At 48.6% G+C, this 70,154-nt stretch overlaps 8 protein-coding genes across 8 annotated transcripts; 7 read left to right on the forward strand and 1 right to left on the reverse strand.

Moving 5' to 3' along the window:
• Positions 1-14,973: 14,973 nt before the first annotated feature.
• PtA15_1A714 (uncharacterized protein) lies at positions 14,974-17,587 on the forward strand (the record flags this gene model as incomplete). Its single annotated transcript, XM_053165770.1, has 10 exons — positions 14,974-15,196; positions 15,268-15,615; positions 15,693-16,069; positions 16,150-16,284; positions 16,365-16,448; positions 16,509-16,646; positions 16,745-16,886; positions 16,933-17,084; positions 17,152-17,282; positions 17,365-17,587. 10 exons carry the CDS (start codon positions 14,974-14,976, stop codon positions 17,585-17,587), a joined length of 1,953 nt encoding a protein of 650 aa, XP_053016928.1.
• A 771-nt stretch (positions 17,588-18,358) lies between these two features.
• PtA15_1A715 (uncharacterized protein) lies at positions 18,359-21,500 on the forward strand (the record flags this gene model as incomplete). The annotated part of the gene is made up of 16 exons (XM_053165771.1): positions 18,359-18,422; positions 18,538-18,557; positions 18,637-18,683; positions 18,791-18,848; positions 18,940-18,977; positions 19,038-19,124; positions 19,225-19,289; positions 19,411-19,456; positions 19,582-19,784; positions 19,890-19,957; positions 20,040-20,226; positions 20,302-20,375; positions 20,443-20,682; positions 20,761-20,850; positions 20,955-21,079; positions 21,143-21,500. 16 exons carry the CDS (start codon positions 18,359-18,361, stop codon positions 21,498-21,500), a joined length of 1,770 nt encoding a protein of 589 aa, XP_053016929.1.
• Positions 21,501-21,995: 495 nt separating this feature from the next.
• Positions 21,996-26,721, forward strand: PtA15_1A716 (uncharacterized protein; the record flags this gene model as incomplete). The annotated part of the gene is made up of 23 exons (XM_053165772.1): positions 21,996-22,198; positions 22,294-22,551; positions 22,655-22,687; positions 22,768-22,883; positions 22,950-23,042; positions 23,108-23,197; positions 23,263-23,363; positions 23,449-23,575; positions 23,655-23,750; positions 23,836-24,163; positions 24,250-24,301; positions 24,372-24,395; positions 24,528-24,629; positions 24,715-24,784; positions 24,883-25,185; positions 25,270-25,388; positions 25,483-25,639; positions 25,741-25,844; positions 25,935-25,946; positions 26,021-26,129; positions 26,205-26,294; positions 26,446-26,525; positions 26,668-26,721. The coding sequence occupies 23 exons, from the start codon at positions 21,996-21,998 to the stop codon at positions 26,719-26,721; spliced, it is 2,721 nt and encodes a 906-aa protein (XP_053016930.1).
• A 984-nt stretch (positions 26,722-27,705) lies between these two features.
• On the forward strand, positions 27,706-30,043 carry PtA15_1A717 (uncharacterized protein; the record flags this gene model as incomplete). Its single annotated transcript, XM_053165773.1, has 5 exons — positions 27,706-27,948; positions 28,028-28,092; positions 28,160-28,193; positions 28,270-28,318; positions 28,404-30,043. 5 exons carry the CDS (start codon positions 27,706-27,708, stop codon positions 30,041-30,043), a joined length of 2,031 nt encoding a protein of 676 aa, XP_053016931.1.
• A 12,435-nt stretch (positions 30,044-42,478) lies between these two features.
• On the forward strand, positions 42,479-46,025 carry PtA15_1A718 (uncharacterized protein; the record flags this gene model as incomplete). The annotated part of the gene is made up of 7 exons (XM_053165774.1): positions 42,479-42,581; positions 42,759-43,495; positions 43,581-43,645; positions 43,720-43,753; positions 43,830-43,878; positions 43,971-45,608; positions 45,703-46,025. 7 exons carry the CDS (start codon positions 42,479-42,481, stop codon positions 46,023-46,025), a joined length of 2,949 nt encoding a protein of 982 aa, XP_053016932.1.
• A 1,163-nt stretch (positions 46,026-47,188) lies between these two features.
• PtA15_1A719 (uncharacterized protein) lies at positions 47,189-48,560 on the reverse strand (the record flags this gene model as incomplete). Its single annotated transcript, XM_053165775.1, has 5 exons — positions 47,189-47,359; positions 47,440-47,985; positions 48,041-48,133; positions 48,208-48,379; positions 48,439-48,560. 5 exons carry the CDS (start codon positions 48,558-48,560, stop codon positions 47,189-47,191), a joined length of 1,104 nt encoding a protein of 367 aa, XP_053016933.1.
• A 279-nt stretch (positions 48,561-48,839) lies between these two features.
• Positions 48,840-50,137, forward strand: PtA15_1A720 (uncharacterized protein; the record flags this gene model as incomplete). The annotated part of the gene is made up of 4 exons (XM_053165777.1): positions 48,840-48,996; positions 49,053-49,476; positions 49,542-49,868; positions 49,936-50,137. 4 exons carry the CDS (start codon positions 48,840-48,842, stop codon positions 50,135-50,137), a joined length of 1,110 nt encoding a protein of 369 aa, XP_053016934.1.
• A 1,754-nt stretch (positions 50,138-51,891) lies between these two features.
• PtA15_1A721 (uncharacterized protein) lies at positions 51,892-53,271 on the forward strand (the record flags this gene model as incomplete). Its single annotated transcript, XM_053165778.1, has 9 exons — positions 51,892-51,991; positions 52,066-52,098; positions 52,183-52,322; positions 52,391-52,445; positions 52,512-52,732; positions 52,821-52,930; positions 52,998-53,031; positions 53,117-53,161; positions 53,248-53,271. 9 exons carry the CDS (start codon positions 51,892-51,894, stop codon positions 53,269-53,271), a joined length of 762 nt encoding a protein of 253 aa, XP_053016935.1.
• Positions 53,272-70,154: the final 16,883 nt, after the last annotated feature.

Raw genomic sequence — 70,154 nt, forward strand, 5'->3', positions numbered from 1 at the left:
CCCCAAAAACAAATTTCTCCAGCAGCCAAGCATATACAAGTCAGAGGTAGAGCAACTAGCAGCTGATGGATCTAACTTTGGCAAGTGGAAACGGGGTCTCACTTGTGTTGTTCTTCTTACTCTTGGCCATGCATATTTTTTTGACAAGCCGGAAAATTACACCAAAATTTTGGCGCAGGAGAAAACTTGCTTATTATTCCTCATCCAGATCACTGTCCATGATGAACTTGCATCTCTGGTTGACCGTCATACAACAGGCAACGCAGCGTATGACACAGTCCAGACAAATTTTCAAGGCACCATCCAATTCCGCCAAATGGAGCTTATGGACAAGCTCCTTGAACTCCTGGTTTCGGGCCCAGCAACTGAACCATCCCAGCTTCCCGCATTATTCAACAAGTTATTTGACATTTTTTCCAATCTTCAGAAAGTCGGTGCCTGCCTGCCATCCCTTGTGGAATATCTCATTCTCCAATCAATCATTCCACCCCCGCCATCAATGTCTTGTTCCCAGCTATTCCAAAATATCTCTTTGCAGCTTGGCAAGAAAGAGGATGTCACGGCTTGCAACATCCAGACCAGTCAGTGTAATCTGGTTTGATTCAGCTCCCCCAACCAATCCTTCCATATTTTGTACCTGGACTGCTCAACAGTCAACATTTGTTTCACCATCCCAACTGTCAAATCAACAACAAATGCCCCGACAAAACAACTTCCAAGGCATTCAACCAACCTTGGCTTTGGCCAAGCGTTCTTGACCTCAGAATGTGGGATGGCCCGGCTACCCCACCATTGACGACATTGCTGCAGCAATCAACAATATTTGCAAGGCAAATTGTGGACCCTCTGATGCAAATCTTCTTGCAGGAAATCCATGTGCCTACTGTGGTTGTGTGGGGCATTGGAGGTCAACCTGTCCAACTCTCCGCAGTGATGCCAAACTGCAGCCACCAGAAACAACCCCCTATAACAGTTGCCCCGCTTACGGTTTTGCCCGTAAGGCTGTGCCTCCAAACAAACCACCAACTCAGCCCGACCAGAACGTGGCAATTTGGTTGGCCGTGGGCGCGAATGCAACAGGTACAGCCGGCGCAGGCGCGGTTTTGGATTCTGGGGTGACCCACCACGTGAGCAGCTCTTTCCGTCAATTTTCCTTCATGTCAGCTTTAAATCCTCCCATAAAGCTAAATCTGGTGTTGTCTTCTGGTTATATGATGACAACCCATAGTGGACACCTCCCAACAACCAGTGGGGCTGGTATCCTAGCGGTCCCAAAGGTCCTGTACAGCCTGGAAATGACGGGCACACTCCTTAGTTTAGGACAACTTATTGATTCCCTTTTCCAACCTCGTTTTCTGTCAACAAATGATATTGGGCTTTCATCTCCTTTCTTCACTCTCACAGCAGTTTACCAAAATCGGTCTTGGCTTGTATATCACAATTTATTCCATCCAAATTTCCATTCTATCAGCTCCATTTCTCCTTCTCCTACTGCTAGTGTCTCACCCTCCTACAAATGGCACTGTTGACTTGGGCACATATCCAATGCCATTGTGAAGAAGTATCTTAAACAATTTGTACCATCTTTTGATCTGAAGGCATGGAGCCCGTTCATATGCGAGTCATGCAAACAATCCAAGAGAGAACACCGACGTCATGCGTTACCGGAGGTTATACACAAGGAAAACCATCTCGATCTGCTTGTCACTGATGTCCTTGGGCCTCTCAATGCGGACATCAATGGTCATTGTTTCTTACTCACTGTACGGGATCACGCTACAACCTACTCGTTTGCTTTCCCCATGAAAAATTGATTGGAAGTTCCCAACACCATCATCTCCCTAGTAAAACATCTCTATTCCCATTTCGGCTCAGCCCCCAAGTTTATCAGATGCGACAACGCGAAGAAATACACCATTCATTCTCTTAAATCATACCTATCATTGATGGGGTCCAACATCATCTTTACATCACCTGATAATCCAGAACAGAACGGCGAGGCCAAACACCTGAACCGCAATCTAGGTGATATAGCCCAACACATTCCAGTCTACTGACAACTTTGTCGCGGGGGACGCAAGATGAAAAGAACCAAAGTTCATGGTTGACAAACCTATGACACTTTGTGAGTGAGAAAGATGTTCTGATTCACTAAGAGGAAAGCACCAGCAGTAATCTGGTATGGACTATATACAAGATTACTTGTGTTTTGATTGAAGCATACTACATATGATATATAAGCATATGGGTATCTCAACAGACCTTATGGTTGTATGCGTACAAGTGCACGTGCTTTCTCATTAATTGACTCCCCAATAGTCAATGCAAATCAAACCCTCTGGAATCATGGTCAGGTCAAAAACCTATCACAAATTCACTTTTCTCTTTTGGCACCAGAGCTTGCGTACGCATTCCCGAAGAATGTCAACAAAAATTGGATCTTTGTGGTTGGACAGGATATCTGGTTGGCTACCAGGACAACAAGTGCGGGTGGTACTTCTGGAATCCAGCTACTTGGAAGGTTATAAACTCTGAGTGTGCTGAATTTCTAGATTTCCAAGGGAAACCTATAATCCCTGCTCCTGAAAAAAACTCTAACACCGCTTGCATTCGTAGAACTCTCAAGCTTGGCCAAGAACCCACAAAAGAAGTGTGTGAACAGCAAGACTCTCAACTTGAAGACATACAAGCCATATCCAATGCAGATATTCCAACCAATTTACACAACACTCTCAGGTGTCTGGCAAAGGAGAATCGGCGGGCGGCCTGCATGTCAGAATGGGACCAACTGGTGGAGATTGATACCTTTGACATTGAGGATAAAGAGTCAAAACACTCCATTGGAACACGCCTTGTATTCAACATCAAGAGGAAGTCTGACGGGTCAGTTGAACGACTTAAAGCACATTTTGTGGTCCATGGTTTCAAACAACAAATTGGTTGAGACGTCAAGTCAACTTTTGCTCCCACCACATCTCTCACCACGCTTTGGATGTTGTTTAATTTGGAGATAAAAAACAAATGGTGCATTGACTTGTTTGACATCACCGATTTGTACACAGCCCCATATATGAGACAATCTGTGTGGATCCTCCGTTGGAACTGTTTCCTCACCTTGCGGGAAAAGTGTTACAACTGAAGAAGGCTTTATACGGGAAAAGGCAGCAAGCAGGTGTTGGTGGAAACACTTCAAGGGACTCCTTCAACAATGGGATTTTGAATGCAACAAGGTTGAAGAATGCTTATGTTGGTACCAGAAAGGAACATCCGTGATAATCATTTGTATCCATGTAGATGAAGGCATTGTCTTCAGCAAGAAAGATGCAGCGTTGTCTCATCTGCGTATGGTGTTGCAAGTGCGTCTGGGCACTCACCAAAGTTTGGCCAAAAAAAGGCCAAGCGCGCGTGGCCAACCCTAAAGCCAGCTTGGCCAATCCCAAAGCCAGCTTGGCCAATCCCAAAGCATGGGTGGCACACGTCCAACCCCCGCTTGGCACAGTCCAAAGTTGGGGTGGTTCGGGACAAAGCCCCGCTGGGCCGAGTTCAAGCAAGGGTGCCACACACGCCAAACGCTGTGCTGGCCATCAAGGAGAGAAGTTTCCCTCCTCGATGGTCGGTCTAAAAACTGGTCATCAAGAAGGGAAGACTCCCTTCCTGATGATTGATACAAGTATTGACCACCGCGAAGGGAGTCTTTCCTCCCCAATGACCAGCCTACAGACCGGCCATCAAGAAGGAAATGCTCCCTTGTTGATGTCTGATGTGCAATGTTGAGAAGGGAGAACGTTTTCCCTCCTCGAGGGCACATTGTTCTTGCCTTTTGAGGCAGAGACGAGGGCCGGCGTCTGATGACCGGCGTGTTGCATGCCAAGTCACAGATCCCATTGGCCCAGAGCTTGATCTCGGCCAAGCGGGACTTGGCTGTGTGCCAAGCTCTGCCCCCCGCGCAACCTGCCCAATCAAGCCTGCTGGGCACATACCCAACCCTTGGAGGCACTCGGCCAAGCGGCAGTTGGGTAAGTGCCCAGACGCGCTTGCAACACCATAAGAATTTGGAACAAAATCTGCGGGTCAAATGGGATTCTCAACCGGATAAGCTGGTAGGGATCAAAATCAAATACAAAACAGACTCTATATCTCTCAGTCAACCGTTTTTGATTGAGCAGACCATCAAGAAATTTCAGGAAAACATTCAATCTAACATAGTTCTGACTTACACTCTGCTATTGAACAACAAACTGGTAACATCTTCTGATGAACCAATACTCCTGACTCTGTATCAATTGCTCATTGGCTCTCTCAATTATATTTCCCTCGGTTTGAGACCTGACCTGAGCTTCACAGTAGATCTTTTGGCACGCTTCAGCTCCAATCCTAGCGCATCTCACTGGGACGGCTTGAAACACTTAGTTCAATATCTTGCAACAACCAAATCACGCAAGCTCAAACTACAACATACTGACAACAACCTGTTTGCTTGGTCCGACGCAAACTGGGGCAGCGAATTTCAGCGGTTGACTTCTGGTTTTCTGATTTCCTTTCTGGGTAGTCCCATAGCTTGGGGATTGTGTTGTCAAAAAATTGTTGCGACATCAACATGTGCTGCGGAATTCATCTTGATTGGATCTTTGGTTGATTTCCTTCTCTTTCTAATTCCAATAATCCATTCTCTGAACATCAAACCTGAAATCTCACTCAAATGCAACAATCAAGCCACGGTGCTCATATACAACAACAATGCATCAAGGGGCCAGATGAAGACCCTAGAACGGAACTTCTTTTTTGTCAATGACGCCGTTCTGGAACACAACATCAAGCTGGATTGGGTTTTGACATTGAACAACATCACTGACTGTTTCACCAAAAATCTTTGGGCAAATCTCCATTCTTTGGCAATGAAAAAATCATTTCTATGATATCTGTCTCAAATCCTTTGTTTTCTCATCATCAATCCCCTCTTAGTCTGTTCTTGTTTTCATTTTTATTTGGCTTCACATTTTCTTCCATTTACATTGTTTTGTAGTTAGATGGGTGGAGTTTGAGGGGGGGGGGGGGGGGGTGTTGTAGGTAGCGGTGTGCAAACTCCAAATTTGGAGTATCAGGAGGTCAAGAGGTGGATGTGGAGGAGCAACGTAGGATAAGGATTCTTGGCTACAACACACCCACGTAACTCCTTGTGGCCAATACGTTTGGCCCTGGGTGACACTATCTGTGCCTGGATCTTGAGGAAAATGATATAATTGACATTTGATTATAGACAACACATCAGAGACTCAATATGACTTTAAAATCACTGGATGATCTTGCGCGGCGCACACCCAAGTCTTTTTTTAAGCAAAGTTTTGATTTTACATTGCGCACCATGAATATGCAAAGGAAAGAAAATGTTTTGATGGGGCAGACCCCTAGGAAAAACAATCTGTCATAATCTCATCCCGGTCTAGCCTTTCCTCACTTGTGTGCGTGGACCTGGGTGACCTCACCTACATAAAGGTCCGGTCACCGTCTCTTAGAATACCAATCAGGGGTGTCAGCCTTAGAGATACAACAAGTATCCTAAAGCCTGCAAAAACTTGTAAAGCATTTACAAATCCTAAAATATTATTGAATATTCAGAATCATTGTGTTAAATTAAGGGGGGCCACCCAATCAAAGTAACCCCTCATTCCTACTCCTTCATACATTTTTTCTCATATGTATACTACATATAGCCACAAAGCGCTCCAAAGAGCAGGAAAACTACATAAAAAATTATTACATAAATTAAAATACATAAAAATATATTAATTAGTAAAATTCATTTCCCCCGTGAAACAAGAGCCACGGGTGAGAGGCACACTTAGTACAAATTGATATTACACTTCATATTAAGCTATTTCACGTGACAATTGGTTATACAAATGTCACGTGTGGGAGTAAGGGAAGTTGTGTAATATTGTACAATTAAAATACCCATAACCCCAAAAAATTCCCAGATGCACACCAAAAAAGGCGTGCACTCCTGACCACTCCAAGATTTTTGGAGTGCAGGATGGTTTACTCCAAAACCAGCCCCCATTTGGAGTGCACAACCCTGCACTCCAGGTGGTATGGAGTGAACACCCCGCCACGCCAAAACCAGCCCTCAGCTCCCCTCGACCGCCGGTCTGCGGCGGCTACACATGTCCCTCTCGATGACCGGGACCGACCGGTCATCGAGAGGGGTGTGTCCTCTCGATGACCGGTCCGTTCCGGTCATCGAGAGGGGTGTGTCCTCTCGATGACCGGTCCGTTCCGGTCATCGAGAGGGGTGTGTCCTCTCGATGACCGGTCCGTTCCGGTCATCGAGAGGGGTGTGTCCTCTCGATGACCGGTCCGTTCCGGTCATCGAGAGGGGTGTGTTTGTCCTCTTGATGACTGGTCGGTCCCGGTCATTGAGAGGGGTTGTTTCCTCTCGATGACCGGTATGTGCCGGTCATCGAGAGGGGTGTGTCCTCTCGATGACCGGTCCGTCCCGGTCATCGAGAGGGGTGTGTTTGTCCTCTTGATGACCGGTTGGTCCCGGTCATCGAGAGTGCTGTGTTTGTCCTCTCGATGACCGGTCCGTCCCGGTCATCGAGAGGGACATGTGTAGCCGCCGCAGACCGGCGGTCGAGGGGAGCTGAGGGCTGGTTTTGGCATGGCGGGGTGTTCACTCCATACCACCTCTAGCTTAACTAAGCCTCTTGAACGGAGGGTCCGGGGAACCCCGCCCGGAGGGCTCTCCGCAGGAGAGCTTATGAGTTATGTCTTGATTTAAGCAGGAGCAGAAAGGATCTGCTACACTAAAAATCCCAACCAATATAGAAAAACTGAATACACAGAGCTGTAGGTTCTGTTCTTGCAAGGAATTTGAGCCACTTATCTATCTTGTAGCCAGAAAAACAACTCCTGGAGTCCCAAACAAGTGGAGCCTCATTTGGAAGACTTGTGCATTTTTGATCTTTTGAAAAGGTCAACAGATTGAGATAGAAAAAATCTGAGTAGACCAAAATGTAGAGAAAGAAAAGTAGCATAGGGTACAGATAGGGCATATTGGTGGAGAGGCTGGGGGAGGAGCTATAAAATTTTTAAAAACCTCTCAGCCAAATGAACTTTCTGCTCCCGCGTAAAATTTGGGATAATGCACAAGTCCCTCCCTGCGGGAGGGGCGGCTTCGCCGCCAGCCACAGCGCTCCCACCAGGGGGGACTTGTGTTAAGTTAGTGATTTTATGGTGTTATGATTTTATGCAAGTCAACTTTGAACACCCTAAATAACATGATCTTTGGTGTTTTTTGCAGAAAAAAAAATCAGCTTGGAAAAATTTTCTTGTCACTTGGTTAAGGATATGTTTGAGCATAGCTAGGATAGTTGAATTTCTTGGCAGCACATTTGGTGTATTGAATTTTACATTCAGAATTTGGATGGTGATGCAGATAAAAATAAGAAATTTAAACAGAAAGATGTTCATCTGTTGGCATGGAGTCACAGATCATTTGGAAAATAATTGACCTCAATTTACCCTTGCATGGGGAAGAGCTTTGAACGAAGAGTTGAAGTTGACATTGAATGCACAGATGTCTGTTTGACTGGAGATCACCTGCAGGCGCTTAATCTAACTATGAGCAGGTTGAAACTGCTATGGAAAAGCTACTTGAGGCTATAAAAATGAAAGAAAAGTGAAACAGGTCAATTTCTCAACAATGCCTGTATTGCAGCACAATTGGGTGTTCGGCAGACTGGACATGTGTATGTTATTTGGAACCATGGTTCAATGCAGTTAGCGCAAAATATATGTTTGCATCTTGGTAGCTGTTTCAATATACCATCAGGTTGCATATATTCCTGGCAAATTGGACACAATGTCCCGGGAGGAATGTTGATACGCTGGGCTTCCCCACTAGAACTGGCTTGATCAGTGGCTGTGTGAGCCAGATTTTCTGGAGCCGTGCTGCTGGATTTTTCTTCTTTGCTCATGGCGATATTGACACTGGGCTGCCGCCTTAAAAAAGATTTCAGCTCATGGAAAGCTTGAATGTTGAGGCTCAATCTTGTAAGCAAAATTTCACTCACATTTGGGGGTGTTTCTTCCGCCAAATTCAAATTGAATTGGTCCGGGAAGCGTTCAATTGTGCTGGAGTAACTAGCCGGGCCTTCAGCGTTTCCAAAGTCTGAATGGGGTGCAATTTCCATCAAAGTTTCCAGGGTCAAGCCTGGCCCAGAAAGCTGAAGACTGGGTTGTTAGCGGAAAGATTTGCCATCATCCATGACAAGATAAAGAGCGCTTAACTGTAAGATATAATAACGGCACAGTAAATTTAAAGTTTTGAAGGCCTTTCATTCTTAATTAGAACATGTGAAAGGTCAAGAAGGTTTTCCAATAGTTTGGTTCAAGCATGTAAGTAATTTCTGTTGGTTTTTTGGTGGAGGGATTGCAACAATCACAAACCTAATCATTTGGCTTAGTTTGTTGCACCTGATGGTAATGAATATAAACCTGCACACACTATGCACCTGCAACAACCAGAGTGGTCGAGTTGAATAGAAATTGATGAAAGAAGGGCGTAATGGACAGCAGATCTATGCAGAAAAAGACATACAAGAAATGATGACATTTTTTTGGTTGCTTGATTGTTCGGATGTAAATGGCGCAGATCTATACGTACCACTAATAATCTTTCTTCACTTTTGAGACAGCGCGGACCAACAGTTCTTGGCAAGATTACTTTTGATCCTTGGAGTAGGGTGTGATTTTGTGTATTCTGAGCATTGTTTTGTTTCGAACGCACTCCTGATCTGAGGCGTGCGTTTGAAACAAAACAGGAGTCTCCTGAGAATTCCTAAGGAGACATAGGCTGAAAGCTCAAAAATGAAGGAACATATATTCCTTCTGAGACTTGCAGCGGGTGTGAAACTAACTTAAAGTCCCTTTTTTTGGAGGGGTGGGGGGGGGGGGGGGGGGGCTACGGGCTGAGGGTCTTCCTCTCACCGCTTTTTGACCCTGCTAGACAGGGATGGGTGGTGGGCCACGTGTCAGCTTGCTGACGTTTGGTGGCAGGGTGCGGGCTTGTGATATTGTTTTGTTTAGCGGCCTTGTTTTTTTATTATTATTTTGATGAATGATGGTGGTCTCTGATTTGTTCTGTCTGTTTTGTTGGAGGGGAAACCCTTGATTTTTTATATATATTTGGTTTGTTCATTTTGTAGGGGGAACCCTTGAATTTTTTTTGCACAATTCTGAGACTTTGATATACTTGGATAACGTAACTTCCCATTGTTGCTTGTATGCTTAAAAATCCCACCAATAAAAAAACAAGTACAGTCAGTTGTGGACCTGGAATCCATATTCCCACAGGCCAAAAAATCCAAAAAATTCAGTGAATCATTTTGAATATGCATTCAAAAGTTTTAGAACTTTTTGACCATTTTGTACAAGGAGAAGGCTTTCAAAAATTAGGAAACTTCACCACTTACTGGTGCATTTTGGCATATCTTGAGAAAAATTTACTGATTTTTGAAAGCCTTGTCCTTGTACAAAGTGGCCAGAAAATTTAAAACTTTCAAATAAATATCTAACACAATTCACTAAATTATTTTGATTTTTTGGCCTGTGGGAATATGGGTTCCAGGTCCCCAAATGACTGTACTTGTTTTTTTTATTAGTGGTATTTTTAAGCATACAATGAAGCTTCAAAAAACTCCAAATAAATTTACAGAGGACACTAATAAGCCTGTCTATTGACTGGTAATTTTTTTTGAAAAAGTTGCGCCCTTCACGCGCAGTGCGCGAAGTGTTTGCAAACTTTGCGCACTGCACAGTGCGCAAAGTAAGTCCGTTAAATTAAACCCTTATTACTTTAACTACACTCATCTTGCAATGTGTATTATCTTCAATTGTCTATATATTTGACCTCAGTGTGTAATACTACACAGGAGTTATGCAACAATGAACTTTCTTCCTACTTGCTTCCATCACATTATTTTTTTCATCTCCCAGATCTAATGTAGATGGATTTCTGAAGCCTCCAAAATTTGGCTGTTTGGAAAACTCAGTTTTGCTTGGTTGTGGTGGATGGTTGGTCAGGACAAAGGGGAGATCTTTGGTAGTGTGAGGGCCAAGTTCAGTTGCCCTGGAAAATAATTCAATGTGGTGGCATGTTTATAATTTACAGTTTGTTTTAAAACAGGTTTTGCTTCAAGAAAAAGTCAAGAAAGTGCCACCAGTTGACATGTGAGAACTCTAAGGAATCTGTTGATTTTTTGTAGGTTGCCATTGGCCAAACTTCAATGCATGGTCACTGTGCATCATGACTGTGCAAAAAAATGATGTTTGCTTGAGCGGAGCTAGAATGGAATTTACACAGGATTATGGTGCATGTCAACTGGTGGCACTTGCTTGACTTTTTCTTCTAGTGTTTGAAACTGCTTTGGGAATGTATCTGCACCAACAAAATATTTTGTCCATTTCAAATTTATTTAAAACTTTGTGGTTCTTCTTAATTTTAATGAAGCGGAGAGGATGAGAATGTAAGTGGGAGAAAAAGCTCTGCAGCTTGTTATGTGGGCCTAAATACAGTCTTGAGGGCGGGCAAGTGTTTCAGAATTTGAGTCTTGACCTAACCCGTCTGAAGTTCTCATGCAAGTACCGCAGGTGTTGAAACCAATTCAACCTCAGAAATTGCATAAAGGGCCAAATACAGTCTTCATGCCTAAATTTGCTGCAACAGATAGTGATTATTCATTCGCCAGTGAAGACACGTACCATAAGCTGCAAAGTGAAGTAGATATGAAGAAAGGAAATCTCATGAATTCTAGATGCTTGCAATAGCAAGCTTTATTCTAGAGTAGCAAACACCTGGGAATCCTTCACCTCATTTTCCAGTTTCAAATTCAACTGCTCCTTTGGACCTGGCACCGGCTGGATAAGATTGGGTATTGCGGTCTGTTTGGGAAAGTGCATCAACAACAACACCTTCAAGATATTGGACCTTGGGTAAAACTACACCTTCCACAAGTTCATCCCATTTTCTCTCTCCATGGCAATAGCTTGTTCACACATAGTGTGCATTCTAAAATTATTTGGATAGGGTGTTTTTTGTGTTTTTTGCAGGGCATGCATCTGTAAGGGTGAAGTCCCCTTCACTGGAAACTGGGCTCAGAGGGGGCGCAGACACAAACTTCTACAACAAACCAAGGGTGAGGAGCTTGTATTGCGCTGGCTCAGAGAGAATGATAGTCAGTTCTCTACTGATGAAAGAGAATGAAGAAGAACAAGAGAAAGGAAAGGCCTTACCTGGCTCAGAGAGAATGATAGTCATTTCTCTACTGAGCCAGAGAAGATGAGAGCTTGAGCTATGTACAAGTATGTGAAAGGCCAGGTGTCCATTGGTGACACCTTGGGAACCCCAAAGGAGGAGAGGGGTTTACAGCATCAATCAGTAGTTAGTGATGGGTGCTGTGTTTTGTCCTCTTTTCAAAGACCGGCAATCTCTCCTAGATTAAGGCAATTCACCTGCTTTGGGGGACCCTGATGCAGCCTGGGCTGGTGCCAAGGGCCCCTCACACAAAGATCAATCCTCTAAAGGACGGACTTCTGACCAATATTTCACAACTGAACCAGAAGCTTGGGAAATTTTGGCAGGGAAAATGTTGCCCTCAAATTTGCCCCACCTTTATGGAGAAAAACAATCCAGCTGAAAGGCCTAATTTTTCCATTGGATCTGTGGTTGCTATAGCCCCAGTGCCAATTAAACAAGGGTTTGTGTTTTTTCATGTTGCAAAACATTCAACCAAGATCATTTTTAATACTATTCTACTGTATATGTGCATAGGTTATCAAAACAACGACTTCTGAATCACATCTCTCTCTTCTACTCCCAACATAAGTATCAATAAACATTTCAATAATTTGGCTTGGTGGGTAGCAATATGATCATTGGACGCCGCTTCAAATATTTGAACAGCCTCCCGGCGGATAGCACTTCAACAGGAATAGCTGCTGCTTGGAAGTTCTTCCTTAGGCGTAGAAATATTTAGGGCTGGTTTTGAAAGAGGCACATCAGAAGCATTTGATTTCATTAACAGTTGAGCTAAACTGAGAGTCCACAGGCAAATTCATCTACATAAAAGACTTACTGGAGTATAAACTGAAACACTATAATTAGCAAAAGGCAGACAACCGCGGAAAGATAACACCGCCCGAGGAGCGTGCGCCTTCGCTGCATTTGGACCTGAACTTCGACATATCGTATTACAACTTGAGGATTTAATTGCGATGCCACATCGGGATTATTGCTTTCGTGTTCGATGTATGCCCGTTTTGCAGCAGAATCGGCCCTTCGGCACAATGGACATCTTGGATTTAATTGCAACCATGGGTCGATGCATTTAGCGCAAAACACATGTTTGCATTTTGGTAGCTGTTTCAAGATATTATCAGGTCGCATAGTTTCCCGGCAAATCACACACAATCTTCCGGGAGGAATGTTGATGCGGAGGGCTTCCCCAGTGGCTGTGTGACCCGATGTTTGCGGAGCCGTGCTGATGGCATCTTCATCTTCACCAATGGCAAAATCTACCCCAGGCTGCTTGCCTCGGAAAAAAAAAAAAAATAAGCTCGCAGAAAGATGAAACTGAAGGCTCAATCTTATTGGCAGAATGCACACACATCCGAGGGTGTGTCTTCCGCCAAATTCACATTGAGTTGGTCTGGGTAGCGTTCAAATGTGTTGGAGTAACTAGCCGGCCCTTCAGCGTGTCCCAAGTCTGAATGTGGTGCGACGTCTACCGCAGTGTGCATGGTCAAGCCTGGCCCAACAAACTAAAGATTGCATCGTTAGCGGCAAGATTTGACAATGATAATCGCGTGCCAAAATGAAATAAAGAGCGCTTAACTGCTAAGGATGATACCCAAACAGCCGTCATAAAGTTTTGAAACAATTTCATTCTTAAGCACGTATGACAGCTCAAGGAGGTTTTCCGACAGTTTCGCTCGAGGATGTAAGCAATTTTTGTTAGTTTCTTGATAGAGGGATTATTCCTATCTATAAGCCCAAATGATTAGTTAATTTGCACTTGACAAGATGTAAGATACACCAGCACACAACCGAATAGATATTGCTAGACGAAGGACACGGTGGACTGGAGATCTAAATCAAAGAATGTTTGGAGAGAAATACGTGCGAGAAACAATGTTAGTGCTGTCGATTTGGTTACTTGATGGTTGGAATGGAAAACGGCGAAGACTGGCACGTACTAGTCTTTCGACGTCACTTTTTAGAGAGCACTGACCAACAGTTTTTGGGATGTTTTTGAGAGTGCCTTGGGGACATCCTTGAAGTCTAGAAGTCCCGAGGGGCACAGCTGGAAAGCACAAAAATGAAGGAAGATTCCCTCCGAGACTTGAGACGGGTCTCAACCCGCCCGGGGACCTCTAATTTTATGTCCTACCGCAATAGTAAATTGTAACTGGCGCCTACCGGCTCGACTCCGATTGGATAGGTTAGTCAAGACCTGTATCCCAAGGAAATTAGGATACATACAGGGGAAGAAGTGAAATCTCCAGAATCCTATGGTAGACTGGAGCCCTCTGGAGGCTCGTGACAGCATTGTAGCGACCCCGACCCGCTGGGCATCCTTCACCTCATTGGCCGGTTTCAAATTCAACCGTGCCTTGGGCAAGTCATCCATCGCCTTTACCATTGACCCTTGGCTGAGGTGAATGAAACTTCACAATCAACTTCCCTTTTATGTACGTGATGATAGATGGGGCAAAATGTACATGTCTATTCCTGTAGACGAGGCATGATGACCTGGGTAGGAAGAACTGTCAATGGGCACCGGATGGAGAGAGTCGGTCTGACTGCTGGAGGCTCTTGGCACCCATGAAAAGGTATTCGCGGCAGTAAAACTTGATAGAGATTTGGCCCACTTCAATCTGAGCCTCATCCTCTCACAGCCTGTTGAACTTGCACACTGCTCATACGGACGGGTTTTCCAGCTGTTCATATGGTCAACAAGCAGGCAATTAAAATTCCTCTTGGCAATCAAACTGAAAGCTCCAAACCGAGCCTGCAGCAATCAGGAGCGTTTGATCCGAATGCTCGTTCAAAATGACTGGGACCTTCTGCCACACCTCTTACCGTGGACAAGTGGCCGGGAGGTGGGACTGACTCGGGAAAGCTGCATGAGTATTGGAATTTTAATTATTGCCTGCTTGTTGCCCATATGAACAGCTGGAAAAAGCGTCCGTATGAGCCGTCTGCAAGTTCACCAGGCTGTGAGGGGATGAGGCTCGATGAGATTGAACAGGTCCAAAGCTCTATCAAGCTTTAGCTGTGCCCCCGGTCAAAAACTGTGGCCCGGCTAATTCAAAATTTTGATCAGCTGCTCTTTTAAACGATAAAGGGGGAGGAGTCTTATTTTAGACGAGGGATCGGGTAAAAACAGCTGCCAATAGGATTGATCCAGATGGTGTCGGGGGTGGACATGCCCGATAAACATGAAGAGTTGCCATGAGCTCCTCCTTGCTAATCCTTCTCATGAGCGGGAGCAGAAACCGAGAAGGATGTAGCTCTAAAGGGTCAGCTGGGATGCATATTTCTGAAAGGGGGTATATTTGGTCTTCTCATGATAACCTTCCTATTAGTACACCAGAACCTGATGGTGATCTCCTAGTCACTCCAGCCGGACAGATGGAGAGTCGGTCTCACTGCTCGAGGCTCTTAAGCTGTACATCCACCCAAAACTTGAGAAACATTTTTCGCAGCAATCAAACTTGAAAGACATTCGGACCAGTTCAATCTCATCGACCATCGTCCCCCTCACAGAGTACTCATCTGGCTTGCTCCGGCTTTTCTTTGGTCAAGTACACTACAGCCAGCCAAATCAAACTCTTAATACTCGTCAAGCAGCTCTCCCGAGACAGTCCCACCTCTCAAGCACGGCAGCGGCTCCCAGTCATCCCTTGAAGAGCATGCGGATGAACCGGCATCAACCTCGAATATCCTGTGCGCATTTGGCCTTTCTAGTCATCATCGCAGGCTCGGTGTTGGGCTTTAGGTTTGGTTTCAAAGAGTCAAACTCGGTATCGTCAACCAACGACAATGTTCGAGCGATCTCAGAGAATCATGAGATGCAATTGCCCGATCTGGCAAGCGATCTCGAGGAGCGACTCCAAGGCGTTAGCAGCAGCAATGGTAAGTTTGAGAGCTCTCACGTGAAGTGCGTACAAGATTGAACAATTTGCTGCCTGCACTGCCTGCTACAGAACCCGACCGAGAGGAAAGTTCATGCTACAGTCGGATCTTTGGTGCTCTCACGAATCAGGGGAAGAGCACAACTCCGGAGCCCTCGTTATGTTCAGTGTTGGGTCGTTCAGAAGCACACCGAACGGCGTTTGCTGCCAGGTTGACAATCTGTGAATTGGAAACCAACCGGCTAACACTCCCAAGAGAATGCACCCTATGGATCGAAGGCGGATCTGAACCCACTTCCCCAAAGCTCCAAGCTTGCGTCGGTGCATTGCATGCCTCTCCACAGTCCTGGTCTTCGTTTACCGGCCATCAAAGAGAAGCGGTTCAACTTTGCTTTGCTCGTCACAAACTACAAGGAATCGGTAAATTGTATCAAGTCCTATACAGAGCTTTTTTGTTTCGCCATCCTCATCGTGATCTATTCTTTCCTTTTTACCAGAGCTGGCCACTTCGCTGAATCTTGAAACCATAAAGTTCTCAACTGATATGATCAGATTAGGGAGACTGGACCATCAATCCAACCAAGAAGATCTCCGGAAGCTGCGTGATCATATGAGAAGTTTATTCGATCAAAGCATCCAAAGCTTCCACTCGGTCTCTGAAAGCAATCGGCAGGAGTCGCAGAAAATCTTCCAAGAACTAGAAAACCGATTCCAGGATGTAAAGAACCACCTGTATGAACGCAATGAACAGATGTGGAAAGAGTTCAATTCCCATCAAAACCAGCAGATCGATACTCTTCATGATAGGGTTCAATCGCTCAACAATAACCATGAACTGAAAGTGAACGAGAATGTGAATAACTTTATACAAACGGTCAGCGCTTCCCCATAGCCCTATGCGACTCTATCTTTGTTCCATTACAATTTAACAACCAACGGGGTTTAATTCACTAGATGAAGAAAGAGGTAGAGCAGAAAATTCAATCCAGTCTGGATTCTGCTGCTGTCGGAATGATAGAAAATCTGAAAAAAGCGTTTGAGGTTGAAAGTCGATCGAACTCAGCCAACGTAAACCACCAAATCAAGCAGGCAAGTTGTTAATTCTACTCCATGTGATATTAGATATGCTCTCGGCGAAAGTGGGCCAACATCTGAAAGCTTTATGATAGGCATTCGACGCAGCCTTGGACTTGGCCACCCAGCGACACCACCGTGCGTTAGAGGAAAGTATCACGCTACAATCGCGAAGGATGGTGAGTGCGCTCAACACAATCAGTACGCGGAACGCAGAAGGTTGACAGAGAGGGCACCAGTCGGCCCTGTTTGACGAGCTTCTTTCGGTAGAGAGCATCCTTAGTTCGATGAAGCAAAACCTGGACTCTATACGAATCAGCTCCACGGACCGCGAGGGCGCGCTGCGAGACTCCAGCGCCAAGATAGAGGAACAGCAAGTGAGTCCTTACCAACACTCGTCATCGAGACCCTTCACATAGTTCATGCCAATCAAATTTTGACTATTGTGAAAACAATTGCTTGTCCTTGTATGAAGAGGAAAGGCGAGGAGCTGATCAACAGATTCATGGAAAGCATGGCGAGCCATCAAGCGATGATCCAGAACCTCTCGGACTCAGTCTCCAACTCGCCGCTCTTCATCTCTTACTCCTTCTTCAATAGGACGGGTATCTTCGCCTGTGAGTTTTCGATTCTGCTTGTCTGGCATTGGAATAAACCACTCAGATCCGCCTTCTGGTAAATCTCGCGGGGTGTGCGCATGTGCGCTAGTCATTCTGGAAATATTCTCGATTTCCAAACTCAAAATGATATTGGGCTGGCTAGCCTGTTTTGTGTGGATGAGTGGAGGAATGAATTGGCTCATAAGGATAGGCCTGGTCAGTTCTTATCTGCTCAGCAACACACACACACACACACTGATTCTGGAATTGCACTTGGCTCCAGTCAAAGGCAGCCATGCTGGTCTTCTTCCTCGCGGTTCGGATGCCTCTCAGATGGCTGAGACGCAAGATGAGCTCGGATGCCTCTAAAAGAGAACTCCGACCGAAGAGAAGCAGGCACGATATTTCTCACGAGTGAGTACCTTCCGTTTCTGTGAAAAAGTCCATGGGCAAATGAAACCGATTCTGATGGATGCTATCTGGGCGGGGTGATCAGTGACAATGACAAGCTGGGCCCTGACGATCCGGGGCGGATATTGCCGGCAAGCGAAAGGGACGACGCGCCGACAGAATCGCCCCGCCAAGTGTTTGTGTCGTGTGCGCATTCGGACCCGTATCGGCAAGCGAACGTCCGCCGCAAGTTCAGCAGCCAATCTCTGGGTGGCAGTCGGATCGTGCCCACCCGCCTGATCGGAACCCAAGCCGAAGACGGGGCCTGAACCCAATGTCGACAATGTCGTGCTTTTTTGATTCATCAAGACTTACTATTCCCCCTGCTTTTTCAACCATGTATCCCGGAAATGTATACCTTGCTAATATACCAGTGTAAAGAAACCAGCCCTCCTGCATACCTGCTAGCCCCCTAATTGATGGGTCGGTTGGGAGTTCTTGAAGGCTGACCATCCAGCAGGCAACATACAAGTGGGTGTTCAAGAAAAGAACAGGATTGAGTACCAACTTGGAAAAATACTTCCACGTTCTATTGGGCCAACTTTGAATCCTCTTAGCTGTCGCCAAATGCAGTAGCCAAGCTTGGCATATTGAGGATAAGCCAAACCCCTTCTGTAGACAAGAAGTGAGAAAAAAGACAGCAGGCCATGTGGTGGCCGCGCGGGGGGCCAAAAATTCTCCCAAGGGGGCTCGAACCCCTGACATCAACGTAACCTCCGAGAGGGGTGTGCTACCACAGTATATCGACTTCCCCCGAAGGAAGAATGTCGTCATATAAGCATTGCGCTCTACCAACTAAGCTATGGGAGATGTGAAACCACCCTGCAGAAGGGGTATCTATACCCGGCCAGATACTTTTTGATGATACCACAGGCTCTATTTCTCCTGCTTGCGAACATGTGCACTTCCCTTCTCATGCTGCAAATCGACAAAACTCCTCTCATCCAGGAAGAAACTTATATTTAATTGGCCAGACACTATAGCAGGACAGATCTTTCGATCTCAACAAGCAAGAGGGATATTACTTGTCGGCAGAAACTATGGCCGCTGAGAACCAGCGAGATGGGAAGCCAGATCCTATCTTGCTGTCGTTATTTGCCAACAGTTGAGCACTTCGTCCTCTCTTCATTTTGTCATCCTCATGCAACTAACCTGATTGTCCGATTGTGAAAAATGTGCACATTTGCTGACGATGGGTTACTTTTTGACAACAAAAAAGGGTTCATGTCAGTTGCAGAGGTCAATCCGAAATACGTCATATGTCTCGAACCACATGTTGACGCATCGAATAATAATCGATATCTTATGCGTCATTTAGGCTATGGGACGAAGCTTACAACAAACTTCCATCAGTACCAATATCAAGCGAGTCTTCAAATTTCTGTTCAAAGTGGATTTCTCAACGTCCGGATTGCTGACCAAAGTCATCCATGGATATTGGCACCCCACCGCCTCAACAAAACACCCAAAAGAGAAAGGCTGGATTACTCATGCGCGATTTTTGCACCCAACGGAGATTTAGTGGCGAATGTGAGCCCCTTGCCAGCGCATTTTATCAGTGCGCCTTGAATGGATAATCATGATTGATGAGTGTCTTTTTGTTTCCAACGCGTGGGCTTAGGCGCCACACCTACCCGTCCATCTCGGCTCGATGTCATTGTAAGAGCCGGGCTATTTGCCACATTTCGTGGGGTTTCGCTCACCTAGTTTTCGACTTAGCGCGGTCCGGTATCAAATCCAACATCTTCAAGGACAAATATTCTCTGGAGATGTTATCATGGCTAACCACCCACAAGCTGGAGGAAGGTAAATATACATCACATAGACTTACTTCTATCGATTTTTTCGGATGAAAAAATCTTACCTGACGTGTCTTGATTTGAATCTGACGTTGTTGCGTCTTCAGTCATCTACCGGATATCACATTGATCACACCTGTTTTTAATGAACAAGACTTGGTATTTTTCACCGGTATGTAACCTGTCATTATTTGAGTTGATTGCCAGATGTTACTGGTCTTGTCAACTCTTTTCAACTTAGCCAAAGTGCTATAGGATACTGAGACATAAGTATGTTTCTTTCTTTTTCAAAGCCAGTCGAGCACATCATGCGGATATTGGCGGGATCTTGCCAGGGTCGTGAGTTGAAAGACTATAACGATGGTTGTCTATACTTGGAAGAACTCCGTATTACAAGGTCCTACCGAATTGAAAATATTGATCAACGCCTGAAAATGTTACTTCTTTCTCTTTAATCAAATAAGAATGCCGCCAACATCGACCACGATCTTCGAAGAAGGAGCACAAATCAAATCATTCAAGATTGTATCCAAAGGGCAATATAATCAAGCAGAATTGAAGAAGTATCTGGTCGACGAACCTGCAAAGTATGATGGCTGCTCAGGTACACGATGTTTTGGCGATGTTGAAAGTGATCTCAAAGCCCAGATTGCGGCCAATAACAAAGGTAACCATTTTCTTCAATACAGAGCTGTACTAATGATTCATAGCAGATCTTACATTTATTTCAAAAAAATTTGTTAACTGGGATCTACCTCTGCCCCCGAATCAGGTGTTGGTCTAATTTACCTGTTGATAGATGAATATGGCCTGGAAACCGTGCAAGCTTACATGGCTCATGTAGGTGATCTTTTCTTGACTAACTGTCTAGTTACATGATACCAACCGTAATGATCCAATACTCGATCCCGTCTACTGCTAGATTCGAGACAATGCCGAGTTGGCAGTCAGGAATTTGTTGAAACAAGTAGTGAAGGAAAGAGGATCGAAACAGCTGCATGCCATCGAATACCTGGACGACGGTACACCGATCGAACTGACTGTTACTATAGATGACCAAGACGGGTCGGCAATCTTTGATTTTAATGGGACTGGCCATGAGATGATTGGTGAGATCATATCTCTTAGTTTGGATTGAAGCTTTCGAATCGCTCATGTGTGTTGCTCCTTTCTGGTCGGAACAGGCAACTTGAACACCCCAAAGAGTGTGACATATTCGACTATTATATACTGTCTCCGAGCGATGGTTGATCTAGATGTAAGCTATCAAAGTTCTTTTTTCTCCTCCTGTTGGAATTAACCACTTCCTGCTCCTCGTTATTCAGATCCCCCTAAACCAGGGATGTCTAGTGCCTATCGAGGTCAGGATCCCGCCCAACTGTTTCCTCGACCCATCCGATACGGCAGCAGTCGTCGGGGGGAATGTGGAATCAAGTCAAGTGATCACCGGGGTGATCTTGAAAGCATTTAAAGCGAGTGCTGCTAGCCAAAGTACTTGCAATAACTTGACATTTGGTCAAGGGGGCAAGGACAAGGATGGAAATCATGTTGCTGGCTGGGGCTATGTGCGTGTTGTTTTGCTTCTCTCACATCGCTAAAGAACATGCTCATGGACTGAACCCATTTTTGGACTAACCAACTAGTATGAGACGATTGCTGGCGGGAGTGGCGCTGGTCCTTCATGGCATGGCACCCATGGAGTCCACACGCACATGACAAACACGCGAATCACTGTGAGAGCACGATTACATTTCTCCTGCTTAAACTGGAGTTTTACACACAACCTAGCTGAGCAAATCACATCTTTTTGGGGCCCCGGTTGTATGATCAACTGCAGGATCCTGAAATTTTGGAAAGGAGATATCCAGTGATCTTACACCAATTCTCCTTACGCCAAGGATCGGGTGGGAGTGGTCAGTATTGTGGTGGAGAAGGGGTTGTTCGGGAAATCGAATTTGTCGAGTAAGTGATCCTCCCCGGAAAAATGGATTTACGCTGAGAGCTGAGCTGTGGCGGCGGCTTTAGACCGATTCAATGCTCGATTCTTTCGGAGAGGAGGGTGCAAAGGCCGTACGGATTGGAGGGTGGAGAAGCAGGCCAACCAGGCATGAACGTATGGATCAAAAAGCGGCGCGTCGAAGATGGAGATCTAGATGAAAGCCGATCCGATGGTGTCGATGACTATCGCATCATCTCTCTTGGTGGCAAAAAAACAGTGATGATGGGCAAACACGATCGCATTCGTATCTTGACTCCCGGCGGGGGCGGGTGGGGTGTCAGGCAGGCCGACCAAGAAGCCACTAAGCATCCTTCTGCTGATCGCTTGATCAACCAGCTGCGTGGTAGCTTGAAAGACCGCCACGATTCCGCCCATTCATCGTGATTTTTGATTGCTGTTGTTTTCAATCACTTTTCCTCATCATGTTGTATTCGTGTAATTTTTCCAGCCTCGAGCATACTCATCCTAGACTCATGGCAGCATCTGGGGTTTTTAATTTGGATCCAATTTCTCCATCAGATTCAGGACACAAAAGCTATTTCTCTCTATGCATTAAACTGAGTTACTCCCCGAAATAACAGGACTTTCGTCCGACGGCTGGCCATGTGAAGTTTTGAGCCTCTTATCTTGGGGTCGGGCTACATTTAGATCTAGGTCTGCCAAGATGTAGATGTGAATATGTGTACTTCGGCTCTCCTCCAAGGGTGATGGAATAGTCGAGTTCCATCTGGTCCAGCGGGTATATCTGTGTATCCAGCATCTGGGACTGGCTGTCGAGACGGGGAATACATGTTGCATGTTTAAGGATTCGCTCAACAAACTAGCAGTCCCTCAAAATCAGACACCCACCACCCCCGCAAAACCTTTCTTCGAGCGGATATGACGAGCCCAAAGGATCTCCGTGCTTGGTTTGATGGACACCTCAAACTGCTGAAGCTGGAACGAGCTTCCGAAAAGGAAGAGTTCGACCTGCTCACCTCCGAGAAGGTCAAACGAGGCCAGACTAAGCTGTTGGAGCGGATGGGCATATCGATCGGCGCGCTTGGGGTTCGCAGCACGAACATCGGTCTCGGTGGAAAAACGTACGTTCTCACCCCTCTTGTTGCTTTGACTTGTTCCGGTCAGCTGCTGGCTAATTATGCTTCTCTCTCCTGCCTGCTCGTGTTTTTTTATTCAGGATCGTAGAACTGGAACGGCCAGCCCAATACCATACAGACCCCAAACTACCCTACCATACCCTCCGATCTGGCGTGCCCGTCGGACTTATCGACCATGAAGTCGGCTCAAGTAAATCATCCAAAAAAGGTGCCGCTTCGTTTGACAAGCTGAAAATGATCGAAGGTGTGGTCTCCAAAGTGACGGAAACTAGCATCGCAATGACAATCAGCTCTAAAGAAGATTCCGACCAACTCGAGCTGCCTGCAAGATGTCGTTTGTAGGTGTGGATGATCGGACCCATAGGGGAACTTTGCAAACACGAATACTAACTTGTTTTTTTGCCCGCCCTCGTCTTCGTCGTCCTTCTCAACACCTTCCAGAATCAAACTTGCTGATACCGCGACCTTCGATAGGTAGCTAATCTCTGACTTTGAACTTCTTTCAAGACCCTTTGAGCAGATTATTGAAAGACCGCTCTATCCCCATTTGATAGACTGGAGCAAACAATGGAAAAAGTTTGTGAGGCTTGTGAGAATGCAGGCCTCTTCAAAATTTCCCCCAAGGATGACACCAATGCTCCGGTAGACAGTCCTGCAGCAGAAAACCAGGGTCCGTCCCGAGGCTTTTTTGCACCTGAGACCAAGTTACTAATGCAATTGTGGGTATCACCCTCAGATGGTGCCGACCAGGGCAAAGCTCAGGAAACAGCCCAACAGAATTCAGATGATACCAACCTTCCGGTAGACAGCTCTGCCCCAGCCAACCAAGGTGCGTCCCGTCTTTTTTGGACTTGAGACCAAGCTACCAAATTGATGGTGAGGTATCACCTCCAGACGCAGACGAAAACAAAATCCAGAATACCGCACAACGGAATTCAGACGACAACAACCTTCCGGTAGACAGCTCTGTTGCACCCAAGCAAGGTGCGTCCCGCGTTTTTTGTACCTGATATCAAGCTAACAAATTGATAGTGTGGTATCATCTTCAGACGGAGACGAGAACAAAAATCAGAGGACCACCCAGCGGAAATCTTCAATTCCCTTGACGGATTTAATTCGGACGCTTCTGGGAATTGATCCAATCAAGATTGTAAGGAGATCTTCTGCTGGTACCCATCCATAAATCAGCAAAAGCTTATCTTGGGGGCTGACCAGTGGCTCCTGACCCGATCCAGATGAGTGAGGAGGAAATCAATCAAATCGATCTCCCTCCAGCCGTCCGCGCCTTGAACTCGTCCCAGCAGTACGCCGTCAAGCACGCGCTGTCACCCTGTCCTGTGACATTGGTGTTTGGGCCTCCAGGTGTCTTTTAATCTCTCTTGGCCTTAGGCTCCAATCCACATACTTGCGTGCACACTCGGCACTAATCTCGCGTTTGTAGGTACCGATAAAACTCATACATTGGTCAGTATCATCGCCGCATTGCATGCTAGAGGAGATCGCATCATCATTGCGGCAGCCTCCAACTTGGCGATTGGTGAGAACCACCCATCTACAACCTTTCAACAAATACTTTTTTGTTTTGACAAGTACCTTTCCTTTTTTTCGTGTCTGTTTGACAGATAACATCGCAGAACGACTGTTGGATTTGAAATTGCCGATCACACGACTGGGTCATCCGGCCAGAGTCCTAGAGTCGCTGTCGTCGTCCACGCTCGATCACCAACTCAACACCTCGGACGAGTCGGAAATCATCCGCGATCTCAAGAAGGAGATCAACGATAATCTGGCTAAGTTGTCCGCCCAAGGCAAGGAAAGGGTGCGCGGTAAAGCTCGCGGATTAGTTTATAAGGACGTGCAAGAGTTGCGGAAAGATTATAGACAGAGGGAGAGAGGCCACACTCGGAATATTATCAAATCTGCCAGAATTGTATGCGCTACTGCTCATGGGTACCCCTTTGTCCTTTTCTTCTGCTCATGTTTATAGCTGAACTCTAGACCTCTGTTAATTCGTAAATCTCTCTTGGACCTTACAGTGCAGGATCTCGGCAACTCGAAAATGAACTGTTTGACGTCGTGATTATTGACGTAAGACCTCGCTCCGGGTCTAACTTGTTGGAAGGTTACATTCTAATCCAGAATGTTTGTCACATTTTAGGAATCAACACAAGCATTTGAAGCGGTAAGCTTCCTCTTGTACCAAATAGTATGCCTGGGTAGCGCAATTGACATTTCTCTCTTCACGATTTGCCGCTTTTTTCCCGTCTTCTCTTTTTATGTCTTGGCTTTCCGGGGTATCAATTATCGAAAATAGGCATGTTGGATACCCATCGTGAAAGCCAAGAGCAAACTCATCCTCGCAGGAGATCCGTTACAGCTGCCACCAACTGTAAAATCCATGAAACCTCGTCCCCCGGTAAATCAATTTCTTCTTTACTTAATACTACTGTTATTTGGATGCCAATTTCGATATTCTTGAATACGCGGATCTCTCTTAATAGGTGAAGTCCCAAAATAAAAAAACAGCAGATCCCAAGAGCTCGAAGAAGAAGAAAGGAAAAAGTAAACCAGGCAAGTTGGCTTCTACTACCTGGGACTAAATCCAAATTTAGTACAGTTGGAAATATGCTAATTTTTGCTTTGGATATGCATCGCAATCTTCTCATCAGCTGAAGCTGAGCCAAATGTGAGGAAAGTTGATGAAGTTGAGACCGAATCGACGAGACCAGTCGAAGCTGAGTCAGACTTCAAGACCCCAGCTGATGTTGAACCAGGAGTGAAAACGCCAGAAAATGCCAAGACCCCTGCTGAAGTTGAACCAGCCATTGAAACGTCACTTGGAGTCGAACCAGAGGTTAAGACCCCAGCAGAAGTTGAACCAGAAGTTACAGCGCCAGTCGAGGGGAAACCAGACGGATCGGAAGACGATCAAAGTGATTCTGACGAACTTAGTAGCGCAGTCAAAAAGATTTGTACATCTCATGGAATATTGATTGCGTAGAGGTTCATCCTCACCATGGAGGAATTGATTGTTCATTAATGATATTTTATTACAGCACTCAAGACACCTTCGCGACGGCCGCTGATGAAAAAACCTCGGACTCTGGAAACAACAATGTTTTATCGTCTGTTGAAAAACCAACCAGAGATTAGTTGTCTGTTGAATGTCCAATATGTGCGTCCTTGAACCTCATCTTTTGACCTAAAATGTGATCAGAGAGAATTCAACTTTCTCTCGCTGCGGGCCTCTGTGTCTTTCGAGGATCTAGAGAATGCATGAAATGATCATGAAGTTTCCGTCCGATGAACTTTACGAATCCAAACTCACAGCAGCCGATTTGGTCGCCAGCCATTTGCTTAAGGATTTGCCCAATGTGACTCGTGAAGAAACCGATGGCATTGCCGATCCGGTTCTGCTAATTGATAGTCTGTTTTCGCCATCATTCGCTATTGCCAATCTTCCTTTTCAATCAAAGTAGGGAGATTCTAACACGGTCCGTTTTCCTCTTTTTTTTTTTTTTGATCAGCTGCTGGAAGCTTCATGTATGATAGAGCTGCCGACGAAGGTGGAGAAGGAAGCTTGCTAAATGAAAACGAGGCAGAATTAGTGGTTCAACGAGTTAATGCATTGGTAAGGCTTAAAAGCACATCTGTTCACCTTCGTTTACCCCGAAGGACTAGACCGTTTTTTGATAGCTTGGAGAATCTATCAAATCAATAGATTGAATCTGGGGTACTCCCAGCCCAAATCATGGTCATTTCACCTTGTACGTTTAGCATTCAGGCAACCTGAAAGATTCCGAATAGCTGATTCTCTTGCTTCACATAAAAGATGCCGCTCAAGTGTCGATTTTGAACTCTTTACTGAGACCTCAGTTTCCATCGTTGGCCATTGGTTCGATCGACTCATGCCAAGGTAGCTCACACATCATCTCATCTGTTGATCACAAGTCGCGCGAACTTGTTGAGTGAATTTAACGCGTAACGTCAGGTCGTGAAAACGAAGCGGTCATTATTTCTCTGTGCAGAAGTAACGCCGAGGGTGTCGTTGGATTTTTGAGCGAAAGACGTCGATTGAATGGTCAGGAAATGTTTCTTCCCCCCACTCTATATATCTCATATACTAATTGTCGTTCGTCAATCTATTTCGGACTGCCTCTTTAACAAAAATAAATGAATAAAATGATACCTTGTCCTTGCTGAATTTCCGTTTGATTTTACATTCCAAAAAGTGGCCATGACTCGTGCGAAGCGCCATCTAACAGTGATCGGAGATTCGGATACGTTGTCCAAAGGAGGCGACTTCCTCAAAGTAAGCAGAAGGGTCGTGCAGCATTCAAATTCTCTTATCATTTTGATTTCTTCCTGAGAACGAGAGGGCTAATCAATATTTGCTACCTTTCAACTGGCCTTTTTTTCCTCCGCCGCGTGAAATGGTGCCGGGTTCTGTATAGAATTGGATGAATTGGCTCGAAGATAATGCAGAAGTTAGGGTAGCTGCTTCGTAGATAAGCTTCTGCCCATGGTCAAGTGCCCTGAAAGCCTCGATCAACACTTTTTGTACATGCGTGCCTTCATGAACAGATCGTTGGGAAATCAAGCCGAGGGACAGGCCTTTTTTCTTTACAGGCACCCCTAAGTGCCAAAATATGGCTTGATGAGATGACATTTGGCGTGATCACTAGGATCATGTCATCATACTTGGGGAAAAGAGTACCAACTTGGGCTTGTTAGGACAGCACGATTTCTGCAGGAAAAAGACGCCATTATCGCAACCTTCCGCTTTTGTCGCGCTGCTCCATGTTTGCTTTTTATGCCGTTTTGGACCATACTTCGACAAAGCTTCAGCCATGGTTCCCTTTGTCCCCACTCGACTCGTCCAATTTCAAATCTTTTGCATATTTATTTCTTAAATTTCGATGCCTTGCGCAACAGTCGTACATCAATTTTTCCCAATCGATCGGGTTTTTTCGGGTTTGAAACTTTCAAGTGGAATAGCCGGGGCACCAGACCAGTCCCTTACAGGACCTACGCTCCGAGTATCATCAGTTCCTCTTTCGGAGGCCGGCGTGTTGCGTCCCGAATCGAGCGGACTGATACAGTGCTCCACACTCTGACATCCACTTTCGAATTGTTGTGACTGCTTCACGTCCTCGTTATAGGAAATCGCATGCATATTCATGTCTTACGTGTCTTGACTTCACGTTTTAAGAATTCTGTCTGCCTGCCCCTCAAGGGCACTGCCACCTACCGCCACTCACTCCTGCGACAATGAATATAGTACGTGTAATTGTATATGGATGAGCTTCGCGTCCCAAAACTGATTGCTTTGCTCGAGGACCTCCCAATACTGGAGCACTCGCGTCTTTTCCGTTCCGCTATCCTTGGAATTTTTCAATATGCGGGCTTTCAAGTCAACACGAACACTTATTCGATTAATTTGCTTTCTTGCAACTTATGAGGCTGTTTATGCCCGTCGTCTTCACCCCCGCATGCTCTCCAAGGATTCCACCCCCTTGATCCAAATCAACGAGGCAAGGTTGGAAGTGAAGTCACTACCGAAGCCTGGAGGACCACCGCCCGGAGCAAGCAATCCACATGGCACTGACCCCCAAGAGTCGTTGGCATTCTTGTCCCAAAAACCTGCGCCTCCGGACACAAAACGTGTTCCTACTCAGCCAATACCCACCGCTTCTCTGCCTGGCAAAGAACCATCGAAACCAAAACTGCAAGTCGTAAGTGTGATCCAACTTAGGAAGCTTCTGAAAAACCCGGTCACCGATATGCAAAACTAATGCAATTCAACTCGCATAGGGTAAGAAATCAAAACTCATGTTGGCAAAGTACATCAAGAGCATAAAAGAAGACTTCTACAAAGTGTAAGCCAATTTTGCCTCCACTTGATATATTTTCCGGCTAACATTTTAAATCGCTTGACGGGACTAGCCTTGCTTGGTTGGATGTCAAATTTTACAAACTTGTAAGCCATGTACTTATCACCTTGCACCTGACATGCGCACATTTTTAGCTGTTATTGACCATATTTCGAATTGAAGAGAATGCGATTCCTTCGCCCTGCCACCCGGCAAGAATTGCAAAGATATAGTAAGTCGCCTAAGTAACTTCTCACTAGATGGCCCACCCAAACTTCCCCTTTAATTGACGATTTTGATCCACTTCCTTTCGTCAGCCGCAGTAAGAAATGAAATGTCCGGCTTACTTGCACACGGACTCGTCAAGTTGAATGATAAAGATGTGCTAGATGCAAATACCTTGGCCAAGCGGCTCGACGAAAAACTATCCCCGCCCATCAACTCGTACAAGCCCGCAGACGACGCACCACCTTCGAGATCTGAGTATGAAGACTACTTAGCCAGATTAGGGTTACGGTATAAATCTGATTCTGATCTTGAAGAACTTCGGCGGCGATGGTCATCGCAACCCATCGAAATTTCCAAGAAGTTAACTCCCGACGAAGAGGAGACTCGGGTGCTGTTGAAGGCAGCAATCTCAAATTTGAAACGCTCCGAATACCCTTCAGAGCATGTTAAGCGTTGTAAGAATGTTATCGAAAGTTTCCAAACTCAGTTTGAAGTATGGCAGAAGGAGTCGAAAGGACATTTCCTGCCTAAGGAACCACTGGACTATTTCCCAAGTATCTTCGTCGATCACAAGCTCCACTGGAACAAGAAGTTATTTGTTCAAGCTCGAACTGCCCAGCTTCAGTTAGCGAAAGGTGCAGGATTTCCAATGTCTCCAGTCAAGGCGCCTTTGACGCCTTTGGGGAAGCTTTTGCGAGAAACACCTTCCAGTATTCCACTGGAAGAAATCTTGCACAGCTGGACGATAGCGGAAGGATTTGGTGTGATGCTAGAATATGTAACCAAAGCAGTCAAGAATCTTCTGGTGAATGAACTTCAAGAGCCACTTTCTGTCGCGCTCAACAAACCATTAGAGTTAGACTCTTCCTTAAAAACAATCTTCGCAAGCACCAGCAAAGAAGATGTTGCGTGGTGCGAAAAGCGCTTTCAGGATTTCCATGGCACGTCGGCGACTCCTTCAATGGTGTTTGAACAGCTGAGGGGTCTCCCCGAAGAACGAATACGCCTACGCTCTGCCTTTGATAATCATTCAAATCTCCTTGCCCCCTTGCAAGAGGAAGAGCGGCAAAGCCTTCAAAAGGCCTTATCTGATCCCGCAAAGTTTGCGGGGGCCCTGAGTGTAATCGAAAGCCATTACGAGCCAGGCAGTACAGCGTCAGAAAAATTGAAAGATTTCAGAAACGAGGCCATCTATCCCGATGACAATGTTGGACGCCCATTTGTCGAAACCTTACACCAACAAGGCATAATTGATGAAACGATTTGCCGAGAACTGAATCCACCCGGTGGACTCTCTCGTCAAAATTTTTTGAATGCGCTGGGGAAACAGGAAGATTTTACAAGTCGATTAATGACGAATCTGAAAAATGAACTCTTGAAGAAGCTAGACACCTCGGAAGGCAACCCGCCACAAACTCTGGCGAGCATCGCGGAACACCTGGCTCAGTTACACACTGAAAAGCTTCGCGAGACGGCCGAGTCCAGTTACATCAAGGCCGGACTATTTAAAAATCCTCCGGAGTACAACTTTGTTGAAGCACTGAATGTATTCGACCCAAAAGGTGTCAGGGAGCTTGCCAAGCTTTCCGACCACAAGGAAATGCTTGTCAAGGCCTACATCCAGGCCATTCTCCCGCAGAAACGCCCCACGGGCGAGTACAAATCAGAGATGGATAGGTTTTTGAGTCAAATCAAAATCCCACAATCCGGACACCCTCCGGGTAAGTAATGAGAGTCAAGTCCCTATAACCAAACGCTAGAAGATTTATCATAATGCTAATCTTCCATTTCCATCTGCGCGCCGAATTTTGCTTGCTGTCAAAGTTCCGACTAACAAACTAAGTATAGTCGATAGATTGCCTAACTTCGATGAACGCTTGTCAGCCTTTTACCTGGAACCACTGAAAATGATGGACCCGCGATTAGACGGAACCCCATACGCACGCCTAACAGAAAAATCAAGACAAAAGATTGAAGCATTAGTTTCCGAAATTTACCTTCGTCGGAAAAAACTAGATGAAACACTCCAACTGCAGATCCATTGGAATGCTGATATAGCAAAATTCGAGGATAACCATTTGCGAGAAATCCCTGTGATGCTTCAAGTAATGGAATCTTGCTTGCGGGAGGCAAATACCTACTCAGCCGGAACACTCACTGTCAAACAAAAAATTGTTGGCTTCATGAGGCGCATTGGCAAAAAAATGAAACTTATCACTTGAAGATGAACAAGAAGAGGAGAACCTGGCCAAAAGAACCAGAATACCGAGCTGGTCTGACACCTAACCCATCTGTCTAAGATCAAAACTGGTTTTTATTTCACGTTGATTCATTTATCTCAGAGAGCAGAATTGTTTTGTAAATAACTTCTTCAAATCCACCTTAAGTTTTCCCCCAGACACTACCCGGACCAAGAATCTAGGCATGGAATAGAATTCATATACACTCCAAGAAACATTCCTGCAACAGCTGTCAGTTGACATTCAAGATGCTTCAGGATAGAGATTGCCAAGTGGACCCGGGTGCCCGCAGTGTTTTTCATGATATTCAGACACCCTTCTCACCCCCGGCAAATTGGGGTCATGACAGCCATACAGGTTGCATGGTCCTGCATGTTACATAAAAAATCCCGCGCCCTTTGTCACATGCCATTTACAGGACTGGCTGTCATGTATGTAAGGTGAGGTGGACAGGTCTGTGAAACCCTCTGCACAGTCGCTGTGCATGTGACATGTTGAAAGTGTGAACTCCATGTCAGGATCCGGACAGCTTGTCATGTACACCTGACAGGACTTCCATGACCTGACAGGTGTACAGGACCACATAACCTTTATGCTTCTCATGACCCCGATTTGCCCGGGGTGTTTGACCCGTACACGGCGACCGCGCGCGGGTACCGCCTACCTGCGCGCGGGTCCACTTGGCAATCTCTATTCTAAAACCAACAAACAAACCTACAACAATCTAAAAGTGGCATGCAAGCTGATGCACCATGGCTGACTGTTCTTACCTGTTTAGTGCGGTCAAAAAACAAGTTAGATGACAATCCCAGCAGTTAAGCACAAGGGGGGGACAACAAACATTCCCCCACAAAACTGCACAAGTGCAACATGTTGGAATATATGCTTCAAGCCCCATTTGAGTGGCCAAGCTATATGATCTAATATCCAAAAATCACAAGTCTGTGTGTTTATCTCAGTGGTATAAGAGCAGCTCTCATGAACGTAGAAGGTCGTGGGTTCAAATCACACAACACACAATTATTTTCACCTGAGTAATTTCAACACAACAGGGGATGGGGGTGGGAAAACCCCCAGGCTGGCAGTGGAAACCAGCCACAAGGATTTACCTGAGAAATTATCTGTTCCTCAGGTCCCATATTCATGGGATCTGATTCCAAGCCTCACCATTGCCTCAAGGTTGAATTCCTTGTCATCTTTTGAGAAACCACACCACATTGGCAACTGCCGCCACATCCTCTGTGACAATTTGTCTGGTTTCACCTTGCAACTTGCTGTTTCTACCATGCACTTCCTAGCCAGTCATAGACAATGGATTCAGCAATATGCTAACTGGTGAGGGACTCCTGTCCGTGCTAGGTGGCGGCAGTCGTGTGAGGGGAAAGTGCTTTGTGAGCTACCCTCTGGTGGTGGTCCGGAGTGATGAGCGGAGGCGGATTGGTGATAGCTTTGGGGGTTGGTGGTTTTGAGATGTTTGCCGGGGTTTGGATCCTTGGCGGTGGTTGTTTTGTTTTGAAGAAAGATGTGGAGTTTCCTCCTGAGAGAGGCAGAAGACTGATGCGGAGCTAGGTGATGATAACTGATGAAGGGGATGCGGAGTTTTCAACTCTGAAGATCTGATCAATAAACCCTCAGTGATGGACCGTATTCTGTGGATCAGAATGCCATGCCTCTCCCATCATCCAAGTTCGGAGGACTTGGACTCCGGGAGGCAATCTGTCACATACATTCCATCATCTCCTTGCACGCCACGCGCACACACACACAAAACAACAGAAAGAAGCAGAGAAACAGAGAAAAGACAACACAAAGAAATAAGGACAAGCACAGTGAGATGAGACAGGAAGAAACCAATCAGAAACTGGGAGAAACAGGGAAAGCAAAAGAGAAGACAGGAAAGCAAAGAAAAGCTCAGGGCAATAAGGGGAAAGCCACAAGAAAACAGGGAATAAACCCACAGCAGGCGCTGTGTTAGGACCAAGAATGATGAAGAGGCTGGGGAATTGAGAGAGAAGGGAAATGGGAAAAGAATTTTGCAAGGATAAATGGAATGAGGGAAGGGGGAAAAGAATCTTAAGAAGGAGGCGAAGTTGGAGGAATGAGCAGGGATGGAGAAGGAACTCTGAACTCTGAATCTTGAGGATCTTGATGCCTTGAGGGTGAATTCTTGAGTCTTTAAGAGTGAGAGGGAAGCTTGAGTCTTGATGATCTTGCTGGCAGCGGTTGTGTTCCTGACTAGCTGACCATAAGAGGGGCCACCACACCGGTCACCTTGGGAATCACTTATGCCTGGCCAAAAAAACCCTCACACCCCCTGTTACCACCAGTTAAGCCCTGAGCCAGTCACCAGTATGCCCAGCCAATTTTTAGTCACATCTGCCACCACATTAGGATAAAGCAGATCGCAGGCACCCTTTTTTTTGGAACAAGCGGGGCAGTACCTGGGTACCAGCAACCACCCCCAAGTACCGCTTTCCCCCACTGGGTTAATTGGGTAACCCCCGGACCCCCGGCCCTTGGCCCGCTTTGAACTGCCCTCAATGACTGACAATAGACCAGTCATTGGCCAGGACAGGTCCTGGTGCAATCATCAAGGGGAGTTGTTACTCCCCTTCATGACAAGTGTGTGCTGTTTGTTGGGGGAGTACTTTCAATGACCATGACCAACCTCTTTGATGACTGGAACAGGTTGATCATTGCTGTTCTGATCATCAAGGACACCTCTTGATGACCTTTTTGATTAAAAAAGCCAGCGGGTACCACTGGTACCCACCTAAAAGACCCATGGTACCTGTCAGGCAGTGCCGGGTGCCTGTTTTTGAAAACACTACACAGGTACCAGTGGTGTAAATGGTACCCAGGTCTGTTTTTACATTCTCTACAGGCTCCTGTTTTGTAGCAAAAAGTGGTGTGGTATCCAGGTACTGCCCACCCCCAGCCGGGGAACTGGGTAGCACAGCCAGCAGCCACCTTTTTCCGGTCATCAAGAGGGTGGTCAGCACCAACACCGTTCCTTGATGGCGGGTCATTTGGGCAATGAGAGGAGCTTGGATGGCCACTACAGCCGGAGGCAATTGAGGGAGTTGTGTACATAATCCTCTTGACAGCTGGCTGTGACCGTTGTGGTGGCCCATTTCGTGGTCAGCTAGTCAGGATCATTGCCGCCGCCAGGATTCTCATCAAGCTTCCAGTTTTCACTTTCATCCCACAAGCCTCAAGAATTCACCTTCACCTCAGTTCCACTTCTCTTACCCCAAACTCTGTTTTCCATTCCTCTTCTCTCTCAGTTCCCCAACCTTCATTTTTCTTGGTCCTAAAACAGCATCTGCTGTGGATTTATTCCCCTGTTTTGTTTATTGTTCCCTTTTTTCTGTTTGTTCCTGTTTGTCTTGAGTTTTCTGTCTTCTTTTTTTTCCCTTTGGTTCTTTTCTTTCTTCCTGTTTCATCCTTTCTTCTGTGTCTTGTTGTCTTTTCTCTGTTTCTCTGCTTCTTTCTGTTGTTTTGTGTGTGTGCGCGCGCGTAGCGCGCGGAGGAGATGATGAAATACATGTGACAGGTCGCCTCTCGGAGTCCAAGTTTGCCAAACTTGGATGATGGGAGAGGCATGGCATTCTGATCCACAGAATACAGTCCATCACTGAGAGTTTATTTATCAGATCTTCAGAGTTGAAAACTCCGCATCCCCTTCATCAGTTATCATCACCTAGCTCCGCATCCGTCTTCCGCCTCTTTCGGGGGGAAAATCCACATCTTTCTTCAAAACAAAACAACCTCCCCCAAAGATCCAAACCATGGATAACATCTCAAAGCCACGAACCCCCAAAGCTATCACCAATCCGCCTCCGCTCATCACTCCGGACCACCAACAGAGGGCAGCTCACAAAGCACTTTCCCCTCACACGACTGCCGCCGCCTAGCACGGACAGGAGTCCCTCACCATTCATTGTGAGAAGTACATGTTATAGATGGCAATTGGCACCCGCCGGGGGGTACCCGTTGCCCTTCATCAGGTGCTTGTTTGCTCTTGCAGGTACCCATAGCGGGCACACATCTATATGCTTCAATATATGATAAAAATAAGCACCCTGTGCCCACCGTCAGGGACAGGCACCTGAAAAGTCAGAAAAGTACCTGCTAAAATGTGACAGGTATTGGCCAGCGGGTGCAAATTGCCATCTCTAGTACCTGTATACTCCTCTTGACTGCCAGATTTTACCAGTCATTGAGAGGAGTGCATCTCCTCTTGATGGCTGGTTGTGACTGGTCATCAAGAGGAGTATACATGTAGTCATCAAGAGGTCAGACTCTCTTGATGGACCTCCCAATGACTGGTCTGTGCCGGCACTCAAGAGGATAGGAAGTCATTCTGCATCCCTTTGGGGCTTGAGAGTGAGTTTCAATGAAAAAAGGTGCTTGATGCAGTGCCGGGTGCCTGATTTTGGGAAAATCACGCGGGTACAGGCGGTGCAACTGGTACCCAGGTCCAATTTTACATTTTCTATTCAAGAGCATGAGGACCAATGTGTCCCTCCCTGATGAGAAGAGTGAATAAGAACTGAAACAGCTTAATGGAACACAGATCAACTTGCTCCAATCTCTAGAAGCATTGTTCTCTATTGTTCTGTTTTTTTTATCATCCTCTGTAGAGAGTGGCCAGTTGCCTTCTCTTAGGTAAATTACCAGAATACTAATTTATTTCATCATTGCTTAAGTTTTTATATGTTAAGGTCAGGGTCTGGGGGAGAAGGGCCGGGTCCGGGTTCTCTAGCTAAGTAGATTGATTGCTAGATGAGGAGAACATGATGATCTCTCTCCCAGCTCTCCCTAAGCTAGGAGAGCCGTGATATTTATCTACAAGTGTGACATGTCCTTGGAGTAGGCCATGGCGCGCGCTGGAGCGGCTCATAACATTATGTTACTACAGATTCTAATGAAATAGATGAATTCTCAGTCTTCTGAATTCTCTCAGAAAATATACCTCAGGACAAGAGTATGTAAGTATAAAATGATAACTGGAAGCCTCAATCAGATGGATCCCGCACCACATCTTCAGTCAAGAAGAATAGCTCCTGCCATTGTTCAAACAAGCAATCATTTGTTTTGCCAACCATGATTTTTTAAGGTGATAATTTTGGGTTGTAAGGGTTTCTGGAGGAATCTTTGAATCAGAACAAAGGAAAGTCAGGTTGGTGGCGGATCAGGGAGGGGGGGATTGGATGGATGCTGGGAAGATGGAAATGTAACAGGCATGTAACAATACAATGAGAAGGCACTCAAAACTTGAAGTACTTGTATCATAAACCTTGTATTTTTTTCAACTTACAAAAAAAGCTGATATTGTGGTTTTGACTCAAGTGGTTACTATAACTCTATTTTTTTGTTGTTTTGATTTTTTTGATAGGGAAATTGGTTTGTATTTGTCCTGGAAGGGTGTGATTGGACGACCATGGAATCCAATTTCCCTTTTGCTATCAGTTGTCATTTGTCAGCAGATCACCCTTGAACAATCAAGCCAGACAATTCTGCTTGTGCTTCTTCAGTCGTTGACTCAGCTTGTATTCACGGCCTTTGGGGCTATATGATTTTCCAGCCTGATTGGCTTGTCTCTGGAACAAACAATGCAAGATTCAAAGGTGGTTGTGAAACCCTTTTGCTGAATGGAGAAGGGTATGAAGGAGGTGCAAGCTCTGCCCTTCTATACTACCAGCTAAGAGAACCTCCAAGCTTGGCTTTGCAAGTTTTAATAAGGTGATAGGAGTTGCTCAAGATGAGTTTGTTTCAGACACCATATAAAGGGTTGTTATTGATATTTAAGGTTTTTTATGAGTATGGTTGTAAGTTTTAAAAGGTGCTGAGTGAATCACTGATCAGTAATAAACTGATGAACTACAAATGGGGGGTAGACAACTCCTTATATAGACAAATGTGAGGGTTTTAGCTCCAGGGCAGCCCTGATTGAGGGGTTTGAGCTGGCCTGGGCTTTGTACAATTTATGCAAGGATTGCATGCATGATGTGGGGAACCATGGCATGTTATCCAATAAAAGAAAACAAAAGTTGAGGTGGAAGTTCTAGAATGCGTAGAACAATGGCACAGACTGCAGGGGCAGTGCTGAATGATGTCATGCAGGTAGCAAACAAAAACAAACTAATATATGCAGTGGATATATAATGGAGTAGGGAAAAGTATGTGTATAGTGGGGAAAGGTGGCTTGAGGTGTGTGACAGGGGTTGACAAGGTGCTACAGGTTGTCCAGAGGGTCTACCTCCAGTGTAGCAGGGGCCCAGTTACACTTCCAGTGGTGACTAGGGGTTATTTTGGCTGTAGAATCTGATTAAGGGGTCTTTTTGGTTTTTTCTTGAGGCCTTCTATGGGTGAAATATACTAGTGAGAGAAAACTTTTGATTTTTCCCATTTTGTATACCACAAAGACCAAGTCCTTCTATAGTCTGGAAGGCAAGCAACTGACCCATGACATAGATTCAAACATTTTGAGTGTTGGCGGACCAATGGGACACTTGAACCACATCAAGAATTACCACTCCCAACCAAACCCTGAATGGCCAACTCCTCAAGAGCATCCTTCAGCTGTTTGATTCAAACTTGGTCCTTGTTCATCCCAACACCTTTCTCACCCATAGGCTTTTCAGGCTCCAGTAAAGCTTCCCCAACCAGGCCGCGGCTGCTTCACTGGGAATGTTCTACAATCTGCTGACAAGACTTGGCAAGCAACCATTGCAGCCACTCTGGAAAAGATTTTTACAGTGGATCAAGCTGACAGGGGCAACACTGGTTGAAAAAGCCAGCAGGGGCAAGGAGGCGGAGGCAAAAAAAGATGCAGGGATGGTCAAAGACTGCTGGATTTTAAGACCAAGCTGGACCGGATTGTTGTCAAATGTTTTGTGTAATATTGGGAGATGTTTTATGCAATCAAGGAGGCATTCAAGAGGTTCATCAACAAAAGTTGCAATAAACCCAACAAACCTTTGGCCAATTTTCTTTACCTTGAGATTCAAACAGCTGGTTGGTTGATGAATGAGGCAGAAATAAATACCTGTCTCAATCATGTCATTATCCTCTTTTGTTACTCTCAGGCTAACACTATCTTTGAGGAGTTCTATAAACACAACCTTGCTAAGCGGCTTTTATTGTCCAAGTCTAGCACAATTGATCTGGAACAGAACATGGTGGTGAAGCTGAAAAAGGTGTGGCAAACAAAATTGATATGACTTTGATTGATTTCCTGGAAACTAATTGTCTTTGGTTTGGACACAAGAATGTGGGCCAGGTTTTACAGCGAAGTCAGAAGTAATGTTCCAAGATTTGGAGACATCAAGTGATTTGAACGGCTTGTATGAGAAGGTGGAGGCGGAAGCAACGCGGCAAGAAGGCGGCCTTGACAACGGGGTAGAGCTGAGAGTGACAGCATTGAAGTCAGGGAGCTGGCCAATTGTGGTGTTCAAAATTGCATGTCACTATTTACATAAAATCATAAAACCAATTTTGGCTGGGAGATGTCAGAGTGCATAAAACTTAAAGTGACATCTCCCAGCCAAAATTGCAGTTTATGATTTTATGTAAAAAAATCTTATGCAATTTTGAATACCATAAATGAGCCAGTCAAACAAGCCAAAATCCTACTGCCCACCCGTTTACATTCCCACCTGACCTGGTTTGAGAGGTTTCATGTGTCTAAATATCTTGGTAGATGCTTGTATTTGGCCCACTCATTGGGCCAGGTTGTCCTTGCTGCCATGGACAAGAAGGACAGGTTGAGTGGGGGCAATTGGAAGGCAGGCTGGGAGACTTGTGAGGCACAAAGGGTCTGAAGGAGGTCTGTCAGCCACAGAGTACATGTCACAGTAACTTACATGTGCCAAGTACCTGCAATTGTTCACATTACATATAGTACATTCCTTTTACACCTTCATTAGGGGGGTTCACAATTGAATTTTATAAAACTTTGGAGGTCAATTTAAGGCCTTTATGAACATAATTTTAAAATTTTGGCAAGATGTCCAGAAAAAGGTGTGACTGATCAATCAGTGCAATTTATCAAATTTTTAAAACTATGTTCATAAACGGGTTAAAATGGGTCCTAAAGTTTTACAAATTTCAATTGTGAACCCCCCTATTAGATATGTATATCATTAGATACAAGCTTAAGAATGTAATCTTGTTATACATTACATTACAGAAAACCATAGCTCAATATAGTTACTCCAATGTACTGTTGTTATAAGAGTTAAGTTAAGTGACTGAAAACAGTAAGATTACAATATAACTTAACATTACTGTACATGTGAAATACGCCCAAGTCAGGTATCAATCATTTATCCCCTGTTACACCTCATTCCCTACTTACATAACATGTTGATTATGATATAAATACATCAAAATTACATGATGTAATATGATTCACAATAGCACTGAATGGAATCATTGATTCCTATGATCAGCTATAGAGATTGCCCGTGGGGGGTACCCGGTATCCGTGGGCGGGTACCCGCCAGCCCTTGGTGGGTACCCGCCCGCGGGTGCCGTGTGCGGGTCCGGGTATGTAAATTTTGGATGGCGGGTACCCGTCCAGGTACCCGCTGCAAAAGGTCTGGAGACGAGCAGTCGCGGACAACCTTTTGCAGCGGGATCATGGCCCCGGTGTCCAGCACATGCTGGACGCTGAGAGAGCATACACTCTTGATGTCTGGCACAGAGCTGACATTGGGAGGGTATATGTGTGCCCTCTCAATGTCCAGTATGTGCTGGACACAGAGAGGGCATCCACTCTTGATGTCCGGCCCAGACCGGGCATCAAGAATTCACACGCAGACATACCCTCTCAATATCCGGCCCAGACCGGGCACCAAGAGGGTATATACACCCTTGATGACGGTCTATGCCGGCTTCAAGGGTGGTGTAAACTCTTGATGACCGGCTAAGACCGGACATTGGGAGGGTATGCACACACCCTCTCGATGTCCAATCTGTGCCGGTCATCAAGACTGTACGCCCTTTCAGTGTCCAGCACAGACCAGACATCAAGAGGGTATACATACACCCTCTTGATACCCGGCACAGGTCAGGCATTGAGAGGGTATATACACCCTTGATGACCGGTCTGTGTTGGTCATCAAGAGGTTACACCACCCTCAAAGCCGGCATAGACCGGCTAGAGGGTTGAATTGTAGGCGGTACCCATGATACCCGCCACGGGTACTGCCGGTACCGGCCCTACGGGTGCCAGGTCTGAGTCCGGGTATCTAAATATGCCCAAAATGACCGCAGGTACCCGCACCCGCCATGGGTACCCAGGTCCACTCGGCGATCTCTAATCAGCTAGTGTACACAGCTACTGATCTGGGATCAGTACTGATCATTACACTGCCCTGATCATTTTGAATGTTGATCTTCATGAGGATCCTCTTGCTTTGAGCGCTTCCAGTTCCCCCCTGGTCCTGAAGCGCCTCCCAGCGCCTCAATTTCCCTCCTGCTCTTTTTCCCTCTATATAAACATGCCCCCCAGGACTCTTTATCCCTCAGAATATTATTACAGCAAAGTTTAACCCATACTATAGTTAAACAGTGCTTTCATTCTCACCCATCTTTCAATTCAGGAATAACATCAACTCTTGATTACCCTTACCTTTGTGTAGGTAAAACCACGTACCCAAGTCAAGTTCTTCCTTGGATGCCTATTAACACCTTGTGTTGATCTGGATGCTCCTTCATTGAGCAAGCCTCTCAGTCAAGATTACTGATAGAGTGAAACCTTTTACAGGTCTTACCACAAACCCATTGGCCCATCCTTGGCACTTTACACTATCATATTGCTAGTAACAACCCTCTCAGACATGGTTAGTTACTTACAGGCTGACAAGGTTGGGGGTTGCTAATTTTGTTATTGTTGTTGGATGGACTTTGTCTGCTAACAGTTGCGGAGGATGACCAGAAGAAGTGGCGTCAGCAGCGGGGGCCACGTGTGGCCATGGCTAAATGACTGATCCTATATCAGTATGTGCATGGAGACAGTGAGTGATACTGGACCAGCCTAGTTTAAGAGCCCTCACAACTTGGACTGCAAAGGATAGTGGTGACAATAGTAGAAGGGACATCAATGTTGTTGGAAGCAGGTCAGTATGGTGATGGTAGCACTGGCAACTTGTACATAACAAGCAGGGCACCAGCAACGTGCGGTTGGGGGTGTCCAGCATTGAGTGCTGGTGGCATCCCAGCATGTTTTTTTAAAGCAGAGCAAGTTGCACTGGTTTTTCCCCCCAGGAGATCTGTTTTTTTCCTACCCCCTGACCACGTTATTAGGTCCTCCCTGGACACCTTTAACAACCAGCCCACTTTTGCTTATTGCTATGGCACAGCTGGAGGGTCATCCACAGGGCCTTTGGGCATTTGGGGATTTTCAACTTGTGCCTTTGTTTAACTGTTGTGTGCACTATTTTTTGTTGTACATTATCTTTTTAAAAAAACACCCCAAAACTTAGATCCAGAGGTTTAGGATTTTGTGGATTTAAGAAAGTGGGATAATTCATTTTGGTGAATCAAGCCTGTCTGGGTACTTGCCCAAGTTCCAGGCATAAATCAAAAAGCTTGCATGCCCAGGCCAAGCCCCAAGTGCCCGTGGCCTAGACACAAGGCCCATTTGGCACATAGCCAAGTTTAGGGTGTCCAGGGACAAGTCCTGCTTGGTCGATGCTCAAGAAAGGGTGCCACACACAACAAGCAATGCACCACCATGGGCTGGCACACTGATAAATGCACCCCACAGCTCAGGGGTGTATCACTCTGCATAACTGCAGAGTATTCACCCTGTCTGCCTGTATCTTCATCAACCTGGCTACATAACAGGATCTCTGATCATGCATGATTGACTTCTGGTCAACAACAAATAATTAACAGGAAGAAAAAATGGTCAAGAGATGAAAAAAGGTGAACAGAGAAAAGAAACAGTTCTCCTCACCATACTCAAGAGGCCTGCTAGCTGTGTTGGTATTTGTTATGTGTTTGTGAGGGGTGATAGGTGGCTGGAGCAGCTCAAAGCCAATGGATGCAATTGGCCCAGCAGCTGTGTAGGCTCACCCAGGGCTTGGCTCTGTGCCAAGATTTGGGCCCCACAGAAAACACCCAATCAAGCCCCCTGTGCAAATGCTCAAGCTTGTGTGGCAAATGCCAAGCAGGACTGGGCTAAGTGCCCAGATGAGCTTGATCTACCTTATCAGGTAACAACTTATCTACAATTTTCTCATTTGTGCTACATGTTATCACTAGGTGATCTTTTGATACACTCTCCAGAGAGTGCCATGCAGTAATTTTTTTCCATAACTGTGCTGAAGGCCTTTAGTGAGTTTAGTGTGACAAAAAATGATCAATTATGGAACCAATCTGTAAACTATTTTGAATTTGTCAGTATCTCATCCAGAAAGCAACCAGAACTCATCCAGGATTCAGCTAGAACTCAAATGGAACTAATCACAGAGGAAAAGAAATACATTTTGGGAGGAAGCCAAAAATTTGAATTGGACTGCCATCCCTTGTTTCTTCTGTAACTTGACTAAGTCCGGCCTCCCTTGGAGACGTTGAAGCACCTCCACCTTTGGACTAAGTTAAGTTTGGTTCCGCAAGGACCCCCCGAATCTGATTATGGAGTGAGACTAAGTTAAGGTAGAGTAGGAAGATGCCTTGTGCAATTACAAACAGTCAGTTCAAGTTCCTCCGTGGTGGAATACATCCAGGGCCTTTGCCCGCCGAGTTTCATGATCAGTTCCTCCTCAATGGTATTCGTCCGTCAACATAGATATGTATCCATGTTTGAGGCAATCGAAAGGAAGGAAAATTACAGAGTTTCACACTGTTTCATCCACTTTTGAATTCTTGTGACTCATTATGCCCACGTCCTCGTTATAGAAAATCGCATGCATATCGATGTCTTACGTGTCTTGACTTCACGTTTTAAGAATTCTGCCCGCCTGAACCTCAAGGGCACTGCCCCTCACTTCTACGACAATGATGGATACTGTTCGTAGGGTGTATGTGGAGAGCTTCGCGTTCCAAACTTCCTTTTCGGCGCGGCCAGTAAGTTATATCTGCCGTCGAGTTTGCGCCGCTTCCGTTCCGTCTATCATTGGTGCTTTTCCAAGATGCCGTCTTCTAAGTCATCGCTCACACTTATTCGATTCATTTACTTTCTTGCAGCTTATGAGGCTGTTCATGCCGGCCGTCTTTACCCGCGCGCGCTCGCCGCAGAATCATTGACTCCATTGCACGACGTATGGCCGGAAGTACAGGAGCTCCCCAAGAATTCCTCCCCCGCAAAGCAACTCAAGAAGGCAGGGTCGAAAGTGGAGTCAAAACTCCCAAAAACTGAAGGACGACCGCCCGGAGCAAGCAATGTGCAAGGCACTGACCCCCAAGAGGCATTGGCACTCTCTCCCCCAACGTCAATACCTGCTACTCAGCCAATACATTCCGTTTCTCTGCCCACGGATTCCTCCCCTTTGACCCAACTCAACGAGGGAAGGTCGGAAGTCACTACTTCCGAAGTGGAGTCAGCAAAAACTGGAGGACCACCGCCCGGAGCAAGCGATGCGCAAAGCACTGGCCCTCAGGAGTCTTTGCCATTCCCTCCCCCATTGCCAACACCTACGCCTCCGGTCACCAATCATGTTACTACTCAGCCAATACATACCGGTTCTTCTCCCAAATATTCCTCCCCTCCCTCCCCTGTGGTCCAACTCAATAAGCCAAGTTCGGAAGTGGAGCCCTTGATCCAACTCAACGAAGCAAGGTCGGACGTGGAACCCTTGATCCAACTCAACGAGGCAAAGTCGGGAGCAGAGTCACCACAAAAAACGGGAGGACCAGCACGCGGCACTGACTCGGCATTTTCGTCCCAAGAGCCTGCGCCTCAGTCGAAGCCTAAACTGACAATCGTAAGTGTGATTCAACCTGGGGCTCCAGGCTTTCTGCCAAACGTAATCACCGATAGATGAAACTCATGCAATTCGACTCGCATAGGTTAACAAATCAAAACTCACGTTAAAAAAGTACTTTAAGCGCATACAAAAAAACCTCTACCAAGTGTAAGCAAATGTTTGAAGATTTGTCCACTTGATATACTTCCCGGCTAATGTTTTGAGCCGCTTGACGGGACTAGCCTTGCTTGGTTCAATGTTGCAGGTTACAAAATTGTAAGCGATGCATTCATCATGTTGCACGCGACATGAGCATATTTTTAGCTGTCACTGACCACATTTGGAACTGCAGAGAATGCGATTCCTTCGCCCTGCCACCCCAGAAGAATTACAAAGATATAGTAAGTGGTCATGTTGCTTCTCTCACTTGACGGCCCACCCAAAGTTTTGTTTCCCTTCAGTTGGTGATTTGAATCACTCTCCTTTTCGTCAGCCGAAGTAAGAGATCAACTCTCCGGTTTACTTGCTACACACCAAGCCCTCAAGCTGAACGATAAAGAGGTACTAGACGCAAACACCTTGGCCAAGCGGCTCGACAAAAAACTATCCCCGCCCGTCAACCCGTACAAGTCCCCACCTGCAAAATCTGAGTATAAAGACTATTTGGCAAGATTGGAGTCACGATATAAATTGGACTATGATCTTGAAGATCTGCGCCAACGATGGACATCGCAACCTATCAAACTTTCCCAGGGATTAACTTCCGCCGAAGGCGTTACTGAGAATCGGCTGAACATCGCACTCTCAAACTTGAACCGCCAGAATTACCTCGCGGAGTATGACAAACGTTGTCGGAATGTTATTCAAGATCTCCAACCTCAGCTTACACAATGGCAGGAGCAGCCGAAAGGATATTTCCCGTCCACGGACTCACTGCAGTATTTCCCATCTTTTTATCACGATAGGAATCCTCGCCAGCCCTACTGGGGCAAGAAGTTCTTTGTTCAAGCTCGAACTGCCCAGCTTCAGTTAGCGCAAGGTGCCGAATTTCCATTATCTCCAGTCAAGACGCCTCTGACGCCTTTGGGGGAGCTTTTGCGAGACACGCCTTCCAGTATCCCACTGGAGGAACTCTTGCACGACTGGACGATAGCGGAAGGATTTGGTGCAATGCTAGATTCTGTAAGCCAAGCAGCCAGGACTCTTCTCGTGAATGAACTTCAAGAGCCACTTTCTGTCGCGCTCAACAAGCCGTTAGAGTTGGAACCTTTCTTAAAATCGATCTTCGCAAGCACCAGCAAAGAAGACATTGCGTGGCGCGAAAAGCTCTTTCAGGATTTCTATGGCTCGTCGGCGACTCCGTCCATGTTATTTGAACAGCTGAAGGGTATTCCCGACGAGCAAGTCCGTTTACGCTCTGCCTTTGAAAATCATTCAGGCCTGCTTGCCTTCTTGGACAAGGCAGACCGGAAAAGCCTCGAACAGGCTTCATCAGATCCCGCAAAGTTGGCGGAGGCCCTGACTTGGATCGAAAGCCGCTCCGAAGCAGGAAGTAAAGTGTCAGAAGAATTGCAAGATTTCAGAAACGAAGCCCTCAAGCCCGATTACGATGTCGAACGGCCATTTGTTGAAAACTTGCACAAACAAGGCATAATTGATCAATCGACTCGACAGCAACTGAATCCACCCGGCGGGCTGTCTCGTCAAAAGTTTCTGAATGCGCTCGGGACGAAGGAAGATTTCACGAGACAACTGATGACGAATCTGGAAAATGACCTGTTAAAAACACTGGCCCCCTCGGAAGGAAACCCGCCGGGAACTGTCGCAAGGACCACCGAACACCTCGCCCAGTTGCACGTTGAAAAGCTTCACAAGCAGGCCGAGTCCGAGTACTTCAAACCCGGCCTGTTTCAAAATCCTCCAAAGTACGAGTTTCTTCCAGCACTGAGGGTATTCGACCCGCAAGAGGTGAGGAAGCTTGCCAAGCTTTCCGACCACAAGGAAATGCTCTTCAAGGCCTACATCCAGGCTCGTCTGCCACATTTCGAGCTTCCCAAGGTGCAATACAAATCAGAGATGGACAAGTTTTTGAGTCAAATCAAAATCCCGCAACCCGGAGCACACCCCGCGGGTAAGTAGTGCAGTGGCCAAAGCCGGACGCTAGACGAGTGTAACTAACAATCTTCCGTTTCCATCTTCGGGCCGAATTTGGCTTCCTGTCCCAGCTCGAACCGACAAGCGGAGTGTGCTCCATAGTCTGCCCAACTTCGACGAACGCCTGTCTGTCTTTTACCTGGAGCCGCTCAAAGCGGCGGACGCGCGATTGGACGGAACCCCATACGCACGTCTGACCGACAAATCGCGGCGACAGCTCAATGCGCTGGCTTCCGAAGCTTACCTGCGCCGGCACCAACTCGACCAAACGCCCCAACTGCGCCTCCAGTGGAGTGCCGACATCGCCCAGTTCGAGAAAACACACTTGCGACAGATCCCGGTGATCCTCCAAGTCATGGAATCCTTCTTGCGCCAGGCAAAGGCTGCCAGTTGAAGACTCGCAGCAAGAGGCGATCCGGACGACCGAAACCTGGGCAGCGAGCTGTCCTACCTCATCCTTCTCAACCCAAAATTGGGTCTTATCTTCTATTCATTCATCCTACCTTATTGTTTTGTTAGCGGATTCTTCGAATAATCACCCTTCATTGGTCCCCCAGACCAACCATCTATGCATAGAAACGCAGTTGTATCGACGCCAGCACTGCTCAGAAGACCCGCAGAAATGAGTAGCTATTTCATATTAATCCATTGATTGATTCCTCTGTCATTTCGTGCATAAACTTTTCGAACAAATTACCGTGATTTGTCTCCCACCAGAGACCGCCCAGCCCAACATCCTAGGGACAAGTGTCAGATTGGCGCGGAGAGGCTAGTCGTTCAGTCCACTCCGCGGGCTTCCGCACAGCGACAATGAGAAGCGAACAAGCATGCTATGTCGAGTCAGAACACACGAGCAGAACCTGAGTTGAATTTTCTTTGCATGATAATGTGCGCACTGCGCGGTATTCCAGACCCACTTGTCCCCGTCCCTCTGCACGCTCAAACGCCCGCTCGGGCGAAGCATGCCGATACACACAATGGCCGCACATCGATACGCTGCGCTCCACCGCCGTGTGTATCTTGTTTCTTGAGTGGCTTACCGGACGTGCTTTTGTGCGACGGCGCTGCCGAAGACGACATGTCCCAGCCCGGTGCACGGCCGGTGGAGCGTATGAGCTTGAGCGGCCACCACGGCGCCCCGAAACGACACTCCACATGTCCCGGGGGGGGGGGGGGGGGGGGGGGGGAGGAATAAAGCCGGGTGGGCCAGGGCCCCTCTCCCTGTCTCTGCAGATCCCGGGAGGATACAGCCCGCCCCCAAAAAAAGACTCGTCGCCAGGCCCTGGCTCATGTGGAGCGTCCTCTCCGTCCTGCCCTGCCCTCCCGCGGTCCGGGGAGAGTAGGGGCGGGGGGAGGGGACAGGATGCAGGACGCAATCAAAAACAGGGCGGGGCTTTTCTCGGGCCGGGAAGGCTGCTGGATTGGCGCAGTTTCTGGCAGGGAAGGGGGGTTTATTTTTTGGCTTCGCGGCCCAGTTAGTTAGGGGACGGATGGCTGGTACTAGACGATGGCAGAAGGCGATCTTAGTGGACTGAGAGAGAGAGAGAGAGTAGGGGACTAGAGCTTGTTGAAGCAGTAGTCGAACCAGAGCTTGAAGGGCACGGTCCAGTCGGGCTTCCGGGCCACGCCGTCGATCAGCTCGCCGATCCGATTCCGGCCGTTCTTGTCGGTGTTTCCGGCGTGGAGGATGATCTTGGAGATCCTGGACAGCTGGCTCCTCGCCGGAGTCTGCACGATCACCAAAAAAAAAAAGGGGGGAGGGGGGGTTGAGTACGAGGAGGGGTTGAGTGAGATGGGGGGCAGCTTACGGCGGCGAGGAAGAGGGGGACGAGGCCGGGCTGGACGGAGGCTCTGGCGAGAGGGGCGCGGCGGGAGAAGATGTGGCTGTGGATGGCTGCGGCGTTCTTGTGGGCTCTGAAGTCGGCGGGGGCGGAGTGTCGGTGGGAGGGGTCGAGGGAGATGACTTCTCTGGCGGCGACGAGCTCGGACCAGGCGAGGAAGACGAGGTTGAGGAGCGAGCGCGCGGCGGGCTGCTGGAGCTCCTCGTCTGCCGGGCGGCGGGGGGAGAAGAGGCGGAGGAGGGCCTCGTCGGGACACTCGAGCAGCTCCGGGGGCACGATGTGGGTCTGGCGGTGGCGGACGTAGAAGGGCATGCGCTTGAGCAGCCGGACGACGGTGAGGAAGGTGGCCAGATGGGCCAGAGCGTGGTCGAGCGTGCCCAGCGGCACGTCGGCCGGCCCGGCGGTGCTCGTCAGCAGCTGGGCCAGCAGGGCCAGCCCCGCGTAGGTCGTCGAGCGCGAATGGGCGGCCAGGGCGTCGAGGTGGGCGAAGCGCGGGTCGAGGCAGTGGGACTCCTGCAGGGCCCGCTGGGTCAGCGAGGGGTGTGCGCTGGCTGGGGAGGGCACTTACGGCGGCGTTGATGATCCGGGTGAAGTAGTACTTGGACAGCCTGTGCTGGGCGATGAGCGGCTGGAGGGCCTGGATGAGCGGATGGGAGGTGTGCTGGGCAGCAAAAAAGAAGAGAGGATGTCAGCGAGCGTGGAGTGTGTGTAGGCAGAGAGGGGGGGCACGCCGACCTGGGGGGGGTGGAAGCAGCCGTCGATGGCGTCCCTCCACCACTGGAAGCGGATCCGGGCGATCGCCGGGTTGCCGCCGGCGCCGTCGCCGATGGCGAGGATGTCGGCCTGGAAGGCGGCGAGGGCGAGGAAGCCGGGCTGGGCGGGGCGGGGCCAGAAGGGCAGCTGGAGCCTGCCCAGTGCCAGGGCGTCAGTCTCGGGCTGCTCGGCTTCGGGCGCTGCTCGGCTCACACTGCCTCCGGGTGGCGCCGCTGGAGCATCGCCAGACTCTCCGCCAGCCCGTCCGCCGCACGCGACGAGCCCTGCCGGACCAGCCCCGGCGTCCGTCGGCCTCGGAGTGTCCGCTTCATCATCTTGCGTCGTTGGGGGGGTGGGTGGGGGTGTGGAGAACCAGGTGTACGAGAGACAAAGAAGATGATGATTCACAAGGCCTCAGGGTCCGGGATGAGGGAGATGGCGCGACTGCGGCGAGTGTCAGAGTGCGTGCAACAGGACGGAGCGGGCGCCAGCGGGGCAGAAGGCGGTGCAGGCTCATCTCGCTAACTTACAGACGGCTGCCGAACTCGGTATGCACACACAACTCCCGCTCCTCGGCAAGTCGCAGCCCAGCACTCCACCCTCCACGAACCACGATGGACGCACACAGGGCCAGCTCACACCAGGAACTCATCACCCACCCCGGCCGAACAGCACACACCCAGCATGCCTTCGGCGCAGACTCCGACGACGACGACGACGAGCACGGCAGCGCCAGCGACGACGACGGCCTGGGCTTCCAAGTCTACAAAGGTACCCCCATCGCCCTTTCTCTCTCAAACCCCTCACTGACCAGCATCTCGCAACAGACCAGGCCTCGCATGCGCGCTATGCCGATGCCACCTCCGCACCCTCCACGCCCGGCGCCCAGCCTCACAGCATGGCCCCGGCCCAGCAGCCGCCCCGGGCCGCGCCCGTCTGCCGCTACCCGCCCGAGGAGCACCCGCCCATCCAGCACTCCAACACGGCCTACAAGCCCGCCCCCGCCGACCTCGTCCACATGCCCGCGCTCGGCGACGACTGGACCAAGGACGAGTCCCGGCGCGACAAGCACTGGGAGGGCAAGGACTCCCTCGCCAATAAACATAAGTGGCGCGGCCGCAAACACAAGCTCCTCCTCACCCAGGCCGCCGTCGGCGCCGGGCTCAGAGCCTTCCTCGCCGGCAGACGCCGCCTCGGCGGCTGGTTCTCCCGCTTCATGGCCCTCGGCCTTTTGCTCGTCCTGCTGCTCCTGTACGTCCCCACCCCCCTTCTCTCTCTGTGTCTTGGGGAAAGCTGAGAAGGGGCTGCACACACAGGGCGACGCTGCTGGCCTATTTCCTCGTCCCCCGGGTCCCCGAGCTGGCCTACAACAACGCTCAGACCTTCGAGGGCGACAGCGGCCCCGGGCTGAGCTTCCAGACCCTCGACCCCGTCCGCTTCGCCTTCGCCGCCAGGATCAACCTCGCCATGCAAGCCAAGACCTCCCACGTCCGTCCCCGCACCCAAGCCATCTCCGTCATCATCAAGGACCTCTCGTCCGCAGCCGCCCCCGTCGAGGTCGCCCGCGGCACAACCACCCAGTCCGTCGCCATCGACACCAAGGACTACACCCCGTTCGCCGTCGACCTCGCCTTCCGATACTCGTCTGTCCCCCCTCGCTCGCCCCCAAAACACTTCCTCTCTGATCCCCTGCCGGTGCGTCTTTTGTAGGGCTAGCTCGAGCAAGGATCCCGTCTGGACGGCCTGGCACGAGGCCTGTGGCCACAAGTGGCCCGGCAAGGAGGACCGGCCCACCCTCCAGATCGGCATCATCGTCCAATGGTCGCTCAAGGGCAGGCTCGGAACCTTCGAGGAACGCACGATCCTCAACGACTTCCGGTGTCCCGTCGAGCTCCCCGCAAACGCCGCTTGACCCCTCTTTCTTGCCCGTCCTCGCCCTCTCGTCTTCTTCTGCATCGTCTTTCTCTCGGCCTTCCTCTCGCTTGCGTCTGCCCTCTCCTACCAGCACCTCTATCGCCATCCCCGACGCTCGGGGCCTCGTCATTCTTATCTGACCCGGGCGCAAAAATACCATCGGCCCACCCCGCTTCCGCGCCGTGCCCGTCGCCCATCTCTTTCCCCGCAACCCCCTGTGCTCTGTTGTTTTTGTTGTCCGAGTCGTCTTCGCATTCTCCTCCCCCGGGTTTATTTATCGTCTTACCTTGATGGCGTACTGTGTATCTGCAACGATGTGTGCCTTTGGATGTACGCAGGTGGCCGATGCGTCTGGCTGGCCCTGCCGCCTGGCCGCCTCCTGCCTCCTGCCGCCAGCAAGACGTTTCTCCTTGCTGCTTGCCGTCAACTGCCGTGTCGGGCCCGAGCCCCGCCGGGCGCGACACGCAAAGCAGCGACACAGCCCCGTCGCTGTGTCGCCTGTTGGGTGCCCACCAGGCCCTGCCCATCCGGCCACTCAAAGAGCGGCCCACTTTGCCCGCGCACAGGCACACGGCCATCCCGGCACGTCCCCCCTGAGATGCTTCTGTGCGAGAACGTGTGCCGGCTCCCCCCCATATCCGCCAGCCTCTGGCGCCGTCGCAGCAGCGCCGCGGCGGCCCGAAGGGACGCCCGTTATGTGCGAGCACAAAGCCCGCCAACAGACTCTGAGTAGCGGCACCCCTAAACGCCGCAAGCCCGGCTTGTCTGGGGCCCGGTCGCGCGGCGCCGGCATGGGCGAAGGCGAGGCGCCCGTCACTGTCGTCGCCAACAGCGCTGTCTGTATGTACATAACTTCTTCTTGTTCCCACCCCTTATGGCATCAAGTATCATCCATTGGATAGGCGCTTTTCCTGGTTATATCTTCGAGTCTATCGGGAATTTCCCTGCAGCTTGCAATGCTTGCTCCTTTTTCCCCGGAAATGCGGGGCGGTGGAGACCTGCATCAGCTGCTGCTGGGCACAGAGCCTCCCAGCTGGGCAAATTTACATCTTTTTATGCATGCATCCGTCACACTGTCCTGATCATCTACTTGGCGATATAAGGAAATGATTGATATCGAACAAGATTTATTTCTGTATGTCGGCTTGGTTGGAATCAATTAATGGCCGAAGTCATTAAGGAGCCTGCCTGGTGCTCACCAGCCCGTGCCCTAAAAGCCTGGCCGGCCGGCGCCATATCGAGCTGGAGTTTATCTCACGGGTGGTCATGGATGAGTGCATAGCCTGGCGTCGGAAAGGAGCCTCGAAAATTGGGCAGCCACTCCGAAGCCACTGTGCTGTGGTCTTAAGCTATAGTCCCCAAGGCTGGGGTTGTAGGTCGTGTACCCCAAGGGTCATGCAGGGGGAGGGCCTTGGACTGAAGGATGGCCGGACGCGGCATATGGTCTGCCCGAATTTCTGCTGTGTAAAAGACATGCAACTCAGAGTGCAGTCTCTTGGGAAATTCGCGCGGACAAGCCCGCCGGTCCCTAGGATTGAATCGCCCCGCTGAGGGTTGGTAGCTGAGTCCAGCGCTGGCCTGCAGGAGCAGGGCGTCTTCAGAGGCGCTCAAGGCCGAGAGAATCGCGTATAAATAGAGGCTGGTTTGCTCCGTTTTGGCTGTCTTCCCATCACCTCCTCAGCCAGCTCCTCTAGTCACCACCAGAAGACACAACCTCGTCCAATAAGACTTCCCATCCACCTCCTCGACATCATGAAACAATTCATTGCAGTCTCCATCGCCCAGTTGTGCTTAGCTTCGGGCATCTTTGCCAGGACCTTCACCATCAGAAACAACTGCCCCTTCACGATCTGTTGAGTTTTTCTGCTCGGGAATCTGATCCTGGGCATGCTTCCTGACCCTTTTCACGACTTTCTGGACACACAGGGCCAGCGCATTTCACGAACCCCGATTCGCCGAGTAAGCGGTCCTAGCTATGTTGATTTGGCATGTTGCCCAGGTTACTATCCTTTGATGCTGAGGTTTTATGAATCCGACAAACAGCCAAGCTCACGAGCCAAGCAGCCGGCTGGGAGGCCCCCAAGCGCAGCCAGAAGAGCTTCCAGGTCCCTGATCGCTGGGCGGGAAGATTCTGGGGCAGAAGAAACTGCGACTTCTCTAAACAAGGCCCTGCTTCGTGTGCCGTGAGTGGCGACTGTTTCTGCGGGAGAAATCATAGTGTCCCGGGGTGCTTACCATGTCTGAGCTCTAGACCGGAGGCTGCAACGGAGGCTTGGTATGTGACGCGCGCACTGGATCCGGAGTTCGTGAGTACTCGCCTTGAGGGTGGCGCTTTATCACATACTCACGGACTGGGATCGTCTGCTCTCCAGCTCCTGCGACTCTGGCCGAATTCAAGTTGAACGGCGATGGCGGGAAAGACTACTACGATGTCTCGAACGTGGACGGCAGCAACTTGCCCGTGTTGATCAGCAACAACAAGGGGTGCCCCACCCCGTCCTGCAAGCAAGACTTGAACCCGGGCTGTCCCGAAGACAAGATGAAAGTCAAGGACGGAAGGGGCACAGTCATCGGCTGTCTCTCTGCCTGCCAGGTACGGGTCCGCATCAGCGCTATCCCCCCGTTCAACCAACCACGCCTTCACACATCCCGTCATGTTTTGTTCTTTTTTCTCTATGCAGGCTAACTTGGACGGGAACCACGGCAATTCGGCCAATTGCTGCACCGGCAGCCACGGCAAACCGGAGACCTGCCCCAAGAACGGAGTCAAGCACTACAACTACTTCAAAGGGTCCGCAATCTTTACGCGTGTGTGACGCAGAACTGATTGGCTGATGTGCGTGCTAACCCTTTTGCAGCAAATGTCCGGATGCTTATGCGTATGCCTATGATGTAAGACTCCATCCACCCGAGATATGCAGGTGTAATGATGCTAGAAACCTGATCCTGTTTATTTCTTTCTCTCTGAGGGCCACAGGAAAGCAGCCAAAGCGCGCTCTGGACTTGCAACAAGGGCGCAGACGTAAGTGAAGCTGAAGCTCAAACCACCCAAGTCCTTGTGATCTTCCTCGGCGATCTCTGACTCGCTCCTTGCCTTACACACACCAGTATACCGTCACTTTCTGTCCTTGAACTCCCGAGGCGTCGTTCTCTCCGCGCTCCGAAGCTTGGCCGAAAGGGACGCAGTGAATTCTTTACATGTCATAGGATGAGAGAAGTCGGGGCTCGGCATCTTGTCTGCAGTGTTTGTTTTGTAACTTCCTATCTGTCTGCTGTCTGCTGTCTGCTCTCCAAAGTGCGAATCCACGGAATGAAACCGGAATGTACATTCTGATCTGTTTGTTTTACTTGATGAGGGCTTGAGCCTTGAGATTGAATTTGGGTCGTTAGTTGGTGCTCCAACCATCCTGACCTCAACTGAGAAGAGGGCCAAGTCGAACTTAACGCAGTCCCTCCGAGGAGGTCGCGCGCAGCGCGACCTCCGCAGGAGGGACTTGCCCGCAAGCGGTGAATGTTGGCACAGGAGGAACTTGATTTTTTGCCAAATTCCCAAAATTTCCAGTAATCCGCCAGTCCCTCCCTCAACTTAGCAAATTCTTTCCTTTTTTTTGACCAAATGAAAGATCTCCATGTTTCGGAGAGGACCACATTTTCAAAAAATTTATTATCCAATTTCTTCAACCTGTAATTGGAGCAGTAAATCATCCAACTCCCTTCTTAGGTGGAGGGTTGAGTAAATCTATAAAGCGCCCTCGGATAGGCTTGAAACCTTTTTTTACCTTCAAGGTTAGACAGATTGGTGACACATCATGTTCAGTTTTCTTAGCTAATCTTGCTTTGTACGTTGACCTCATTCAACTGTCAGTGAGCGTGTGAGTTTATGGTCTCTCAGGTTTCCAGTGCATTCCTTGATCATTTTTGCCTTTGAAGCACCCGGATAAGTAAGAATGTAGGGCTGAAGGAATGGGGAAAGGATAGGAATGAAGCCATGCTTCTTAGGTATCATTTGATGCAACACACCATGTAGGAAACCTTTGAGGTGGGGGTTTAAAACTGATTCAAAAATAAAGACCTGGCATTGAGGCAGCTTTTCTGTTCCTGCCACCCCAGCTTTCACCGCTCAGGTGTAAGTCCCTCCTGCGGAGGGCCCTTCGGGCCCCCCTCGGAGGGACTTTGATAAGTTCGGGGCCAAGTCCAACTTGAAAGAACCAACAGCCAAGAAATTTCTGCGGCGTGTCTCCAGCGGCAAGCCGGTCAATTGTTGCGCTTTCACCCTCTGGCGACGGGGCCAATGAAGCTTGAGGTATATGCACCAAACCGCCGGGGACGGTCTCCAAGCCGGCACAAGGTGGTGCTGACTGGGACTCGGGGTTTGTTCAGTCATCCGCGGTGGAGGCACTTTTTGACTTCAATTTTTACATGAATCAGCATCAGCTCTCATTTTTTTCTTGCTGATGGGTGATAGATGGATGGAGATAAGAGCTCCAAAGGCTCGCCTCAATCCGGGAGCAACACACGTGCTTTGCAAAAGGGGGGATGAGGTTACCGGCGAGACGGCCTGGCCGGTATGGTTTCACCATATAATAGGCCAAAAGGGATCTTGCGTGGCCCATTGGAGAGTCAAAACCGTCAGGGCTGCACCGCCCCCACTTGGGCTGTCCCGCTTCCGGAGCTTCACGGAACTCACCACTCCCTGCCCTAACTTAGCAAAGTCCCTCCCCATGCGGGAGGTCGGAGTTCAGAGCTCAGGTGGTGGTCCGGGGGGTAACTCATTTGGGTGGAGCTTAAGTTTGGCTGGTGGCAAAGCCACACCTCCCGCAGGGAGGGACTTAGGACTAAAGCAATGGTTTGGGTGGGAGACCACCCACCAAAAAGTGATGGAAAATCACTCTTTGAATTTTGTAGCCTGCAGCTTCAACGCTGCCCCCCCCCCCCCCATTATTGGGACTTAAGGACATACATACATGATTGATTATTTAAGCTCTTCACCTGATCAAGATACCATCAAGGGATTTTCTGACTGATTTTTGAAAAAAGTGGCAAGCCTCAAGACCACCCTCTTCTTGGGCGGTGCCTGGCCCCGCGTGTCCAAGCGGAGAAATTTGCTTTTCTCTTTATTCTCCTTTGCTTTTTTGTTTGAGTGACTCTCTTCAAAAACGGAGTCAATAGAAAGACAGACAGGATGCATTCGCACCCATCAATGCTTGGAACTTCATATGTAGCTCGCAAAACGAGCGAGCTACATCCTCTCAAAGTTGAACCAGATTTCTGCCCGATGCTCTCAGGCGAGCACCCCCACATAAGGTCTAAGTCCCTCCCTGCGGTCGGCGGCACTGTGCTCCCCACTCAGCCCCGCAGAGGAGGGACTTTGTTAAGTTAGCTCCCCGCCCCGCTTCAGCATGTACAGCTGATGTGTAAAAGCTTGCTGTTTTCCGCGCGTGTGCATTTTTTTTTTTTGACCCAAATTATTTTTTTCACCCCCAAATTTTTTTTCCCCCGGCGCGGAAGCCCTGGTCACCCCCCGACCTCCTCAGCTCACCAACAACCCCGGCCGCAAACCATTGATACCGCCAACGATCGATCCCGCTAAACCTTGGCCGCATACAGTTGGAACCATCCAGTGAAAAAAATAGATCAACTGGTGAGTGTATCTTCCAATTTGATTCAGCATTCAGAAGATATTGCTAAATCTCATCTCCGTGTACTGGTTTTTTTTTGTGATCTGTAGAAATGGGTTATCGGAAGTACTCTGCAGAGTTTAAATACTCAGTTATCAGAGCCGCACTCGATGGGAAGACTCTAGATGAGATCAACACCTCATTAGCGTCTTCAATCAGTGTAGACTCTCTTTGTCAATGGACAAGTCTGTACGAAAGGACGCAAGCCGTTGTATGTGATCCCTCCACGTATCAAACCCAAGGCCGGCCATTTGAATTACTGGACGAAGATCTTGATTTCATCAAGAAGATGATTGCCAAAAAAACCACTGTGTATCTCGACAAAATCCAGCAGGCTTTAGTCGAGGAGCATGGGATATCGGTCTGCCTAAAAACTATTTCTAAAACCCTTCACAAGCGACTAAAGATGTCCAAAAAGACCATTAGAACTGTAAACTCACGACAGGACCCCAAAGCCAGGGCTTTTTACATCTCGCTGATCAGTTGTGTGCCAACCTCATATCTGGTATCTACAGGCACATAATTTCAATCTGCTGTACTGATCGGCACCTTTTCTAATTTGAGGTCTTTCTTTCTTTCTCTCTTAGATGAATTGGGGGTCTTGCTTGAGGTAGCAATGCAAACCAGAGGCTGGGCTCCGGTTGGCCAGAGAACCCCAAGGGTGCCGCGGGAGAGGAGCACCCATCAGTACAATGTCATCCCAGCTATTGCCTCCGATGGCTTGGTAGCGCACATGGTCCAGGAAGAAACGATGAATCGGGCATCATTTGAATTTTTCCTCGAACACATTCTGGTCAGCAAAGGATATATTTATTGTTTGTCCTTGGCTTGTTTGCTGATGGAAGTTTTTTTGTCAGGTCCCATCAATGAATCCCTTTCCAGGACCTTGTAGTGTGCTTGTCATGGACAACGCACAGATTCACCACCACGGTCGCATCGAAGAGATAGTTGAGGCACGCGGGTGTCTTTTACAGTATCTTCTGGCTTATTCACCCGATTTAAACCCGATTGAGAAGGGCTTTGCGGTTTATAAGTCGGCTTTGCAACGCAACAAGGATCTACTTACGGGTGGCAAGGAGGACTACGAGGTCATTGAAGCTTTTGTTAGTTTTGTTTTTACAGCCGACTTGACTCGCAAACTTTTTCTTGGCGCGGGTTATTTTGTCCATCAATCTGTAATACATTCAAAGTTAACATCTCCTACTACAATCATTTGCCAAAACAGCCTGATTTCATTTTGATGCTCTCTGATTTAAGTTGTGATATTCTAATTAAAAAAAACATGTGGCAATCAATTGATAAACACAATTTTATTTGGACTCAAATGATTGTGGAGCTATGATCTGAAGTAATCTCGGCAAAACAGGTGGCCAAACCCTATGAAAAGTGTGCTCTCAAGTTGCCATTTGGAACTTGAACCTCACTCGCAACAGTCCCCAAAAATTGTGTGAAAATTTTCATTTCTGGCGGAAAAAAATAATACTCCACATTCTTGGGGGAGGTAGAGCTAGAGATAGAGCACCAGGAAAAAAAAGTAGTCAGTTGATGACAACTGACATAACACAGCTCTGGTTTCAGCTCTGAAGCTACTCTATCTGCTAGTGCAGGGCTGGCTGGCACACAGCTCAGTGCCCATTTTGGCACAGCTGAACAAGCACTTCTGTGCACACTCAGTTGGTGCAGTTCAGTGCTCATTGTGGTGCAGCTTGTGTACAAGGACACACTCTCCTTTGATGGCCCCCCGATGTACCAGAACACCACTAGTGTCACGCGGACCCTCGCGTACAGGGCTGTATGGGAGGTCAGGTGACAGAACCAGACTACAGTCGGCCATGGTCTACCCCCCCTCCCCAACCTACCTGCTTCCCATCCCAGGAAATCCCCTCCGCTTTCCATCCGCCCTCAGCGGATCAAGGATGGAACATCCCCTCCCTGACCCACACACGTACAGATCCCACCTCATTGAGAGCCTCTCGGAGAGCAGGTATACATCACTGCCAATGTGATTGCATCGGATGGCTGTATCCGCGCTTATGTCGGGCGGATTGAACCAATGTTACATTGGTCCAAGCGCCCGACACAACGTCCATGCAATATTACATCGGCAATGGTTGATATTACATCGGCAGGGTCCGGTTTGAAAAGGACCCCAGGTGATGTTATATTGCTGGACCCCCACCGACGCAACCCGGCATCGATGCTATGTCGACCGGGTTGGCAACCAACTCAAAGGGCCCCCAACGCATCATCAGCCCAATGCGATGTTACAGCTATGTTTGTAAAGGTTGCGGTTCCCCCCGTTTTTTTTTTTTTTTTTTTTCCACTTTCCCCCCTCCCCGAATTTTTTTTTCACCCACCGATGATCAGCGGGGAGCAGTTGGTCCCCCGCCAGTTGTTTGTACGATTGGCCGGCTGATACACCTCGCCGCTGTGGAACTCCGACCGGTGCTGGGCCGTCGGCAGTTACTGGAAGGGAGAGTTGCGCTGTGCGCTGCCTTCGTGGTGATCCGGAAAAGAGTCGTGGATTTGAGTTATAGCTTTGAGGGGGGGGGATTTATGTTGAGAGGCGACGAGGTTTAGATCCTTGTTGGCGGTGGTTTGTGTTGAAAGATCAGGGGAAAAGAAGTGATTTCGGAAGGGAACCGGCGTTAGGGGCCAGAAGGGAAGTTGTGATCAGGGAGAGGGTTTTGCGACTCCGGACTCGGCGGCTGAGAGCTTGAAACTCAGAAGGCACGCGGGGAAGTGATCAATAAGCTTTTTGATATCTATTTGCTGGGACTCGGGGTTGCGATGGATGATCTGAGATGAAAATTATGGTTCAGACGAAGTCCCTCCCGCCCCCCATCCTCTAAGTTCGAGCTGAACTCAGAGTCTGGGGACTGTGGCATGCTGCGGACAAGTCATCATACACCCGCGCGCACAAGCGCGCAACAACAACAACAACAGAAGAAAAAGAAGCAAGAAACAACAGCAACAGAAGAAAACCAACCCTCCGCATAACAAAAACCTTTCCAACGCGCGCCTTTTAGAAATAGAAGAACATAAGATAGAAAAAGAAAAAGAAAAGCAACAAACAAACACAAAAGAAACCAAGGCCTAATCCTGAAACGTCTTGAGGATTCCACCGCGCGCGACGCGCGCTAATTGACCTTGACGCCCATGAGTTGATGTCTTGATGGCTGAAAAGTTGAGGGATCCACTGCGCCATGGGCGCCACGAAAAAAGTCACCACATCTCCACCACACTTGCAGTCTGTCCCTAGACTGCTTGTCTTCCATCGGTGCACTAAAAGGAGAGAAAAGAAAAGAAAGAAGGGGAAAAGGATCCTAAAGACAAAGAGGAGAAAACCGGGTGCCAACGCAACGCTCACGAGTGTGGCAAGAAGTAGGGTTTCGACGAATAACGGTAGTAACTACCCGGGAAGTGCATACCAGGAGAGGAACTTACTTCTGGTCAGGAAAGTCCTCGCGGGAGTAAAACCTTTTTACTTGATCCGCGGCAAAACACCCTTTCAATTCCGTGCCGTCGAGTTCCGCTAAGACGTAGGAACCTCCAAGAACCTGTTTCACGATGCGGTAGGGGCCGTTCCAACGGTGGGCAAACAACTGCCCCCACTGCGTCTCCAAAGACCTGTTGAAAGCAAGAACTCAATCGCCAGGCTTGAGAGGTTCTCGAACCCTCGCCGCGTTCTTCTCTTCCCAATAGCGCAAGGAGTCGCCCCGCGCGTCCATCAGCTTCTTGTAAGCAATCCCACGAGTCTCCTCGCTGCGCTCTAGTTGACGAGAGCGCGCAACGAGGAGGTCGGACGTGTCCTTCACCGCGTCCCAGTCGACGCCAAGATAGGATTCAATTTCGAGATCCAGAGGAAGCACTGCGCGCTGGCCAAAAACGATCTCATAGGGAGAGTAGCCGGTCGTCCTCTTGGTGGAGATCCGGTCGGAAAAAAGCACAAGGGGCAAGTACTTGCGACAATTCTTTCCGCTCTCGCCGGCCAGCTTTACCAAGGCAGATTTGAGGGGTCCATGGCCACGCTCTACCATGCCCTGTCCTTCGGGATAATAAGGAGTAGAGACACGGTGCTGGCCCGGGAGCTCGCGCAGCATCTCGGCCAACGCGCCGCCAAACTCGGATCCACCGTCTGTTGAATAAGAGCGCGCTAGTCCATAGCGCATCGTCCAGTTCTCCTGCAGAAAAGCCGCAACTGCCTCCGAAGTGAGATTATTCAGGATCTTGGCTTTGACCCACCCTGAGAAGTCGTCGCGAGCCACGATCAGATATTTAGCGCCGCTAGCCTTGAGATGAACTGCGTCCATCGAAACGCGCCCGAAAACCGTTGATTCTCCGGTTGGGTACCGCAGCTCTTGAGGGCGCCTGAGGTCTTTCTTCTGGCAAGCCTCACAGCTCCGACACCAACGCACCACAGATTGCTTGAGAGCCGGCCACCAGAAGCGCTCCGAAACACGTCGATAGGTCTCCGCGGTGCCACGGTGGCCCAAGTTCTCGTGAAGCTTACACAGAATCGCGTCTTGCTTAGCTGGAATGGTTACGACGATGCGCGACAACGGACTGCTGCGCTTCATGAGACGACCTGCTTGCAGAAAGAAATCCACAGATCTGCGCTTCAAAGCGCGAAACTCCTGCGCGTCTGAGCCATCGGGCCGGGCCAAAGTCGCCAGGAAGATCTCCATCCGTCGCCAAAAACCTTCTTGGTATCCAGAATAGCCTGAAGCCGTATCCACGGAAAAGGAAAGAAGAGGTCTAATCGCCGGCAAGTCCTCGTCAAACTCTGAAGAGGGAGGATCTGAGTCTTCGTCGCCTTGAGGGCGGCGGGAGAGACCGTCCGGCATGGTGAAGGATTTACCCGGGCGGTGGACAATGTCAAAGGAAAAGAGTTGGATGAAAGCCACCCAGCGCGTCATCGGCGCGTTGGGGAGGCTTGGCGCGTTGATCATTTGAATAAGGGACTGCGCGTCGACTTGGAGCTCGAAATGCTGCCCCCATAAAATGGTTTGAAGCTTCTTGAGCATCCTCGCGACGCCGCATAACTCCAGTTTTGATTGGGAGTACCTCGACTCCACGTCGGAAAACAGCAAGGACTCGTAAAGAGCCGGCCGGTCCAATCCATTCGAGTCTTCCTGGGAGAGGACCGCGCCTGCCGCATGAAAGCTAGAATCCACCGCAAGCTTGATTCTTCCCGCCTCCGGTCCGTAATTGATCTTGACGAGAACAATGTCCCTCCCCACAATGAGCTTCAGCTCCTCAAACGCGTCCTCACAATCGGAAGTCCAAAGAAATTCGATGTCCTTGCGCGTCAGGCGGCGAAGTGGCAAACAGAGTTGAGACAGGGAGGGAATGAAGATCCTAACGTACACAACCACGCCCAAAAACCCGCGCACCTCCGTCGCATTAGCCGGGGTTGGCCAAGAGAGGATTTTGTTGACTTTGCTCTTCGCCATACGACGGCCCGCCTTGCACACTACGTGGCCCACAATCTCCAAGGCAGGCACGCACGCCGCGAGCTTCGACACCGACACAGTCAACCCAGATTCTTCGATTCTGAACAAAATGCGCTCCAAGGTTTCGGCGTATTCCCAGATGAAGCGCCGGATTCCGGGGTGCCAGTCTAAGACTTCATTCTCATAATCTGACGCTGGGCCTTTGATTCCACCGTCATCGATAAAAATACCCGCGTGCTCCGGGATTTTGTCTTGAAGAATCCAGACCATTTGTGCCTGATACACCGCAACAGAATTCGTTGCCCCCTGAGGGAGCCGGGTGAGCTGGAACCTTCCGAGCGGTGTATCAAACGTCGTGAGTGGCCTTGAGATCGGATGCAGTGCGCGCTCGTCGTAGCCGCCCATGATGTCGCCGAGGCCGTAGCAAGCGCGGCCAGAAAAGGATTTTACAAATTCTTCAGTGGCCGGAGGAACGCCGGCATCTTGAATCGTGACTTTATTTAACGGCTGAAGGTCGTGGACTATCCGCAGCTTGCCGTTGCCTTTGAGCACACAGAACACAGGACTCGTGTAGCTTGACGTAGATTGTTCGTAGAGGCCGTTGCGGACACGCTCGCGGATGATCTTCGTGTATTCTTCCATCTTAGCCGCAGGAATTGGGATCTTCCTCTTCTGCCAAGGTTCGTGCTCCACCACGGGTATGATGTAAGGCAGCCCGTATGACTCCTTGAGCAAACCGCGCTGAGACTCATTGAAAGCTATGGAGAGGTTTCTTTCTGCCAGCACGTTCTTGATGAGGTCCAATTCTGCCGAGTTTAGCCACCCCGGAGGACCGAAGTTGACTATTTGAAGACTCTGCTCCGTAACTCGCCCGCGTGGCACGAAGGGGCCGGCCAAGGAGCGCGAAAGACCGCGGTAAGGATCGCGAGCCAAAGGAGGGCGCTGCAGCGGAGGATTGAGACTTTGTGGCATGGGTTGATTCACCGGTTTGACCTTTCGCGCCACTGGTTTGTATTTCGCGGCGAAAGAGAGGAGTCCGCCCTCCTTCCATAATTCCACAAGCGCCTGTTGCGCGCAATGATTGAGTCCACATTCGAGAAGCCGCCAAGTCCGATGTTCCGCGCTGTCCTCGAAAGCTGCCTTCTCTGCAAAAGAGGGTCCAGACGAATGGGAGTGGCTCACGAGTGTGGCGCGTGGTAGGGCTTTCAAAGTTTGCGGAGCATCACGCCTCGGAGGTGCACATTGGGAGGAACTTACTTCTACTCCTAATGGTCTCCACGGCGGTCCAAACTCCACCACACCACCCTCACAATCCAGGGTCCAAGAAAATAGTTTAACCTCATTACAGAGGATCTTTAGTTTTTCCTCGTCGTGGAGGCTCGGGAGTTTAGGCTCATCGCGGAGTCAAACTAGATTACCCTCATTGCGGAGGACGTCACGAGACGTATCTAGTTTATGCTCATTCCGGAGACTAGACTGAGATGATCCGTTTCAAGGAGAATAGGGAAGTTTATTCTTGTTGCGGAGACGTGTCGGATAGGGTGGAGCATCACCTGAAACCAGAGGAAAGTCCGAAGGATGCGGTGTGGTGGTCTAAATGGTAGTCAGCTTCAGATCCAAACTTCAAGATTAATCCTCAAGACCTCAAGACTTCCAATCTCTCAAGATTCACTCTGCAATACTCAAGACTCAGAGTTCATCTCCACCTCTCCTCATTTTCACCTCCTCAATTCTTTTCCCTTCTCTCCTACTCCTTTCCCTTTCTTGGTCCTAACACAGCTTGTGCTGTGGGTTTTATTCCTTGTCTTTGGTTTCTGATCTATTTCTTTTATTTTTCTGTTGGGTTTGTGTCATGTCTCTCTCATTTCCTATGCTGTGGTTTTCCCATTTTTCTACTCTATTTCTATCCTTCTGAGCTCTGTTGTGCTGTTCTGTTTTGATTCTGTTTTCTGTTTCCTTTTGTGTTCTTGTCTATTTGTGTTGTGTTGTGTGCGCGCGCACGGCGCGCAAGGAGATGATGAAATGTATGTGACATGTTGTCTCCCTGAGTTCAAGTTCGCAGAACTTGGAGGAGGGGAGCGGCATGGCATTCTGATCCGCCATCTCGAGTCCAGAGTCTAGAATCCAGAGTCCAAGTCCCAAGAATCCAACTCCTTTCGACGAATCCCTCAAATCATCCCAGAATCCTCAACAAAACCGCCGCCGAGAATCCAACCCTCGGCGAACTCTCAAAACCACCTCCACAACGCTATCACCTCGAATCTTCCGTCTCATCTTTCCGGACCGATCCGTGAGGGCAGTCACCCGACACCATTCCCCTCCCAGCGCTGCCGCCGGCCTAGCACCGGACGGAGCTCCATAGCGGGCGGCTCACGAATGTGGCTGAAGTAGAGTTTTTTACAAAGGCGGCGGTATCTTGCCCGGAGGTGCATAATTGGGAGGAACTTACTTTCAGTTCTCCCTGCCTCCGTGGAACACCTATTTTCTCCTCGTCGCCTATTTGGCCTGATCTTGAATTGAATGAAGCGCCGCTTTGGCGCTTGTGAGAATTGAAGTGAGATGAGACGGAATGGAAAGACTGGGCCTTGAAATCGGACGCAATGTTTTTGGCTTTTTTGGGAGTTTTTTGCTGTTTTTGGATTTGCTGATTTTGAGAAGATGATAAGGAAAAGAAAGAAACCGAACCGTGAGCCTCTGAACTAATAGTTGGCTCCGCGACAGGACTGCGAGACTCTAAATTAAGTCCGCCGCTTTCCGAGCCAACCCGCTCTATAAAAAATGACGGCCCTCCACGGGATCGTCGCGCGCTTTCCCTTTGCGCGTCAATATTGCCTTGCGACCGCCACCAGGAAAGTCACGCTCCCAGCGGCCAGAATCCACAGAACAAAGGGTCAGCTTGATTTTCCGACCATTAGCGTCCGGGAGGAGGATCTTCTCGCCCGTCTGACCAGAGAAGTCGAGCGTGACATCAAAATCCATGAGAAAGGGCCTTCCCAAGATGATGGGGCCGTCCACGCGCGTGATCCAAAAGTGGCAAGTGCCCACTATCAACTTCCCAATCCTAATGGGAACGTCTTCGGCGATGCCAACCAACTCGCACGCCTGATTGCCGATCCCATAAACCGCAGAGTTGAAGTTGACGCGAGGGCTTAGGTTAAGCTTTGATGCCTTCGCATCCGAGATCAAATTCAGCTGCGATCCTGAATCTACTAGAGGGGCGGCGTTCCCTTCGTCCTCTCCGAGCAAACAGGGTAAATACCCCAACGGACAGGAATACAACCAATTTTCTTCCTCTTGAGGCGGAGACTCTTCCAAAAGCGTCCCAGAATGAACCTTCAGATCCTCCGAACTGACTTCCACGCGGCGCTTCGAGACCCAACGTTTCATCCCATCAGCAACCGCCGGCGCGACGGCGCATAGCTCTGCAACCGTGACTGTCAACGGAAGATCGGAAATCTTTTGAAGCATACCCTCCACCGCCCGGGGATGGTCCTTGGCTATCCCTCTTTCAAATCTCACTCTTGAAGGGGCCCCGTCGGGTTTAGCGACGGCTGGCGAAGGCGCGGTTTCGGCCGGCACTGGCTGCGAAGGCTGGCTCGCCGGAGAGCGCTCGAAAAGCTCAGGCTCTTCGTCCATATCATCAGCTTCTGATCCGGAGTTAGGAGACGCCGCCTTCTTCGGGGTCTTCCTAGCGGCAGAAGCTGGAACTGCAGGGGCCTTGTAAGGTTTAGGCACCTTGTGCTTCTTGCGCGCCGGGTCGGATTGATAAGAGCTCGAAAAGGATTGAGATGACACCGCGGGGGGATACCAGGGATCCAAGGAGCCGCACGTGGCCCGATACTCCGTGGTCGCCGAACTAGACTGGGGTTGGAAAGATGCCACAACGTGGCGAATCGGTCGTGAAGCGTCGAAAGGAATCAAAGCGCCATTTGGGAGGAAGAAGTTGGTACCTTTTTGCTCCACCAGCTTCTCCTCCTTGTCTTTCTTGAGCTCGAAACAACGGGCAGTACCATGACCCTCGCGATGAAAGTAGTAACAAACCAGAGGTCCACGCGATCCCGACGGCGCAGCAGCGGCGGAAGACGAAACTGAAAGCTCCTTCTTCAGCCGCTGCTCGAAAGACTGGAGCATGCGAGACAGGTCGTCCACCGTGGCCGGCGCCTGAGACTGAACCGGGGCATCCTTAGGTCGCCGATCGGCCTCCATCTTCTTCATAATCTCGTTGGACTCCTTGAAACCCGTCGCAACCGGTGCCGAAGCTAGCGGCTTGACCTGCTCCGAAGTGAAAGCTACCTCCTCCTCCATTTCTGAGGAAGCTGCCGCGCGAAGCTCCTTGAGCGCGGGAAGAAGGTAACGCCCATCCAGAGTTTTCGCCATCTTCTTTTCCTTGATGAGGTGAGACTTGATCCTCTGCTGAAAACCGGAAGAGAACGAAAAGAAAAAGAAGTCGACCGCCAAATCTTCGGACAACAGATGCGCATACCGGATCAGATAGGAAAGGATGACGTCGAAAGTGGACTTAAAAGACCGGTAATCCTCGAGGTTTGAGATTCCCTCCTTAGCGACCCACGTGTCCTTAAGGGTTTGCAGATGGGCGACCGTGTATCGCACCACGTCCACCTGCCCCCACTGTTCCATCATCTGTGCCTTGAGAGTGGGCCACGACTTGCTCGTGTATCCGCTCATATCCCAAAAAGCGTCCTGAATATCCTCGCTCCCAAGAAAGGACGGAATCTGGAGGACCATATCCTCTTCGGAAGCGCCGTCTAGATTTGCGGCCAGTTCATATTGACAAAGGAAGGCTTCAACCCTTGTTCCAACGAACTTCAACGCACGGTCTTGGGGCTTGATCTTTACCATTCGACTGGTGGAAGGGGCTGCGGGCGCGTCTGCCATGCCAAAACAAAAAGATCTGGGATTTGATTTGAAGAAAGAAAACGAGTCCGGTGCGGCTCACAGACGTGGCAGATGTAATGCTTTGACGGCGTGTAGTAGAACCCTGGAGGTGCACAATTGGGAGGACTTACTTTTGCTCCCTTGCGCCTCCACCGCTGAACACTAAAAAAAAAAGAAAAAGAAAACAAGAGAGAAACGGGACAAGAATTATTGCTCAGTGAAAGAGCAGGACTGGTGACCGCCAAGCGTCTCAAAATCCCGTAGAGACGAGACTGTAAATCTTGAGGTCGCTGGTTTGATCCCGGCTCGGGGGACCAAATGTGGAACTCCGACCGGTGCTGGGCTGTCGGCAGTTACTGGAAGGGAGAGTTGCGCTGTGCGCTGCCTTCGTGGTGATCCGGAAAAGAGTCGTGGATTCGAGTTATAGCTTTGAGGGGGGGGGATTTATGTTGAGAGGCGACGAGGTTTAGATCCTCGTCGGCGGTGGTTTGTGTTGAAAGATCAGGGGAAAAGAAGTGATTTCGGAAGGGAACCGGCGTTAGGGGCCAGAAGGGAAGTTGTGATCAGGGAGAGGGTTTTGCGACTCCGGACTCGGCGGCTGAGAGCTTGAAACTCAGAAGGCACGCGGGGAAGTGATCAATAAGCTTTTTGATATCTATTTGCTGGGACTCGGGGTTGCGATGGATGATCTGAGATGAAAATTATGGTTCAGACGAAGTCCCTCCCGCCCCCCATCCTCTAAGTTCGAGCTGAACTCAGAGTCTGGGGACTGTGGCATGCTGCGGACAAGTCATCATACACCCGCGCGCACAAGCGCGCAACAACAACAACAACAGAAGAAAAAGAAGCAAGAAACAACAGCAACAGAAGAAAACCAAACCTCCGCATAACAAAAACCTTTCCAACGCGCGCCTTTTAGAAATAGAAGAACATAAGATAGAAAAAGAAAATGAAAAGCAACAAACAAACACAAAAGAAACCAAGGCCTAATCCTGAAACGTCTTGAGGATTCCACCACGCGTGACGCGCGCTAATTGACCTTGACGCCCATGAGTTGATGTCTTGATGGCTGAAAAGTTGAGGGATCCACTGCGCCATGGGCGCCACGAAAAAAGTCACCACACCGCCATAGCTCAATCGTTTGTTCCTTTGGTCATTGGGTGTAAGTTTTTCTGTGTCTTGATTCTTCCCGGGTTGAAATCTCACTGACATGACAATTTGGTGAGGATAGAAAATGGGTTACCGGAAATATTTGCCAGAAGTCAAATACGATGTGGTCAGCCAAGCCATCGAAGGGAAGAGTCTAGCCGATATCAACAACTTGTTGGGGACTACAATCAGCCCGGATTCACTTTACCGATGGAAGAGTTTGTATGAGAGAACCCAAGCTGTTGTGTGTGACCCTGCAACTTATCTGCAAAGAGGACGTCCATTCGAATTAGATGCCGACCACTTAGAGTTCATCAAAGGATTAGTTGCTGACAAGCCATCAATCTACGCGGACAAGATCCAGAGCAGCTTGGCCGAAAATCATGGCGTCATGGTGTCCGTTACAACAATCTTGACCACGCTCCATGCCCGCTTGAACATGTCAAAAAAGACAATGCGCACAGTCCATCCAAAACAAGACAAATGGGAGCGGGCCCATTATATCTATCAGGTTGGAGCAGTGCCAACAAACTGTCTCGTATTTACAGGTGAGCTTCCGTTCCATCTCACTATCCTTCAGATGCAACAACAATCTGATTTGATTATCATCCTCCTCAGACGAGTCAGGAGTGTGCCTGGAGGTCGTCCAAAGGACTCGAGGATGGGCTCTGGTTGGTGAGCAAACCCCAAGAGTTCCACGCGAGCGAAGCACCCATCAATTCAACATAGTCCCTGCAATTTCGACTTCCGGATTGGTCGCTCACATGGTGCAGGAGGAATCCATGGACCAACAATCTTTCCAGTTTTTCCTGGAAAATGTCCTCGTCAGCTTCTTTCTTGTTTCAGTTTCAGTGAGAGCTTCACATTCTGATAAGAATTTTTCCTTTCATCGGCCAGATTCCTTCCATGAATCCCTTTCCGCAGCCCAACAGTGTCCTGGTCATGGACAATGCACAAATCCATCATAATGGAGATGTGGCCGATATTGTCAAGTCTGCCGGATGCCTTTTACTTTACTTACCAGCGTATTCACCCGACTTGAACCCCATTGAGAAGGCCTTCAGTGTCTACAAGTCAACTTTGAAGCGACACGAGGATTTACTTACCGGCAGTGAGGAGGACTTTGAGGTTATTGATGGCTTTATTCCACTGGTTTTCACTTCGGATCTGACCCAAAAGCTCTTCCGTGCATCTGGCTACGCTATTCAAAACTGATCAATCAAGGCTTGTTGTTTGTTTTTTTCTGCAATCCTTACAATACAAAATAACGTCTGCAATCCTTACAATACACGATAATGATATTGTTCCTCTGTTCTCAGCCTTGCTGTTTTTTCTCAACCTTGCTGTATTCTTGTCTCAATCATCTATCCTGTTTTCTCGACCAAATCTCTTGCGTACACAAAGTATCGATACATCAGCTTGCGTCCTTAAGATGCAAGACATGAGGCTCTCATGTTCAGTCATGTGATGATCACCCCCAGATTTGGACAACTCATTGCTCAGAAGGTTTTTTTTGTTTATGAATAGATTTTTTATTGCTTTTAATTTTGAAATTTAAAAGAAAACACTACAGGAAGTGAGATACAGAGCCTGGGCCTTTTGGTGGGTTGTGCACGGTGATCTCTGGGTTATTAGCCTAAAACAAAATGGTCAGAATCATTATTGACAAATAATCCCTACAGATGAAATTGTAAAAGGCTACTTGCCATAGCTTGGGCCCAAAGGGCCACTCAATCATGAAAGAGGGCAATGAATCAGGTGGGATCTTTTGGGCTGATCATTACTGGAAGCTCGTGGGATCCGGTCAATGATTCACATGGGCCGTGGGTCGCTTTGATCTGGAACATATTGTTCAATATGTCTTGCGCGTGAGTTGCGCCTGCCAACGGCTCAGGCTCCGGTGATTGTTCGTTACCCCAATCTTGCTGCAATAGTTGTTGCAAAGCTTTGTTTCTCTGATAATGAAAAACCACAATCAGAAATCCCCCCGGGTCAATCCGATTGCATTTGAATTTTTTAGATTTTCAAATGACACACCTCGGCAGCCACCTTGGGATTGTTTTGAACCAAGGAGATCGTAATCTTCTCCTTGAACTTCTCTGTATTAGAGGCCACCTCAAGAAACTCGGCTAGGACTTTGGCGTCATCAACAGTTGTCTTGTTCTTCTCTTGGAATTGCCCACTGTGAGGAATAATTGCGTACCAAGTAATTTCTCCTTCATTTTCGTGAAGTTGAGCGTGAGTCCCGAACTGTTTTTCATCGTGAGTAGTAATCATAAGGATTGCAAAACGCTTGAAAGCAGCGAGATCATTGTCGGATACCTTCCAAGAAAAGTAAATTTTCTTTTAAGGAACGACTTTTGTGTATTTCTCCTCAGGATCATCGGCCGGGACCTTTTGTTTCTTTGTTGCTCGACCGGTCGTCACGGCTTTTGGTTTGGGAACATAAAGTTGATAATCAAGCAAAATCTTGACCTTTTCGTCACTTTCAGCTTGATCCTTCGAGGTTGGTTCCCGCGATTGTTCCGATACCATGCCAACGACTGTTACTGAAGGGCTTTTGGATGTGCTTGAGGGATCAGTGGCTGGGGTCGGAGCCTTTGGACTTTTGGGGCCGAACAACCACTCATCAATATTGTCTAGCGACCCGCTTTGATTGATGAGACTGGAATAGTCTGAAGAAAAAAAAAAACAATGATTAGTACATAAATGGAAAAGATCAAAGATAAGAAGAAAAAATAATAAAAATACATACCGTTCTCCATTGTGGTAGCCAAACCAAAATCGTTGTTTGGCAGTATCAATGGTTTGCGGCCGGGGGGTGACCAGGGCTTCC

Source organism: Puccinia triticina, chromosome 1A (genome assembly GCF_026914185.1).
Source record: "Puccinia triticina chromosome 1A, complete sequence".
In the NCBI taxonomy this organism is placed as follows: domain Eukaryota; kingdom Fungi; phylum Basidiomycota; class Pucciniomycetes; order Pucciniales; family Pucciniaceae; genus Puccinia; species Puccinia triticina.